The 71,878-nt window shown below is 37.2% G+C and overlaps 6 protein-coding genes across 7 annotated transcripts; 2 read left to right on the top strand and 4 right to left on the bottom strand.

The window, feature by feature from the left end:
• Positions 1-11,355: 11,355 nt before the first annotated feature.
• LOC113305047 (F-box/kelch-repeat protein At3g06240-like) lies at positions 11,356-11,925 on the bottom strand. The gene has a single exon (XM_026554159.1). It carries the CDS (start codon positions 11,923-11,925, stop codon positions 11,356-11,358), a length of 570 nt encoding a protein of 189 aa, XP_026409944.1.
• Positions 11,926-18,333: 6,408 nt separating this feature from the next.
• Positions 18,334-19,226, bottom strand: LOC113305046 (F-box/kelch-repeat protein At3g06240-like). Its single transcript, XM_026554158.1, has 3 exons — positions 19,191-19,226; positions 18,625-18,928; positions 18,334-18,527 (listed from the first exon to the last, which is right to left on the bottom strand). The coding sequence occupies exons 1-3, from the start codon at positions 19,224-19,226 to the stop codon at positions 18,334-18,336; spliced, it is 534 nt and encodes a 177-aa protein (XP_026409943.1).
• Positions 19,227-34,928: 15,702 nt separating this feature from the next.
• On the top strand, positions 34,929-38,517 carry LOC113304560 (uncharacterized membrane protein YjcL-like). Its single transcript, XM_026553701.1, has 6 exons — positions 34,929-35,345; positions 35,432-35,658; positions 36,322-36,432; positions 36,654-36,809; positions 37,189-37,430; positions 38,090-38,517. Exons 1-6 carry the CDS (start codon positions 35,014-35,016, stop codon positions 38,411-38,413), a joined length of 1,392 nt encoding a protein of 463 aa, XP_026409486.1. The 5' UTR covers positions 34,929-35,013; the 3' UTR covers positions 38,414-38,517.
• Positions 38,518-40,790: 2,273 nt separating this feature from the next.
• Positions 40,791-45,334, top strand: LOC113304314 (ferric reduction oxidase 2-like). The gene is made up of 8 exons (XM_026553394.1): positions 40,791-41,043; positions 41,147-41,249; positions 41,393-41,587; positions 41,689-41,923; positions 43,320-43,647; positions 43,724-43,967; positions 44,128-44,831; positions 44,983-45,334. Exons 1-8 carry the CDS (start codon positions 40,896-40,898, stop codon positions 45,120-45,122), a joined length of 2,097 nt encoding a protein of 698 aa, XP_026409179.1. The 5' UTR covers positions 40,791-40,895; the 3' UTR covers positions 45,123-45,334.
• Positions 45,335-46,118: 784 nt separating this feature from the next.
• LOC113304313 lies at positions 46,119-52,112 on the bottom strand. Of its 2 annotated transcripts, none has more exons than XM_026553392.1 (5): positions 51,747-52,112; positions 50,572-50,662; positions 50,089-50,436; positions 47,839-49,958; positions 46,119-47,737 (listed from the first exon to the last, which is right to left on the bottom strand). In XM_026553392.1, exons 2-5 carry the CDS (start codon positions 50,626-50,628, stop codon positions 46,318-46,320), a joined length of 3,945 nt encoding a protein of 1,314 aa, XP_026409177.1. In that variant the 5' UTR covers positions 50,629-50,662; positions 51,747-52,112; the 3' UTR covers positions 46,119-46,317. The 2 variants fall into 2 exon arrangements, with proteins under 2 accessions (XP_026409177.1, XP_026409178.1); XM_026553393.1 differs by lacking the exon at positions 51,747-52,112 and adding an exon at positions 50,756-51,715.
• Positions 52,113-53,162: 1,050 nt separating this feature from the next.
• On the bottom strand, positions 53,163-56,906 carry LOC113304312 (BTB/POZ domain-containing protein At1g63850-like). The gene is made up of 2 exons (XM_026553391.1): positions 55,707-56,906; positions 53,163-54,728 (listed from the first exon to the last, which is right to left on the bottom strand). The coding sequence occupies exons 1-2, from the start codon at positions 56,811-56,813 to the stop codon at positions 53,787-53,789; spliced, it is 2,049 nt and encodes a 682-aa protein (XP_026409176.1). The 5' UTR covers positions 56,814-56,906; the 3' UTR covers positions 53,163-53,786.
• Positions 56,907-71,878: the final 14,972 nt, after the last annotated feature.

The raw sequence follows: 71,878 nt of genomic DNA, 5'->3' as shown, positions 1-71,878 counted from the left end.
GCACGAAGACCAGCCAACAACTTGATGAAGCAAGCTCCAAAGCACCAGAGCCAAACCAAGACTGTAGAGTCGTCCTAGCGGCTAATGAAGACGCGACAAGGAGACGTAGTGTATCCGACCCGGATTATGACGATGGAGAGTCAGACGGTAATGAGCTGAAGAATTTAGAGCACCAACGCGCAATGGAGGAACTACGAGATGAGATGATGGCCGAGATCAGGCAATTAAAAAATAAACAAGGTGGGGGAAGGTTAGAAGAGGTCATGAGAGAAGATAACTCCACGCCCTTAACGCATCGCCTGGCCAACACCCCTATTCCACTGAAATGCCTTGTCCCGACGTTCGAATGGTATGATGGATCCAGCGACCCTGCTGCACATGTTCGGTACTACAACCGTGTCTTAGATAGATGGGGTCAGAACGACGCCGTACTCTGTTGATACTTCCCGTCAAGCCTGAAGGGATCGGCGTTATCATGGTTTGATAATCTGCCACCAAACTCCATCCACTCATACGACCAACTCGCAGAGAAATTCTTAAGAACATACATGTACAACAAGACTGTAAACACCGGGATGGATAAGCTCTTTACACTAGCAATTGTCTACAAGGAAACCACGAGGGAGTACACAAACAGATGGCATAAGATCTGCCAAGCCATAGGGAGCGTGGACCCAGTGGTAAGCATCAAGTGCTACAAATGGGGCTTAGACCGAATGAGTCCCCTATTTGTTCAAATTCACGGGAGCGTGCCCAAGACAGAAGGAGATCTCCGAATAATTATCGAAAAGCACGCTCGACTTGAAGAAATTCAACGGGAAAACCCTAGGGCATATCCGCAGAGGTCTCACCGCACCAATTCAGCGGAACAAACCAATGGGGCCAAAAGGGGTTGCTCAGATGAGAGACCTCACGAAGATAGGAAGGAACGAAGGGATGAACGAAGAACAGGCGACCGAAAATTCGAAGATCAAGTTTACACGAAACTCAACACTAGCTACGCTCGTATCCTACGAGAGATCAAAGGGAGGGAAAACTTAGAGTGGCCATGGTCTAAGGGAAAGCAGCCCCCGATATCCGAGAAGTCTAAAGATTACTGTGAGTATCACTGTTTCAACGGACACCAGACCGAAAAATGCAAGAACCTTAAAATAATGATCCAAAAATTAATTGATGCGGGAGAGCTCAAACATTACATACGAAAGGATGTTACCGAGGACAGATCCAAACGAACCAAACCAGTCCAACTTCCGGAAGAAAACCGAACAATCAACACCATCTCGTGTTCTGAAGCCACGGGACCCTCACTCAAAGCGCAGATTGGAAAAAGGTTACGGAAGCAATTCGAAGACCGCTGCGAGTTATATAAGGTCGATGGGATAGCGGTGGACGAACACGAAGAATGGATGAAATCTCCTATCATCTTCGATGCCGAGGATATCGAAGAAGATATGGAAGACCATAACGATCCCTTGGTCCTAACATTACCAGTAGCTGGATGTAACCTCAAAAAGATCCTCATAGACGGGGGAAGCTCTGTAAATGTCCTATTCTATGATGCATTCAAACGGATGAAGCTCCATGATGAACAGTTAATGACCTCTTATCACACCATCTACGGATTCAATGGAGCAGCCACGAAGCCCTTGGGAGACATCGTGTTACAGGTTAACGCAGGGCCCATGAAACTGGATACCCGATTCAGTGTGGTGGACACCCCTTCCCCCTACAACGCCATTATTGGACGAAAATGGGTACATAAGCTCAAAGGAGTTGCGGCAACATACCACCAATACCTCAGATTTCCAACACCTGAGGGAATAATGGAGATCAAGGGAGATCGAATCGCTACGCGAGAGTGCCAGGACACTCAGGATCATATCAACAATGACAAGAAGAGCAGCGAAAAATCCGAAGAGTAAGAAATCAAGAAACCGCGAAAGAGAAGGCCGTAGACCTGTTCCTTAAGGAAACTACAGGAAAAGGCTTGACGAAAGATGGTAATGTCCAAGGCTCGGAAACAAGTACCTCAACAACCAGCGAAGAACAGAAACACGCTAAATAGCAATTAAAGAGCGCCCCAGTCCTCGGAAACCCGAAGCCTGTGTTCACACCAGTAGAACCCGTAAAGGAAATCAACATAGGAACGGAAGAAGACCCGAAGATGATCAAAATTGGGACCATCATGGACGAAGGAAGAGAACATTCCTTAACCAAATTACTTAAGGAATATGCGGATGTGTTCGCCTGGAAGTTAGGAGATATGCCGGGGATTGACCCAAAAGTAATCCAACATGAACTACCGGGCACGCCCCCGTTCAGGCAGAAAATACGAAAAGTGGCTCCAGAATATCATGAGGCAGTAGAAACAGAACTTCGGAAGCTACTAGACGCAGGATTTATCAAGGAAGTCAAGTACCCTACCTGGATCTCCAACATGGTCATTGTTCCTAAGAAAAATGGAGGGGTTAGAATATGCATCGACTTTACTAATCTCAGCAAGGCATGTCCAAAGGACAGCTATCCCCTACCGAGCATAGACCAGCTGGTAGAAGCAGTAGAAGGATACGAAGAACTATCATTCATGGATGGACATTATGGTTACAACCAAGTAGCCCTGGCAAAAGAAGATCAGCCACACACAGCGTTCTATACCCCACATGGCCTTTAGTGCTATACCAGAATGCCTTTCGGACTTCGAAACGCAGGGGCAACATACCAAAGGATGGTCGATGCTATCTTCAAGCCATGGATTGGAGGAACCCTAGAAGTCTACGTGGACGACATGCTCGTCAAAAGCAAGCTGCGTAAAAATCACCACCAGGACCTGAGGAATATCTTCGAAGCAATGAGACAGCATCACATGAAAGTGAATCCGGAGAAATGTACTTTCGGTGTCACCTTGGGGAAATTCCTCGGGTATCTGGTGACGAAAAGGGGCATCGAGGTAGACCCAGCGAAGATTCAAGCCATAGTAGAGATGCCGTCCCCAAAGAGTCTAAAGGAAGTGCAGAAGCTCAATGGGTCTATAGCAGCGTTGGGCAGATTTATTGCACGGTCTTCGGACAAATGCAAACATTTCTTCAATATTCTTAAAAAAGGGAGCAGGTTCGAATGGACCGCCGAATGCGAGGAAGCATTCCAAAAAATCAAAGAACATCTAGCTTCAATCCCGATCCTGCAGAAGCCAGACCCTGATGAAGTTTTGGCACTGTACATAGCAGCAACGGAGGACGCAGTCAGCGCGGTATTAGTCAAAACCAATACAAAGGTAGAACAGCCTATCTATTACGTCAACAAGACACTCAATTCCGCGGAAAGAAATTATACTAAGATTGAACAACTCATCCTCGCACTGGTATGGGCTACCCAAAAACTGAGAACCTACTTCCTAACTCACCTCGTCAGGGTACCATGCAAAGCACCATTGGAAGCAGTCCTCAAAAGCACGGGAAAAGTGGGCCGAATAGCCAAATGGAACACCCATCTGGACCAATTCAACATCATTCATGAAATTCAACATTCTCAGAAGTCCCAAGTGCTGGCAGATTTCTTAGCAGACCTCCCCCTTGACAACGACGAAGAGATTAAGGGAATACCAGAAGCCGAGGAAGAAATCAAGGATCCAATGGATATCCTCGAACCTGCGAGTCATAGACAATGGGAAGTCTTTGTCGACGGATCTAAAAATAAGGAAGGAGCAGGAATAGGCATTGTCATTATCACCCCAACTGGAGAAAGGATTATACAGGAACTTAGATTGGAATTCAAAGAGCATACCAACAACATTGTTGAATACGAAGCTGTCGTACATGCCCTACGTATAATAATAGAGATGGGGGTAACCGATGTAAGGCTAACAAGTGATTCGCAGCTTGTCATACGGCAAATAGGGCTCGAGTATAATGTGTACGATGACACCCTTTCAGCTTACATGGCCTTGGTCCAAACATTGGCATCACAAATCCCGAACATTAAGTTCCGGCACTTATGCAGAAGGGACCTCAGGCACGCGGATGCCCTAGCATATATATCATCCATGCTGAGGGATAAAAATGCCGAAGGTATTAAAATAGCAAGGGTATACGAGCCTTCGATTGCATCTCAATTCTCCTTCGCTACCAATCAAGATGTGATGGAAGAAAATATCGAAGACCAGGTAGGAGAAGACATCCATAATGACTTTGATGAAGAGGACATCCTGTCAAGAGCAAATCAAGACGAAGACTTCAGCAACGAAGATGACTGGAGGGTGACAATACATGCCTTTCTCTAAAAAGGAAGCTTACCTGCGGATCAGAAACAAGCTAGGAAGATACTCTCCAAAGTGGGAAGATATGATCTTCGGGAGGGGGTCCTGTATAGGAAATCCTTCCTTGGACCATTACTACGCTGCTTGTCCCGGAAAGAGGGGCATCGAATTCTAAATGATATCCATTATGGTGACGCGGGGAATCATAGCGGCATGAGATCACTAGCTGACAAAGCAAAAACGCAAGGATATTACTGGCCGACAATGATACAAGATGCCGCGAGGATGTCCCGACGATGTGAAGAATGTCAGCGCTTCGCGAAAAAGATCCACGCGCCGGCAACAATGTTAAACTCCGTCGATAGCCCGTGGCCATTTGCAAAATGGGGCGTAGACATCGTCGGGCCTTTCATCGAAGGATCAGGGAAGAGACGATTTTTGATAGTAGCCACGGACTACTTCAGTAAATGGGTGGAGGCTAAGGCCTTGGCCAGGATCAGAGACGCGGATGTGTTCACTTTCATATTCCATAACATCATTTGCAGATTTGGTATACCTGCTGAAATTGTATCTGATAACGGCAAGCAATTACAGGGAAAAAATATAGACATGCTCTTCGACACTTTCAAAATAAGAAAGAACAAGTCCACCCCCATATACCCTCAAAGCAACGGACAAGCGGAGGCTACCAACAAGACCCTCGCCCTTATACTCAAAAAACAATTAGACGAGCATAAGGGAAGATGGTGCGAACAACTGCACAATGTCTTATGGGCATACAGGACAACACGAAGATCCGCCACCGGGGAATCCCCGTTTCTTCTAACTTATGGAGCTGAAGAAGTCATACCTACGGAAATCCTCATGCCAACCACGAAGACCGAAGCTTGGGAGAAAAACCTCACAACAGATATGATGTTAGAAAGGTTGGACGACTTGGAAGGAAGAAGGGAAGTAGCATTGCAAAAGATGGAAAATTATCAACGAAGACTAGCAAGGGAGTACAACAAAAAGGTAAAGCTACGGAATTTTGTAGAGGGACAGTATGTGTTGAGAACAATCCCACGGTATCAGCAAGAAAAGAAATGGGGAAAGTTAGCACCTACATGGGGAGGACCTTTTATGATCCACGACATTGCGGGTAACGGTTCCTACTACCTTCGTAATCTAAAAGGCGAGGTCCTCCGGCATCCTTGGAATGCTAAATGGCTCAAACCATACTTCACATAGAAGCAACGCAGATTTGGATCTGCTTGGAGTGTACCAGAAGAAGAAGGGAGCCTGACCGCTCCACATGTTTCTATCTCTGGAAGAGGAATTGCAGACCTCAACTTATCAATCAAACAAGCTTTCAAATTATCAAGTTAGTGGAATCTACCTACAATATTGGGGAAAGTAGTTAATCTACAATCTCTCAGGGCTCCCTCATCAGTGTCCATAAGTGTAGGACCAGGGGGAAGGCACCCAGCAGAAAGAGATACCCAACCAATCTTAAGGCAACGGGTCGACGGAATGGGTGTGTAAATATTTTAATCCCATATCCTAGAACGTTGCCCCGACCCCCACCGTCTGGGAATCCTCTGGCCCAGGATTCGCCAGCAGGGTGACAGGTCTCAAGACGATCACGAAGGTACCTTCCTTCAGTATCGCACTCAAAAACACTTAAAAACTTTTGTTTTGTTTTTCACAAATACTTAAAATAAAAACAAAACAACATTGCAGATATATCAAGAAGAGGATTCATTTCATAAAGGGTGATTACAAGAAGTGAAAGTCCAAAGTCAAGGATACACAATCAAAAAATATTCCTTTTACAGGATCATCAGCAAAAAATATCCTTGTTACATAATTACAAAAAGTATAATGATGTTGCGGACCCTACAGAATGTTGCGATCTCTACCTAGGTGGCGGCCCCATCGTCAGGATTATTCCGAAGACTTGATGGGACGCTCCCACCAGAAGAGGGGCCCGAGGAGCTGGGAAAGGCAGAAGGAACGGGACGACGAGGATAGTTCTTCACGAGACCATGTTCATTCCTTAGGCCAAGTTCTATCCTCTCCAGCATCTTGTTCGTCTCCTCAGCCAATTGACAACGAGCCTTGTGTTTAATAAATGTTGTACGCTGTTGGGCTTGGGATAATAACGAAGATAGCCGATTCACTTCTCTAGAAGCAGCACCAACGGCCTCCTCGCGGGTTGCTGCTAAATTCTTGAAGTGATTGGTCTGTTCTTCCTGCTGCGCTAAGGAAGATTGAGCCTTTTCAAGTTTTTCATTTGTGACGCGAAGGCATCCCTCGAGCTCTGAAAAAGACAACACCACGGAGTTAGCGTAGAAAAAAAACAAGGTCACACTCGATGAAATGGGATTATACCTTCGACACAAGCCGAAGCCTCTTCATACTCATTAACAACCGCATCTCGCGCTTCATCAAGATGATCATATTCCGCGTATAATTTCTTATAGTCTAGTTGAAGGTTGGTGAGAGTAAATTGACAGGCATCTAATTCTACCTGCTTCATCGAGTCCATATGACGAAGGTGGTCGACCTCTTTATTTATCTTTGAGACCCCTTTGCTGAGTCTGTACATGCACACTTCAAGATTCCTCTCAGACTCAGCATGACGAGCTACGTCGGCACAAGACGCGGAAAGAGCATTGCTGAGAGCGTAGACTTCAGCACGAGCATCATCTCGTTCTCTGGCAAGACAGAGCATATTATCCTGGACCCCTGAAAGAGGAATGGATCGAGCCATCTGTAATTCTTCTTCCAACAGCTGAATCCTAGATTCCAACAAGGAAGTACGCTCACGGGCTTCCCGCAGATTATCACGGGTCCACACCTGTGTGCCATTAAATAAAGCACGATCATGGTTGTACAGATTTTGCATGTCGACCATCTGAACATGCCGCGCGCGCCATACCTCAGCCCGAGCATCCCATTTCTTAGCTTCACTCTTAATTTTCTCAACCAAATCTCTAATACGAGATTTTTGCCGAGCTCTTTCGTTTCGAAGCCATATCAGCTCGGGGACGCCACCCACTGGAGATAGGGTGGGGAGACTCAGACAGAACAACTAAGAGATAAAATAATGACGACATACGGCGAGGGAAAAGAACCAAACCTGTGAAAGTGGAAACTTGGCTACGAGTTTTCTCTAACTCAGCGCGCACTGCAACAAGTTCTGAACGAAGATCAGCCTCTGCTTCACCCAGCTTTTCTCGCCCATCACCATAGTAGAAGACTTCTTCGGCCTAATCTTTTTCTTCTTCAACACCTGAAACCAACACCACAAAAAGAATTATTTTTCCCGACTGATGGAAGTTCTAAAAAAGAAGCGCAGCTAGAATCTGCGTACCTGAGCAGCTAAGATATTCTTCGGTGGGAGTATAGCACCGTAACCATCCTCCTCGTCTCCCTCTACGACGTCCACGGCATAAGGAAAATTCATGCCCGCAATGTTCAGACGCCAGGGGCAGAAATCTCCATAGTGAACAGGAGGAGATTCGCGCGGCTTACTATTCTCGGTAGGCCGCCAACCGCGGGGACCAGGAATCCAACCGTAAGCCCACGGACCAACTATCTCGATAACGGTGGCGTGCCACTCGTAGTCATGATCGCGCTTGATCCTCTCTCGCGCGGGGAAGAGTTTCCGACGACTGGACGCCTCCGTGCCAGGAACATACTTCAGCTTGGCATCGCTGACCTCATTTAACAGACGAATCTCGCCCCGAGGAGCAGGGAGATTCCGAAGGCTGACACTCCACGGCTTGCGATTCCTACTATTGACGTAATTACCGAAGGAGTTATTGAAATTCTCAGGAGTATACCATTCCTTCTCCATGGGATTGGGGACGTAACAAGTCATCGACGTTTCCCCCTTACTCCGCAGATAGCATTCCTTCAGGGCGCGGAGATAATTCCCCGATAGTTGGGATACGGAACGGCTGTGAGTATTGGTGGAAGAGCCCTCACGACTAGCGAGCACGTCGTAGTAGAAGGAATCACCTGATTTATACAACGGCAGCATGAGACCAGCTTCGAATGCCCCAACCGTCGTTAACAAATGAAATTCATCGAACTCATACTTGGAGATAAGCTCATACGTAATATCATCCTCAGGGGCATAGAAACGAACCCCGAAGGCTTGAAGCTCATGCTTTTCCTTGAATATTTCAAGATCGATATGCTTGAAGGTTACTTTTTTCCTGCTAACAGAGACACTGCGTATCAAGGGAGCAGCCTCATCCTCCTCGGCGGGGCCGGATGAACTAACAAACGCTTCCGAAGCTTTTCTCTTCACGGGGGGATTCTTTGAAGATTCAACCCTAGGAGCTACACCCTTCGTATTCTTCCCTTTAAAAGTTGGAGAAGACCGTAGATGATGCTCGGGCACTAACGAACGTAGAGGAGGAATGTCAAAAGCAACAGCGCGGGGCGGAGCCTGCGTACTCCTAGTATCATCACGAGGACGAGCCGCTGAGCGATCAAAGACTCTTCGAGAACCAGACGGAATTATCGGAGGAATCTCTTCCCTAGAGGACGAGGCTTTCGCTCCAGAAGAAACTCGACTCCGACGAACATCATCTTGAGACTCTCGACGCGGAGGAGATCTCGATAACCCAGAATCAGGAGTCTGATAAGTAGGCCGCGGACGGTCAGACATGGCTGCGAAAAGAATAAAATCAAGAACAAGATACACACAATCAAAAAACATTACCAAAGATCAAAAAACACATCCATAGCAATACAACCACGATAACGCAGCAACCCTAAAATTAGTATACATGCTCAAAATTTCACCCTCGAAGTAGTGGCTTCCTTAATTTAAGATGAAGAACAGGGGCAAACTAGTATGCAAGCATCAGAAGAAGTTCTTCATCACAAACAAGGAACAACAGTAGCAGAGAATTCACAAATCAACACAGCATAAAACGGTGGAAATAAAGAAAAGAAAAACTTACCGGCAAAAACAGCAGTAGAAGAAACAAACAGGAGAAGCGGGCGTGATTAATGCTAAGGTGGAGAGAATTTAAGATCACAGGTGCAATGAAGACTGACAGAGAATTTAAGATCACAGGTGCAATGAAGACTGACAGAGAATTTAAGGTCACAGGTCCAATGAAGACAGACAGAAAATTTAAAGGTTGAAAAAAGAATGAAAATTGAGAGAGTGTTTAGGAAGAATGAAATTAAATTTTCTTTCTATCCTTAAAATACCCGAAAGAAAGAGAAGGAAATTAAGGGAGGAATGGGAAACGTGCCCGTTACATAAGCAGTTAATGCACGAATAAAAGACGTGCCCAAGTATCTAGGAGAAGTTATTAGGAGTGAGAAGAATATGCGACGATAGTTTTTCTTCAAGGAACCCATTAGTCATTCAAGCCCGAAGAAAATGGGCAAATTGTGTACACATATATCTCACTATCAGACACGTGTATATAAAAAGGTACGTGGAAAGCATGCAGGCCAAAACATCAAAACATGATGCGTCACGAAACACCAAATAAACCCCGAGGAGTTACTTTATCTCATCCCCAAAAGAGAAGCTAAGATCAACGGTGGAGAGAAAGTTAGCTGACACGGACTGACAGGGGCAGAAGACACTTGTCTGACACGAGCAGACCCCTCAACTACCCACATTAAACACTCTGAGCAGTGTACGTGTCGACCAACCTGTGGAACGAGCGAGGATGCCTCTGCGGGATCAAGGGGAAAACGCAGACCTCCGCGTGATGGACGCAAGGACACAAGAAGATAAGGTTCCAACGGTCTTCAGAGATGGGTCCCACGTTCTAACCTTATAAATACCCAATCTCCACCAAGAGGAAGGGGGATCGGAAATATCAGGAAGGGAAGGAGAGAGAGAGAGATAAATAGTAAGGGTAAGTTAATCCCTTAGAGGAGAGAAACATGTAAACCCCAAAAGTCATTCAACTATTCGTGTAACCGTGAAGAACATAGTAAAACAACAAACCCCGTGGATGTAGGCCTTAGTGCTGAACCACGTAAACCTTGGTCTTATTTACATTACAGCACTTTACATTCATTTAGCTCCATGCATGTTTACTTATATGTTTTGTTTTCCTTAATACTTATATCCCATGCCCAAACGCCACGCATGGAGTTGTTGGATGAGGCCATGATAAACCCGAAGGTTTTGAGCCAATGAATCAACACCAGGGTACCATCATCATAATCTCTTTAGATGATAATGATTGATTGTGAGCGTTCGGACCCCCTCGTGGTTTGTGTGCTCACAATGTAAGTAATGTTTTCACTAGTAACCTTAAAAGGATGTCTAGGTATAAATAGTTATATTTAGAAACCAGAGAAAACCAAGTTTTGTAAACACACCTGCATATAAGTAATGATTTCACTGATAACTTTGAAAGGATGTCTTGGTTGAGATCTCCTGGAAGGCGTGAGAAAGACATTGCGTTTGATTCGTTTCTCTTATTTTCGGTAGTTTTTTGAGACGAAAAAACTAGAGTTTTGCTATTTTTAGCTCGGGAAAACTGGTATATACGTGGTATAAGGTTTGACTGACGTGCTAGTCACATCTAACTCGTAGCCTCCAACTGTTGCTAAGATTTGGTTTGGTATATTCCTTTAATGCCCATGTAGCCCCTCCAAGTTATAACCCCAAACCCATCCCTTTGACCAAGTCATGATACTTAACTACAACAGGCGATAAATAACATTGTTACAATCAGTTTTTATTTATTTTTATTTTAGATGGGAAATCCATTGTCAGAATCGGTATTCGGTACAATAATTTTACACTAACAACTCATTTTCATGGCTGACCAGCCAGAGAGGGAGACAGTATAAAAACAAAACATGGTCATCCAAAAAATGCTATCAAAAGTACACCATCGATACTAAAAGTACACCATCGATGCTAACAACTCATCCCTGCTTTCTCAGGGATTTTTAGATTGGGATATACCTAGCTAGGTCAGGGAAGGAGATATTGGAATTGGGTGTCATTGATATATCTGGTAAAAACCAGTTTATACTGTGGTAATGAATGGATGATGACCAGAATCAAAAAATCTCAGTCTCTCACGTTTTCTTCATAGGCTTGTTTTCCCCTCGTTTCAATTGATTCTTCCATGTGCTTCAATACCCGAATAAGTACTAGATTTAAGTGAGACTAAGCTCTCAAAATATTTCACCCCCGATGTAAACTCCACAGAATCGCAAACTTTCAGTTGCCTATCACTTCTATGTTTTTTGTCGTATATAACTAGATTGTCGTGGCCATTTAAGTATAAAATCTTTCCATTCTCTGAAGACCCCATGGCCCTGAGTGGATACTGCTCGACAAAACTCGTATCGATAGAGATCTTAGTCCAAGATTCTTGAACACCGTAATCCTGCATCACCCATGCAACACAACAAAAATAAGCCCATGGATCAAGAACAAGTAAGCAAAGGCACCCTTCTAACTCTCCCACAACCGGAGACAGACCCCAATAGTTACTCTCCAATGGTACTTTATTCGGTGGTTGCAATTCACTAAATATCTCACTGCTGATCTCGAAGGAGACCAGTGAGTTGTAATTGCCCGACCTTGTGCCTATCGAATGAAGAACATAATTAATAAGCACAACAGATTGTTCAGCATAAAACTCATAATGGATATTGGTTTGGATGTCTTTCCACATATTTGACCTTAATGTATAGACTTCGATTAAAGAACACAAAATTGGTTAAAAAGACCAAAATCAATAATTCCTGGGTGAAATGGACAGTTAGATTGTGATACTGTTTAAATGGACAAAAATGTAAAAATAGGCAGGATGTAACCAGTTTCATCGTGCCCATTTTCAAATATTTTTTCTTATTTTTAATTTACACAGGATGTATCCAGTTTCATCCTTGATATTTTTTAAATTTAAGCTAGGATAAATCCAATTTCATCCTTGCTATTTATTTTTTTTGGCCATTTCACCCAAACTATTTTTTACTCGTCCATTTGAACCGTGATTTAAAAATATTTGGATAAATGACCCATTTTCCGATTAAAAAAGTATGGTTTTCAACATTAGAGACCAGATTTACCAACTTGTAACAATCTGTCTTGTCGTCATAACCAAAACTGTATGTGCAACGATCCTTCTTCCCGTACACCCTTGGTGGTAATCTCTTGTATTCGTTAGTAGCAGGGTTCCAAATGTTGGAAAATTGGGCTAAAACAGAGGATGAAGAACAATACAAGAACAAAAGGAATGGTGTATCACTGGAGCTTCAAGGCCTTGCGATTCTTTTCAGCAATTATTTCGACCATTCCCAAATAATTGACGAGTACAACCGGTCTGCGAAATATTGCTTTCACGATACACTGAAGCCCTAACAACGTAATTGGATTTAAGAGTTGTACTTCTCTTGACCCAACCAAGAACACACAGTATTTAGATTCTGATGATGCTTAGAGAGAAAAGAAATCAGAGATTTTGATGTGTATTTTCCATTGTTCGAATGAAAACAAATCATCCAAGAACTCTTGCCTATTGGATATGCCTTTTCACCTCCAAAAGACACAAAAGGTGTCTATTTGGAATGGTTGTGTCTTTTATGAACCACCACACCTATTAGAGGTGTCTCTTCATCTCCAACTAACATCCATTGTGTTTATTTAACACATGAAGCTCCCCCGTCATAGCGGCAAACCAAAAACGAAAACCATTTTATTTTCTATGTTATTGAAAATATCCAACAATCTCCCCTTATTTTCAAAAACCAAAAAACAGAAAATAAAGTAAAATATTTACAAAACAGAGTGGCTGCATCACTCAAGTGACTGCCTACGTACCCGAGTGGGATCAAGCCAACGTAGTTCAAGCTCAATTGGGGAATAAACATCATCGTTGAAATCAATATATAAATGATAGGTATCTTTTGGCTTTGAACCTTCAATTAGTGTAAGAAATTCAAAGCCTTATCAGGGTTCAGTGGTGAAACCAGTCTTGGACCAAGTACCCCATGTGATAAAACCGGAATCTCCACACATTAATGACCCTGTGCTTATCCTGAATTCATGAGTCACTCAGAGAGCGGTCTTTTTCTCTTAGGAAACGGCCTGATTTCCATACTCATATAGGTAAGTCTCGAAGGTGTTTCTGCGAGACACCTTGTGATAAAAGTTAGACTTATTAAGGATTTTCATCCATCCTTTTTTCTTGCAGAATCACTGCACTAAACAGAAATGGGAAGTTTTTACTTAGTGCACCATAATCACATCCATAACTTGTTGGTACCACATTGAACCTTGTTTATCTTCAGTCTCATTTCTGTATACTTCATTGAAAACAATTTCTTTGTGAAACTCTTCATGATAAGTGTGACAAGTTTTTCTCCTTTTCATTGGTCAACTGCAATTACTCCTTTCTTGAGTATTTGACTTACCGTTCAATGTACAAGACTTGTATGTCTTGGCTTTTCATTATAAGTCTTTGTTAGAGACGTTATAGATCATAGCTTGATTCACAAATAATCAAGACTGTTTAAGATGGCTTCTTCCGAAAATGGGATCTCTACAAGTTAGGTTCTAAGCCATTCCTCCTCATTAATTGCATCTATTCATGTAATCAATTCTGAAAACATTATTAAAAATGCTCCTATTAGATTTAACACTTACGGTTAATTGACAAAAAAGTCATTAAGACTTGCATACACTAAAGGCATATAAAATTTGTAGGCAACTTGCTTGCTATTTCAACAAGCACATTATTACGATGAGTAACTCCTCTATTCATGCCTAATCCTCTACAAATTTATACCCAAAACGCATAGACAATGTCTATTTAACATTTTACATTATATAATGCAAATGTTCGTAATTTATGCATCGGTAATATCGTAACACCTCATCATTGGATATTTGGTCGGACGCTCAATCTTCCAATACGTTACATATTCACCGGTATTCCACTTTCCTTTCGATATCATTTAAGACATCCCATTTTCCAAATTTTGGAACCTATAATTCTTATCACAAGTTATGCTCATGTCATGCAATTGTTATCTCAACAATTATGACCATTTTTGTTATAAAAAATAACCCAGCAATTAGATAATTTTATATGACATTTTCACATAAATTCTCCACCATTTCACGACAATTCTGTATTCTCTCAGGACTATGATCTCAATCTGGTTCCCGAACTTTAACTGAGCAAAGATGGATGATGAGCAAGGTGATTTAACTGACCAAGGAGCTGCACATGCCCGGTCAATGATGGTAGATCTTAGCTGTTTTTTCTTGTCTAGCCAATTGGATTAGTCTTTAGACAACTGACATATCTTGAATATTGTGCATCATCTTACTCATGGTGAATCTTAATATTTCTCTTGTCACTCTTTTATATTACATTCTGTAATCACCGTGGCTCTTTTACGTCTCTGTTGAGCTTGTATCTCTGTGATCCTTACAAATTAGTACATTGCTTGTTTTATATAGCACCACCAGGGATGACAATTCAAGTGGAAGGTGGTTATGGCGAGCGTCTTCCACCCGCAGAAACCAGATTTAGTCATAGAGGTACATGCACTCCTTTTTTGTTTCCTGCTGTAATAATCTGTAGTTGTTCAGAGTCTTAATCTGCATGAATGATGCTCTGATTAAAGTTTCTCTGGTGAAAAAATCGTGTCGCAGGACTTTGTGGATGATTACGTTTCCCCTGATAACGACCACGATGATCAACTTGGGTACGAGGTGCAAGGAGAGGATCTTAAAGGGGGCCGCGAGACTGAAGAGGATATGGCAGCACAGCCTGATAATGAATCTTATGAAGGAGATGGTATTCTGCCTTTCCCTTCAAAAGCAACACCTTTTCTTTATTGTCCCCTGATCCTAAAAGGCATTACTCTGTCTATTCTCTTAGGGGTTTTTGCGCGCCCCACGAAGGAAGGTAATCATTGCTTTTAAAATTTTGACAAGGTTGTTATTATCTATTTTCTCTATTCATGTTAGAACTAGGAGAAGTTTCAAATGACCCTTTGAGGATGATGATCTAAGGGCTAAACTCTAGATAATGTCGCTAGGTGGCCAAGGGGGGCTGGTGCCTAGAAGGACTAGTCGAGGACTTGGTGGATATTAGTATATTACCGATATATGTATATGCAGTATTGTGCATGTGTATAGAGAGACAGAGGTGGTTTAAAATTATTTGGAAGAAATATAAACTCTTAACAATTAGAGAAGAGAAGGCAGCTGGTCTTCTTTCTCTTACTCTCTATGTTTTGCGTACTCGGCTTTTAGGCAAAGCCTAGTTGGGCAAGCCCTTTAGTTGTTAAGCGCCCAAAAGCCACCAGGGGACTAAGTAGAGCCTGTTCCTGCTCTTAGGTGGGGCCTTTGACTATCCATCATCTGTTTGATCCTATGTAGATAAACCTCAGATTTAATACTTTAAACTCTTGTTCTGTGTGTTTGCTTATAATTCTTTCTTTATCTTTAATTTTTTCTTGTCCCTCAAGGCTACTTGGTGCAAATGCCTACTGTACTTTTAATCAAAATGGAAGAATGTTATTTTGGAGTATGTATCATTTCGATCTTCAGATCCAATTGATTTTAGGTTACCTGGTGTTGATTTATTTTAATTAAATTAACTGTTCTCGCACATGGGAAAAGAACACGAGATCTAGTAGAGTCTTGTATAAACAAGATTTTGGTCGCTTAACCTATGTTTTCGTACATGATCAATTTGACACCATATATTTGTCAGACAATGAGAGTTATGTTATGTACTCTTGCCCTCATTTTTTAGATGGTACGCCTTGTTTACTGTTTGGATCTCCTCCAAATTATTGAAATATGCAGTTCTATGTGTATTCTTAAATATATCCACTATCTCCGGGAACTTAAGCACAAGAATGATGATAGCAGTATGAATCTCTTATTATGAGCTAGGTGCTACAAAGTCGAAGGAGTGTTCATCTTTTGTTTCAAAATTAAGGAAATTGTAATCATCATTTTATTAAGAAATGATTAGTTTGTATTTTTAATCTTTTTGTTCCTGTAAAGATTTTCTTTTTTTAAGAAATGGTGTAAATTGATCTATGTGATATGATAAAACTTAATTCAGTTTTTAATTTGGTTCATAATTTGTTTTAGTATCAATTTTAATTTTTATTTTAACTTTAATTTCAATTTGGGATTATCTAAATCGAAATCGGCCAGATACTTCCGGCACCAGAACAACAGATGTAACCGGCAAAAAGTTTGGTAGCTCAAAAATGTAAGCAACCAACTTCAGGTATTTCACTTGCTATATTATTATGGTTGGTCTATCTATGAAGCGATCGGCGTTTCACTTGCTCTATTATCGTTGTTTTATCTATGAAGTGATCATCGTTTCACTTGCTGTATTTTGGTTGGTCTAGCTTTAAAGCGATCACTATTTTGCTTGCTCTAGGAAGGTCGGTCTAGCCATGAAGCAATTAAGAAAAAAGACGCTACATGATAATTGCTTGATTACTAAAGCGATTGCCTAGCTGCTCTAGACTTGTTGAAATCCCACTTTTTGCAACTCCAGAGCGAGAGACAAATTAAATCGCTTTAAGGGATAGAGCGACTCAATATGGGCTTTTCCAACCAAAAATACCTGGTCGCTTAATCCAACTTTTCTTGTAGTGACTTTTATCGAATTCAGTAAATGAATCATGCTTTATATACTGGATTACCTTATTGTCAATTCCCGGTCTATAACCTATAAGCATGAGACCAGGGTTGTTCTTTTGAACAGTAAGATTAAGGTGAGATTTAACAAAACTATGGTTAGAAACAAGGGAAAACCAAGTTTTGCAGACACACTTACATGTAAGTAATGATTTCACTGGTAACCTTGAAAGTATGTCTGGGTAAAGATCTTGGGGAAGACTTCGCGATGACATAGCTTCATTTGCTCCTTACTTTTGTAGAATTTTTAGAGGAAAAGCTAGGGTTTTCTCAATATTAAGCTCAGAATATGTAAGGTATATATGTGACCGATGGATGAGTCATGACATGCCCAATCCGTGACATATTTCGGATGCTCATGAGTCATGGGCAGTATGAGTTGCTTTTGTTTTTTTCTTAGATGGTTTTTAGTTTGTGTTTTTGATCGGCATCATGGGTCTGGTTCACATTGTAATATCATTATGGTTCTATAACTGATTTTGTTCCTAAAAGTTGTAACTTAAGCTGAAGTATGTGCATGTTAAAACAACATGTTTATTAACGATTTATTTTCACTAAGTTGCAGTTGGGTTATGAATTGTGTTAATGTTTTTGGTTCCATGGGTTGCATCCACAATTATACTTTAGGAGTCTAGAGTGAGTGACTGATGGTCAGAAACACAGTTATCTTAAGCTTTGACTTGTTCTCAAATTTATATACCACTATATTTTGCTGAATCACTATTGTTTAGCGTGAGAGGGACGACTTTGTTGTAAATTTTAGGAAAAACTGAATACTGAAAGAACAAAAAATGACATTGCTTACTTTGCATATATTATAGCATAGATAGAATTATGAAGGCATGGCCTTGGAGATGCGGTAGCGCATGAGCTAGCTCTTACTTACATGTTTATATAGCAGGACAACCAAGGAGGCTGCAATCATATTTAAAAAAACTCATTAAAGAATCTAAGAACTAAAGATAATTGGATGATGACAAGGAAATATGTATAAGAACCATCAAGTTGAAAACTATCATGTTTTTTTCACATGTTTTTTCTTTTTCTCGTTTCTACTGATTCTTCCACATGTGCTTCTCTTCCCAAATAAGTCCCAGAGTTAAGTGAGATTAAGGTTTCAAAATACTTCACCCCTGATTTCAAGTCCACAGAACTACAAACATTCAGTTTTCTCGAACTTCCATCTTTTCTGTCATGTAAAACCAGATTACCTAGGTTACTCAGTAATAAAATCTTATCATTCTTTAAAGAGCCAATAACCATAAGCATCGTTGCAATATATGGATGTTCTCTGGTTGGTTTAGATTTTTTAATCGTAGTGATCTTAGTCCAAGATTCTTGAACTCCGTAATCTTGCATGACCCATACTTCCCGCGCAGGAGACTCAGCGTTCATCTCATGAGCAATTACAAAGGCATCCTTCTAACACTCCCAAAGCCGAAAAAAAGTAACGGTAATCTTCCGAACGCTCTTTTGGTAGCTGCAGTTCATTGAATTTCTTGCTGTTGATCTCGAAGGAGATTAGTAAGTTTGAGTCCTCATCGTCGTGCCTTGCAACTAACCAATGAAGAGCTCCATTAAAAAGCACCCCTGTACTGTGGTAAAACGAATAAGGGACGGCGGTTTCAATGCTTTTCCACGAATTTGAAGATAATGTATATACTTCGACTAAAGAACTATCGTATACAAAATTTTACCACCTTGTAATCATCTGTATTGCAATCATAACCAAAGCCGTATGTTCCCAAAGTCTCCTTCCAATAATAATTCATATCTGGTGTTTCGGGTAATATCTTGTATTCATTGGTAGCTGGGTTCCAAATATAAAGGAAACTGTAATTAATCAAGATACAAATCAAACCATTACAAGAACCCACCACTTCAACTCCAGAAGCTGATGACTTGAAAGGGTAATCCAATTCATTAATATCAGCACATTCAGTAACTTCCGATGATAAGGAATCATACTTTATATAGAGTAGATGATTACCCTGTTTTTAATATTCTTGTTGACACCTTTGAGCATGAGACTAGGGTTGTTCGTTTGGACAGTAACTTTAAGGTGCAGCTTAACAAAATTAGGGTTAGAGATAAGGGCATATCAATTCTTGCAAGCACACTGACATAAAAGTAATGATTTTACTGGTAACCTCGAAAGGATGTCCGGGTAGAGGTCTTCCGGAAAGCCTTGGGAGGAAATACTAAGGCTCTTTGTGTTGGGCTCAGAAAACTATAATGTGTATTTATACTAACGATATTTTTGGGGACCAGCCTTTTTTCGGGGGCCATTGTTTTATTCTGGGTAAGACGTTAGAAGTAAATCTAGGTCACCCCTTATTTAGATATTTATATTAATACCTAAATTATTCTTCTGATTAATTTTGGGTAATGATTAGTTAGTATAATGATTAAGTTAAAGATAATTAGTGAGATTAAATTAACAGGTAGGTTTTTTTTAAAAGAAGTAGAATTATTAAGAGAGTAAAATTAGAGAAGATGAAGAAGAAATGACATGAGTTATTTCTTAGATGGCGAATGTATTCTTCCACAAACTCAATCTCAAGATGAAAATGATGGATTTTACCGACCAAAACCGGAGGAAGAGTATTTGGGTACCCATGTATGCTTCAAACTTAGATAATGTTGGTTGAATTGGTCCAAATTTAAAAAAAAAAAAATTAAGTAAATTTCGGCTAGGTCAAGGCAGTTCGGTTACCATGTGTGAAGAACAGGTAACCGAACGCATCTGGAAATATAGTTCGGCTACTTTTTCCAAAGACGTGGATAGCCGAACTCGCTTTTCATGGAGGTTTTTTGTGGTTCGGTGACCAGAACTGTTACAAACTTTATTTATAGGATTTACAGAGTTATGTTCGGTTTGCCCGTAATGTTGCCGAACTTTAGGGTCTAAAGTTTCGGTTGGTTCGCAAAATTCAACTCAACCAAGTTCCCAGCCGAACTTCACGTAAAAATAAGATTATACCAAGTGTTAGAAGTTCGATTGGTTCGCAAACTTCAACCCAACCAAGTTCCCAGCCGAACTTCACGTACCAAAACAGTTTTTTTGTTGCGAACCAACCGAATTGCACATATATATGCATATATGCAATTAGGGAAGAGTTCGGTTACCAAAATCTAAAAAAAGAAATATGCGAACAACCCGAAGTCCATATGTATGCATTAATGGTAAAGTTCGGTTATAAGATTTTTTTTTTTTTGAAAAATGCAAAGCAACCGAACTCCACATATATCATCTGGAAGTAAAGTTCGGTTAAATCCAAACTCAACATAGTGGGAAAAACATCAAAGTTCGGTTACAAAGTTTCAACTTTTTTTTTGTATTAAAGGTAAAGTTCAGTTACAAAGAAGTCTTAGCACTTTTTTGGAACGAACCGAACTACCAGTTCGGTAATCTAATTTTAAATCCGGTGTAACGAAACTGTTCTTCATGTTCTTCCTTTCAGAAAGTTGGGTTACAAAACTTGGTTTTTTTCAAAATTTCTCCTAACCGAATAACACACTATATCTTCCATTTGAACCATATTTTGATGATTTCTAGATTTCCTAATGGGGGACCTTTTCCTGGGATTCTTGGGGTTTTCTTTCGAAGAACCATTCTTCGTCAACCACAAATCGACGATGATTTAAATTAAGCTCTCTCTCTCTCTCTATATATATATATATATATATAAAAATGAGGTGGTGGTGGTAGTCGGAGGTGGTAGGTGATGGTCGGTGGTGGTGGGCGGCGGTGGTGGGAGGAGGTGGTGGTTATATATATATATATAAATATGGTTATTAGGTTCTTTTAAATTAAATTAGGTTAAGAATAAATTAGTCATTTCAACGCTTTAGAACACTCCTTATAACTATAGGGAATGTGGCCTAATAAAACCATAGACCCCTCAAAAAAACCATGGTCCCTAAAAAGTCGTTCAACTTATACGAATACATATGACTGATGAAAAATCCTCAGTCACGTCCAACTTATTGCTAATTATATTGGTTAATTTGCATTCCGATTTACGAAATAAATAAATTTTTTATACAAGCTATTGCTCTCGCTCGTGCAAACGCTAGTGAAAAAAATAATTATTATCTTCTTCTTTTTTTGGTTTTTTTTAAATTATTTTTTTTCAAAATAAGTAAGAATAAATATTTTTTTATCTTTTTCTACTATTTTCTTTAAGAAAAAATAGTAAATATTTTTAAAATAAAAGGTTTTAATTTTTAAAGATATTTTTTTTACCTTTTTTTAAATTTAAAAATAACAAAAAAAAAGGAAAACCAAAATAGAAAAAAATAAATTAAATATATTTCTTTAAGAAAAATAAATAAATGACAAAATAAATAATGGATAAGTAAATTAATAAATTCATTGAGGGTAACTAAGTATTTTACCTATCCTTATATACCCCTTATCACGATACTCCAGTTAGGATAATCATCTTGTATACTATAAAATTTTCTTGTATGTCCTCAAACATGGTTCTTTAATTATGATTGATGGGTTAAAGTTAAACTCATTTTGATTCTTTTCCTTTTTGTACTACAATTTTATTCTACCTCTGTCCATGTATAGGGCCCACTAATCTTCTCCAAGTGACAGCTCTTCTAGAATGCTCAAGAAACTGGATCGTCTATCACTAAGGACCATTTGAATCACCTGAGCTAGTTCAATAAACCGGATATAAAATATTTCTGAAATAAAGGTATCATCCCATCAAATAGACTTACTGTTAAAAAATCTCAATTTCATGATTGGTTCATAGTTCGATATATGGGAAATCGACTCTTTTCACTCTAAAGGCATATGATATTTTATTCTCGATTTAGAACTTCTCTCAAACAAGAGAAAGAAACTTTAATTTATTCATAAATATTCACGATATGCTCCATATGGTAACTGGGTTCATTGATTATGGTCAACAAATAGTAAGAGCTGCAAGATATATTGATCAAAGTTTCATGGGAAACCGATAAGGGTTTAGCAATAGTCTAGCATAACAACGTAGAATTAAAACTACTTTCTGCACGCTTAAATGTTGGTCATTTTGAAACGATAACTAGCAGAGAAAAAAGAAAAATTACATGTGTCTATGATGCCATTAAGTTGATGATAAAATAGCCCAATAGTCAAATATTTCAGATTTACTAAACAAGTACTGAAATCATAGATTTTAATCAATGACTTGAACATCATGCCGGACCAGGGAGAAAAACAAGGTGGAAACAGTTCAAGCTCAAGCAGTCTAGCATTTTTACTCATGTTATTGATTTTCTGAGGCTTCAACATGCTGGATTGGGAGGATTTTCATCTACATAGTCAAACAATAGAAATCGAGAAGACAATATTTGTGAAAGGACTGATAGAGATCTAATACCTAACCGGTGGATTCAGTTACCCGGAAAGAAAGGTAAGTCATTTAACCAGAGTATGACCACATTATACTCCTCTCTTCTTTGACTCCAACCCAGAAACAAAAAGATTATAAAAACCTTTTAGATGCACTAAATATTGGTTATGTCACCAAACTATATATTAGGGGCATCCTATAAACTCCACTCTACAAAATCCTCTGCTAAAAACATTTCTTAAAACCTAAATTTATCTTTTTGGACTTTCTTATTGGAACTTAGATTTCTTTGGTAGTATTTAAAAGGCTAAATAACAAAGTAGAGAATATTCATAAATCCGAAAACTTCTTTGTTACATGCTTCTACTACAAACGGGAACAAAATAAATGCAATACATACTCATCGAGAACCATCAGGTGTTTGACTCTCAGATCGTGACCAAATAAACACCCTTCTTATCAAGCATTTCACCAAGATTGGTGCTTCTCAAATAAGTAACTAGTTTGTTGACTTGACGAAAATAGTAAAACCTTATATTTTAGATTGGGAAAACTCTTCCTTAATCCAAATTACATCTAAGGAAAAAATTTGGTATACTCTTTCTAACATGAACCCTTGGGGATCCCTTGTCCCGGATGATTTTCAACTAGGTTTTTTTAAAGCCAATCGGAAAACCATAGGACCAGACATAATAATTTCTATTCAAGAATTTTTTTAGAACGGGTATTGTGACTCAAAAGTTCAACCATTCATATATTACTCGTATACCAAAAATCACCACACCTCAAACTCCGAGGGATTTTAAACCCATTAGTATTAGAAATATCATCATTTATAAATTTATTTCTAAATCCTAGCCAACATATTAAACCCCATATTAAATAGGATCATATCCCTCAATCAATTTGTTTTTCTTTGCTTTTGCTGGTAAAGATAGTTTTGGTTGTTGTTCTTTTGTATTGCAGGGGAATAACAACTAACAAGAGGAAAATCTTATTCAACTGGTGCTTAATGTCAAATAGTTTTGGGGAGATTGGTTGTGGAAATCGAGGGAAGAATTATGCTTATAATCTTTCCCCATATGAAAACTAAGTTAATTATGATCTTAGTTTGTCATGTCAAAGAGAAAGGTACGATTTTTTTTGTTTGTTAAATGTTTTCATGTTAAGAAAAACTGATTTAATTGCATATACTTTGCTTTTAGTTAACAAAATACGGTGCAATTGTTATATTTCCATTATGTTGTATGGATTATTCTGTTTCAATTATTTACGGTTAAGAAAAAAATTGTCAATTCTGATTTTTGTTTTTATTAACGAAAAAGGGATCATTTATTTTAGCCTCTTTGATTCCTGATAAGTAAAACTGAGTTAGTTATGATCTTAGTTTAAACTTGTCGAATATTACGAATTCGATTATTTAAGTCTAGTTGATTCCTTAATGTGACAAACTAATTAACTAACCTAGTTTGTGACTTGTCTAAAAGAAGGTATAGTAGTTTTAAGAATAATTCGAATCTGATAAGAAAAGTTGAGTTAATTCTGATCTATTTTGATTATTATTTAATAAAGAGATTATACATACATAATCGGTTCGGTTTGTAGCTAAGTTATCTTAGTTGACTAATCGGACTAAGGAAAAATTGTTTCAGGAAATTGTTTCCTTGATGACACATTAAAAACAAGATTACTTAATTAGTTCTGACTTCAATATTCTACATCTAAAATGGTACGTGAAACCTTCGTGCTTAACTCTTATAGGTTATACAAGTTTGTATGGCACTACACCAAAACATCCTTTTTGTGACGTTTATATACGTTGCGCATAATTTTAAGTGTTGGAAAATCGACGTTGCGCATTGGTGCGCAACGCATGTTATCCGTTGCACAAATTAATTTGAGCAGCGCTTATAAACATTGCACACTTGTTGGTGCAACGGTTTATTTTTCTTATTTGTACAACGTATATCTTAATTTGTGCAACGATTATTACTAATAAACTAACACTTTTGTGGGTCCCATTTCGGTTTTTTCTGATTGGTTATTAGTTTGTTGCAGTTATGTCTGTTTCTCATTTCAGGGGATATGTGCAATGGATTCTTTTCCTACATTTATATTCGTTGCAAAATTATTTTCAGGTAAAAATAAAATTTACCACCGGTTGTAGTTCCGTCAGGTTTCTATACCTGAATATAAATTGACTCTGCACCTGCATGCATACACCATTGTAGATGAACTAGAAGACTCAATTTAGGATGGAACCTCAATATCATTAAAATCGATCAAGAACGATTATTGATCATCACAATCCATCAAGAATGATTCATGCATCAACAGACTATAGGATGTACCATAACCTATACAATATTAAACAACTTAAGAAAAATCTCAAATGTTATAAACGCAAGTTTCTGAATCTGAACTATGAAAACCCCAACCTTCTGTTGTTACATCCTCAGAAGTCTTTAGCATTCCAAACACTACCACAGGTGAAAAAAAGTAACTCAATCCTATAGAGTACATGCCTGAATTAGAATCCAGTTTCAACTCAAAAAAGCCACCACATATGTGAAGTATGTACATGGTCAATTTTTGGGAAAGAACAGGTGAAAGAAGTTGGTGTAGAATTTGCTATACATGTAGAGTCAATGTGATCGAATAAAATTCCCGGGTAGAATGTTATACTGCAAGAGCAAATTTTCACCTAAAACTGAGAAGGGAATCAACTTAGGTCTGCTTTATATGGCTAACGACAACGTTTACTATCGAACTGGTATTAAAAAGAGTTTCAACCCAAAGAAAATTACCTTTTTTCGTGTGATGATACGAAGAAGACACTTGAAATTTTCAGCAGTTCCAAGGTGACAAGTGTTCTTTACCTATAATCATTGGATTTGACTTAACATGATAATTAACATTTCAAGGAATAAAGAATAAAGAACGATTATTATTACTGGGTGTTCGACCGCTTCTCTAATGAACTTAATTGTACTGTCCAACATTACAGGGCCAGGATTTCATCAAAGACAAACCACACTTTTAAGGAAAAAAATAAAGACTACAACAGTAAGATGGTGGTAATGAGGATAGTCTTAGCACTTCTTTACAAAGAAACTAATGTAAGTGTCTAGAAAAAGAATCACCAGAAAATCAATATCAGTTCGAATGCGTGTGCAAAAACTTTCATTATACTCTTGAACTTGATAACCCTAAACCAGAAAATAACCATCTCAGGAAATATGAGTGAAAGAAAAAAAAAATACAAGACTAGAAAAGCGGACAGATTTTACATGAATAACATGAGTGCATCTCACATGCATAACTGCCTCAAAACCTTTAGGTCTAGTAACATTACACCTAAGATCACTATATAGCTTGGATGAATGAGAAACCGTTGAAAAAGGATGGTAGAATAAGTGATACTTTTTCTGGAACAGAACGAAAGCATCACTTTTCCCAAAACGGAGCGAAAGTATCACTTTTCCCTAAACGGAACGAAAGTATCACTTTTCCCGAAACGGGGGAAGGATCACTTTTCCTGAAACGGAATGTGAAAGTATTACTTTTTCTGAAACGGAAAATTAATCGATCCATAAACCAAAATATGGTTGCATGATGTGTTATGCATCCTTTCAGGTGGTTTGCATAATGAATATGCATTCAATTTTCGAGATTGTGCCTAAAATGAAAGCATCACTTTTCTTGAAACGAAGGGAGTACATCGTTTTAGTTGCAACGGAAAATTAATTGATGCATAAACAAAAATATGGCTGCATAAAGTATTATGTATCCTTTATGGTGGTTTGCATAATGAATATGCATTTAATTTTCTAAAATTGTGCCGAAAATGATAAATACCTCCGAATTTTTCGTAAAAACTCAAAATTTGATATTGTTGTTTGTACTCATTGCATAACTTTTTTTATTACCTTTCTAAGGAGATAAAATTTATAAAATTCCAAGGCACGGATTTTTAGATATGTTATATTAAAGTTTGCTTTTCAATTATACCCCTAAAAATAGGATACATAAGGAGTTATAGTAATTGGACTAAAAGGGAGGGATAATTGTGTCAAGTGAAAAAGACCAACCATGGACACCAAATCCAATCTTTTTGTGTCAATTGATGACTTAGGATTTACAAAAAAAGTGGCCATATAAAGGTCCTCCCTCGCTTCGCGCGGTCGGCCCAATAATTTTAAAGTATAAATTAAAACCAAAGGTAAAGGATGCGAACATATGGGACAAAGGTTCTCTCCCACGACATGAAAGCAGATCGTAGAAAACATATAAAATAAGAATACACAATTTAAATAATGGATTGGTCCAGATATCCCAAATCAAATTAATAAGAGATCTCAAACACACCTCTCTTTTGTATTTCCATTTTTTTAAATAATGTTGCAGAAATCAAAGAAAACAAACCTTAAATTCCAATTCAAGCCTATAAATCCCAGAAGTTTAATCACAAGCATACCAGTTATGTCGCCAAAAATATAATCACAAGTTTAAAAATCAATCCAACTGCTACCGAGAACTGTATTTGTCACAAACCCTAACTCTTTCAGATAAACAACTGATTTAAAAATAAACTTCAACTTCAACTAAATAGAATAAAACCCAATTCTTAAAAAGTACATATTACAAAATAAAGAACAACAAAATCAAAAACCCCTTACTCATTCACAGGGTTAGGTCAAAATAAAAAAAAAAAAAAAAAACTTCAAAATGTTTTGATAAAAATAAAATTAAGAAGCAGTAGCAGTAGTCGAACGATTATACCTGATGATAATCCACAAACTGCTGATGATAATCCTAAAACCAGGATTTAGTTTAGTGTGGATTTAAAATATCCTTTCGGTTTTCCCTTATATTTATTCATTTCTTTGTCATTTTTGTGACAAAAAGGGAAAAAATATATGGAACAAACAAATGATTTGTGATCACTAGGAAGGCATATATGCGCCTCAACGTTATATCTAACGAAATAGTAAAGCATAGACTAAGGAGGAGAAACATATCATCATGTTGTGTGGTATTTCATACTACAAAAGGGGAATAACAAAGATCTTCGCAATGAATATGTACCTAGATTTCCTTTAGGGGGAATAATCTTTTTTTTTATTCAAATGTCAACATGGGTATTTGTTTGAATTTATGCAGGATATTGTGTTGTTGAAACTTGGAATCAAGCGTATGAAGAAAGTTACTTTGTAATTCGTTTATCTCCATATGTATTAGAGTTTTGTCACTAAAATTGACAAAAGGGGAGATCCACCAAGCGTTGGTATGCCAAGTTTGGTTGTCATATTTTAGTATCAAAACTAAATCAGAGTCGTTTGATTGAATGTACTAGAGTCAACTTGGTTTAGGTTAGACTATAAAGTCTAGGAATATTGATACATACAAGTACTCCTTTGAAGACCTGATCGTGAAGACGTGTCGACTACAATGAAGACATCATCCTTCCACTTGAGGATAATGATACTGACTTGACTTGTTTCCATTATTATCTTTACTTTCAAGTCGTATAGGATTTAAAACATAACATGAGAAGTAATATTTAATATTCTACTATAGACTTGGTCATTTTATTATGATCAAAGTTTCAAGGAAGAATATTTGATTACAAAGTATAACGTTTATCTTTTGAACTTCGTAAATGCGACATAATCTATGTAACTTGTTACTTGATTATGTATCAGATATAGGTGCAATTTCATCCTAGAAACCAATGTTTGGTTATACATGTTTAAATAAAGTGCATATACGAAACTTTTTTCGTAATCGAAAAGAAATCAGTAGGCATATGCCATGAAAATACCGATAAAGAGTTTAGTGTATATGCCATGAAATTGAAGAAAGTAGCTTATGAAGGGGATGGTAAAGAAATAAATAGGCATATGCCATGAAATATTGGGGTAAGATTTATCAAATGTAGCAGAAAAACTAGCTTCTGAGTGTAAAAATCACCAACACCAAACTCTAGAGAGAAATGCATTTTGGACTGTATTTCTAGGAAGATCTATTGAATGACCAATTCGAACCTAGGTAAAAACTTTTGTAAAACCTATATTGACTTATGTTGAGAGTTATGGTAGAAACTAATATTTACCTAGTTTTGGATACGCAGTAGAACATATCTTATCTTATGTTGAGAGTCTTGGTAAAATCAATCCTTACCTATATTGGGATACATGGTATAACGGATCGTAAGTTGTGTAGGAGTTGGTAGAACCGATCCTTACTTATATTGAGAGTCATGTAGGGACGGAGTTGTTGGTGGAGTGGGTGGGTCCCTATTACCACCCAAATTTTCAAAAAAATATCTCGTTAGTAGTGTTTTGTCTTACATTTGGACCGTGAGATCGGAAAAAAAAAGTTCATTAGAAGAGAAAGAATTCCAAATATCCAATAGCTTTCGTCTTTAGGTTTATTTCTATCTTTGCTTTATTATACCGAGAACCGTAAAAAAAATAAAAAAAGTTATACTTACTCTACTCGGGATATGGAAGAGGTTATTGCCTATTGTTAGAGTATTTCTCGGTCGAACTCACAAGTGTTTTTACCTCAAGCTTGTTGTCAAATTTAGTTTTCAAAACTATATCTTGATTTCTAGTCTACGTACAATTAGTTAAGTCTCGGATTAGGATAGAAGTGTAGTTGAGAAATTGACATCACATAAGTCATCATTATGTTCTACCGTTTGATATGGAGCCTTAGTACATGTACTCAGTACACATACATACATATCTATAGTTCACCAGCGACTTAGAGGTACGCATACCCAATATTTATACCACAAAAAGTTTGTGAACTCGTGAACCTGTAATGGTACTCATACCTAGTATGCATACCAAAAAAGGACTGTTGGTTTTGAAAGCGGTGTGGTATCTACACTCGGTACGCAAACCTAAAAAGTTTTGTATGTTCTGAAACTTATATTTTTTCTTAAGGGTACATGTCCACGACAAATATAGTCACAAACAAGGTTGAAGTACACGTACTTACCCTGTCAAATATTTTCAGGTGCACATAAAATTATCTCTATGAGATAATTAGCATTTGGACAAATCTCTAAGAACACTATATAGACATGATTGATCACATTATACAAGGTTTATGAACAATGTCTTTGTACAAGGTTCGGTTAGGATTCATCCTAACCAGAGTGTATATCTTGATATTTCAATTACATTTCAAAGATTCATCTAATGGTGGATATTGTTTGCTTGGTTCCAAAGCTATCTTAGCTTAAACCTAAAGCAACCTATGCTTTGAAAGTCTATAAAAGGGGAACCTCAGGAAACTAAGATCTTTGAATACCGACATTACTTTTGTGTATCATAGTTGTAAACTGGAGTCATCATAATCCTAAAACCCTTATATGGTTTAGCGACTACAAAGATTTCATTGGGATTCGTGAAGCTGAGTCTAGTTATCATTTATCTTGATAGTTCGAGTATCCTAATCATGATTGATTGTTGAGCTTGCTCCATAAATCAAGATAGATATAAATCACAAAGTTCTTTTCGTACCAGACTTTGTTGATTCCACAAGTTTAATACTTGTGAGGCGAATAATAATCTAGGCTGCTCTTCGGGAAGCATAAGTTCGGATTTTGAGGTTATCTATACTTTGCCTATTGCTATCGATTTCTAGTGTCACCTTGATCTACGATCAAAAAGGTAATCACACATATAGGCTTATCTTTGAGAGGTAGATTGGTTTAAAATCTTCAATTGAGTTGAAGCAACTCTTAGGATGTAAAGGACGTCATCTAAGAGAATCAATTGTGCGGAGTCCTGCTGGGATTTAAGAGGCATAAGGAGCGTGACTGTAACTGAATTGATGTGAAGTTTTTCAACTATATTCCAGTCCAAAGTTAAATGGTAGCAGGCTAGTGTCTGTAGCATCTTAATACAGTTTGCTGTTCAATATTGATTAGGTACCGGGGTTTTTCTGCATATGCAATTTCCTCCTTAACAAAATTCCTGGTGTGTATTTCTTTTCCGCATTATATTGTTTATCTTTATAACTGAAATATCATAGGTTTTAAGTAATTAAATCAAAGTAGATACATCCATCCTTGTTTCTTGGATACGAATTGCTTGATACTTGGATATTGATATTTGGAATCGTCCAAGTACACTAACACGCAAATCAGGCTCACGGACTTGTCTTTGTAAACTTTCTTATGTAAAAGAAAAAGATATGATTGAGATTCATTAATTTGAACTCTCATGATTGTATTTAATTTTTTCTATAGAGGTTATCTAAGAAAAAGTTGGTGATGTATTTTGGTACCCTTTGCGTTTTCTACTACGTCATCATTATCTGTTGTAAATATGAATACAAGACAGTGTATATGCATACCAGTTTCACAAACTGGGAAAACTGTTATAGGTCCGTAGGCGTAGTACATGTACCCAGTACACGTTCCGGCATATCTATAGTTCTACATCCACTTAATGGTACGCCTAACCAGTATTCATATCATAAAAAGCCTTTGAACTCGTGAACCTAGAATAGTACGCATACTTAGTATGCATACTGAAAAACAACTATTGATTTTGAAACCGCTGTGGTATCCATAACCGGCACGCAAATCGAAAAATTTATGTATGTTCCGGAACTTATATTTATCTTAAGGGTACAAAAACTCGGTACATGTACCATGACAAATATAGTGACGAACAAGGTTGAAGTACACGTACTTACCTTGTCAAATAATTTTAAATGCACATAAAATTATTTCTATGAGATAATTAGCATTTGAATGAATATCTAAGAAAATTATATAGACGTGATTGATCAACCTATGGTTGTGATTCAAACTTAAAGTATTAAGTGTTTATGAAAATGATTTAGCTTATAATTCATCGTTTAGTTTCGGCTAACCGTTTATCAACAATGTCTTTGTACACGGTTCGGTTACGGTTTATCTTAAGCAGAGTGTATATATTTATATGTCAACCATATTCCAAAGATTCAAAGATATGCAATACATACAAAATCGATTTTCATAATTCCTGGAAATGCTTTGTCCAAATATTGACCGAAATTCCAATAGAAAAATCTAGAATCAGTAAATGCACATTACTAATTATTATTTTCTAAAGATATGTATTTGATTGCAGGAAATTAAATACCATATAAAAACCAAGAAACCTGTAATTAAAAATATTCTCAATTAATTTTGATCCTTATATTCTCCTTAGCTATCAAGGAATATCTTTGAAAAATTAATGATAAGAGTTACAACTCGTGTTCAAAGTATGACGACATCCTTACTTTGTAAGTCCTTTTTCATACCTACAATCTTGGGAACGATTTGCATTTGATTCCAAAGAACCATGTGATTGATTATCCTATCAAATCATCAAACATGGGTATCGCGGTTCTACCAAAACAAATTTCGGTTCTACCTCCATGTGAGTATTGTGCATAGTCACACTAGTTACCAGAACTCGGTTGACTAGGTACTTGTATCGGTTCCCCACACACTTATGGTAACTACCTGTAATTTGGTGCACATGTGCATAGGATCGGTTCCCCTCACTTCTAAGAACTTGTTGCAAATGTTCATAGGATCGATTCCCCTCACACTAATAACTTGTGGCACCTCTTACAAGGATCGATTCCCCTCTTGCAAATTTACCTGCACATCTTACTAGGATCGGTTCCCCTTTCACTAGATAAAAGTTGTTATTTACAAGGTATCGACCATACCATCTTGAGTGATTACTTAAGATCGGTTTTACCAATAACTTAAGTCAGGCATCCGTAAATAGTTTTACCAAGCACATAAACAAGTTTATGATAGGTTATACACATCATGCATATTGGTAGTTCAAAATAGATTTGCAATAAATAACAATACCAATAAGCCTAGTGATTTCCCTTTCGATCCACAAACGAGTTTGTGAACTTACTTCCTTTAAACAAATGTAAAAACATTGTTTCCTGGGATGAAATATTCACTCACACCCGTACATAATCACAATAGCATTTAAACGATTATGTCGATGTCTTATATACAAAGTTTAATGGTTAAGCAATAAGCCTCGTATTGTATTCCTTAATACTATGTCTATCTAGAGTTTCATACACAGCTTCGAAGTTTCGTTTTCAATATGCACGACTTGGAAGATGTGTTAGGGAATGAAACAGTTCAACTCAAATATTACTAACCTCAAGAGGAAGGATGATTGTTGTCGTTGTAGCTCCATACTTCTTCACCATCTTCAAGTCTTCATGTAATACCTATAAGTCTCAAATCCTAATACTTTCAAGCTAACCTATACGAAGTTGACTCTAGTATATAATCAAGAAACTCTTTGAATGAGTTTTGATTCAATAAAATATGACAACCAAACTTGACATACCAACGCTTGGTGGGTTCAACCGAGCAATGCTCTAACAACTCATACATATCTTTTAGGAAAGATTGATTAGAGTGGTTATCAAACAGATTCTTCCTTTGATGTTTGGAATACGATCCAAAGGATTTTCTATTCACATGCGTGACTCTAGAAGTCGAAGGCGCAAGGATAATAAAGAAACTAAGTAGATAAGGGTAGTCTACTTGATCCCAATTGTACGAAGTTGGTATTATATTTGGGATTAATCAAAACTGGACTATGTCCCGAGGTTTTTTTCGCATTTACGGTTTTCTCGTTAACAAAATCTTCTTGTGTCATTTACTTTATTTAAATATTATAATTGTTATTATAATTAAGTAAATTACACAAATACGTTAATCCTAGTCACTTCATATTGATCCTATAGAGTTTTGGCTTAACACATACCTATTATCAGGTGTACACTTTGTTTTCGTATCGTCTCGATTTAATATCCATAGACGTCCATACAAAGTTTGTACCGTAGTTGTTATATTGTCTCGACTTTTTCCATAGACGATCACACTTGGTATCAGACTTATAGGTTGATGTTTAAAAGATTGTGGTGTATTTGACTACCCTCGTCTTTTTAACCTAGTTTTATTATCCTTGATAGCCTTCTCTTTTGACATAAGTCTCACTCAACGAGATCAAAGTATTTACGGGATCTTTAGAACTGTTTTTACAACTAATGAAAACTTGTGATCATCCATTGCTAACAGACTCCGTTCTGTGTGTAATCGATCATAAGTGGATTCAATTTTGTGTTCTGCAGGTACAATAATAGGTGATTGAAGGTTTAAAGATAATAAAAGTTTTCTTATTGGTTTTCGTATCTCGTGGTTTGTGCATACATCTTGATCGAATGGGATCTGACTTAAATTTGATTTATCTTTGATAGATTTAATCATATAGTCGTTTAGATCGAGAACTATCATTTGGTCGTATTCTTCTGTATATGAATCTTATATATAGTTGTGAATCTAGATCTGATTTTCAAATTTGGATTGATCTTACCCGACAAAGGAGTTTACTAGTTTAAACGGAAAAGCCTTCATCAAAATTCAACGAATATTTTCATAAAAGATTATTAGAGTAGTTACTAAAAACTTTGTTCCTTTGTGTTTGAAAGACGAACAAAAAGAGTTGAGTACCTAAATCTTTACATCGGTAAAGCAACTCAAGATAGTGATTTATGTGTGTTGACCAGACGGTTGTAGGCGTAGGGATACTGAGGGAATTAAGTAACTAAAGGTATATTACCTGGTCTCAACTATACGAAGTTAGCTTTGTACTTTGTATAGCGACTTAATTGTAAGAGTATTCAAAACTGGTCTGGGTGGCGGGGTTTTTCAGTATTTGTAGTTTCCTCGTTACCAAAATCTTTTTGTGTGATTTACTTTTACTTTCCTCAATTGTAATTATCTTAAAATAAATACACTAGTACGTTATTCCTAATCACTTGATATTGATCTTATACTAAATCAATTTCGAACTGTAATTATTATCAAGTGAATACCTTGTTGTCGTATTGTCTCAACTTTATCCATAGACGATCACACTTGGTATCGAACTTATAGGTTTAAACGAAAACATTGTAGCGCTCATGAGTACCCTTGTCATTTCAAGTATAATGAATTTTAAAAAAAATTGAATTAGCGAAAAAACAGGATAAAATTGAGCTTTGACTCAGCGATTTGAAACAAAGATGAAACTCATTCCACAGAACAATACGGATACCAATACACGTCATTTTTGTAAACAAAAGCTTGAAGACATACTCAACAAATGCTACGACAACAACAAATATTTAGACAAATGCTATTGGAGATAAATCAGACTGTAAACACATCATGTAGAAACAAAAACAATAGCAACTGATGAAAAAAGTCTAAAAACATGCTAATGCAATAGACAGGAAAAAAAAATTAATCATAGAGAAACCAAAGAAAACAATGACGCAAGGATCAATCAGAACTTCAAAGAAAACAATGAACCAAATAAATAAAACATTCTTCGACAAGGATTCAATCCTCTCCTATTCTTCGATTCCCTCGCTCACCTCTAGACTCGGGCCTTCCCTCCTCCTTACGTGTCACGACTGTTCAAGTACCCACTCCACATGGCCTTTCCAGACTCGGCCTTATGAACTGCTGATCCAGTTACCAGTATAAAATACATCTGTGGGTCCCACAGCACAACACAGATATCTCCAACAGACGAATCTGATTCTCTCCTCATTTCTCCTGCTTCCTTCTAGTCAACCCAGACTAGAGGAGAACCCAAAAAAGAAAAAGATCACCAACAAACCAAAAAATGGCTTCAAAATTACTTTCATCATTCTACTCAATTCAATCTCAATCCCAGAATTCCACATTCACCACTAGATCTTCACCATCATCATCATTGGCGTACATCTCCCGCCATAAGAATCCAACCTGTTTCACAATCAATTCCCAACAAAAACACCCATCACTACCATATCTTCACACTCCTCTTCCCAATACAAAGAACCTTAATTTATCATCATCATCTCATAGATCTCTACAAACAAAAGCTCAATTGAATTTCAATGTCCCATTGATTTCACCACAAGATCAATGGGGGACTTGGACTGCACTCTTCGCCACTGGTGCTTTTGGTATCTGGTGACTTGAAAATCTCAATCTTTTTCTTTAATTTGATGAATTTTGGTAATTTGGTTTGGGGTTTGTGAAATTGGGTTTTTTTGTAGGTCAGAGAAGACGAATATTGGGAGCGCATTGAGTGGGGCATTAGTGAGTACATTGGTGGGACTTGCAGCAAGTAATTTGGGGATTATATCTTGTGAAGCACCAGCTTATAATGTTGTAATGAAGTTTTTGTTGCCATTGGCTGTTCCATTGCTGTTGTTTAGAGCCGATTTGCGCCGTGTTATTGAGTCTACTGGAACATTGCTATTGGCTTTCTTGGTTGGTTCAGGTATGTATGCATATTCATATGCTTACTAATTATTGCAATTGTGATATTTATTTCTGTTTTAGGGTTGCTAGTGGTTTGCTGTAGATGATTTCTTAGTTTTCTTTTGATATTCAACTCATGGGTTTGGTTCACAATTTCATTATGGTTTGTGAAACTCATTTTTGTTCCCAACTTTGTAAAATAAGCTGCAATGTGCACATTCATGAAGCATCAGGTCGATCCGTGGGTGCCACTTTCTTACACACCATGTTTATTGGGTTTTGAATTGTGTTAATGTTTTTGGTTTCAAGGGTACTTTAGGAGTCTAGAGTGAATGATTGATCTGAAGAAAACACAGTTTTCTTAAGCTTTAATTTTTCTCAAATTTGTACTAGTAAATTTAGCCGAACTATGCGGCAATCACTGTTGTGTAGGCCAAACATTGGTGACATAGAGAGGAGAGGCAACCATTCACTTAAAGAATCGCTCTTTGGTTTATCTCCCTACTGGGTGTGCACTTGATGTGTACAGAGTGTCTACATAACCCTCCTCTTCGTGAAAATTAGCAAAATGAAGTAGAGAAGAAGAAAGATTATGTGGTTATAATAAGATACTGTATACCCTTTCATGCATACAGGTTTATAACTTTTCATCATTTGTACTCATTTATCCTTTGAATGACAGTTGCTACAACAGTTGGTACTGTGGTGGCATATCTGATGGTACCTATGAAATCACTTGGTCAAGATAGTTGGAAGATTGCTGCTGCCCTCATGAGTAGGCATATTGGCGGAGGTAATTTCCTTCAGCACACTTTTCTATTGTAAATAAATGTACTCCAGCTTTGGCCTAATGTTGACAAAATATTGAAAGGCATTGTTATTCTTATCTTTGTTGAAATCGATTATCTTAATCTTGTTCCCCTCTGGTTACTTTTTGCAGTGTCAATAGTTTGTGCCGGTTTTTTTTTATTTTGTAAACTTATGCGACAACTTGCAATGCTAACTCTATTGCAGCGGTCAATTATGTTGCTGTTTCGGAGGCTCTTGGTGTCTCTCCGTCAGTTTTGGCTGCAGGGTTAGCCGCAGATAATGTTATATGTGCAATTTATTTCACAACACTTTTTGCATTGGCATCCAATATTCCTCGTGAGGCTCCTACATCAGCAAATGGTGTGTGTTTCCTTCTATTTGTGGTCTTTAAGAATTTAAATTCACTGATTATCATGCTGATGTAATTGCCAGTTTTTCTTATCTGTGTTCCTGGTGCATTTCATGAGAACTTTCTTGGTTTACCATCTGCTGCAGAGTACTGTTTAAACAATAACTCTAGGCATATTCTAGAAGTACTGTGAGTCTGTGACTCTGCTACTTTGTTTAACCACTTTCTTTTTGTTCCTAGTCATTTCTTAGATTCACATACTTCATCTTTTCTTTACTTAGTAAATTCACCTTATTCTGGTGATTTCCTTTTTCACTTTCATTTTTGTTTTAGATTAAAAACCTATAAAATCTTAGATTTGTCATATAATGATAACCTGAACTTTGGCAGATGATGTAACGGTTATGGGATCTGAGGCAGGAAACAAGTTACCCGTTCTCCAAACTGCTACTGCTATTTCTATATCCTTTGTTATCTGCACAGTTTCCACCTATATAATGAAAGCACTTAAAATCCAAGGATACAATCTTCCATGCATCACCGCAATTGTAGTAGTATTAGCAACTATATTTCCAACACAATTTGGTAACCTCGCACCTGCTGGTGAAGCTGTGGCTTTGATTCTGATGCAGGTATGTAATCATACAACCAACAGCTATTTCTGTAGTAAAGGTGTTTTCTGAGTTATCTGATCTGTTTGAAATTGAGATGGAAATAATCTATGTGATGTTTGTAGACCCACTTTGTAGTGTGGGTCTTGAAGGCCTTGCCACATTTTATTAAAGATTCAAACACTCAATTGCGCAGTCCTTCTGATTTTCTGGGTCGTCCAAGCACTCCATAATATGCTTTTTCTTTTATTTTTCTACTTACAAAGTGTGGTGTCTTATGTCTCAACACGTATAATGTTATCCCTATATAGCCAAACATATTTCGGCTTTGATGAAGTTCTTGATGAACTTGTGAATACTTTTCTTGTTTTTTGTTTTGATTTGATAGGTGTGCAAAGACTTGAAGAGTAACGATTTGATAGAATCGTGCCTCCACTCAAACCAAAATTTGTGGTTCTTGAGTGCTTTTGTACTAAACTATTGCTTTTCCAGAAAGCCTTTCTAAGTGATCCTGAACTTGATAAGTCATAAGGACCACATTCTACTGACCTGAAACAACCACCTCAAAAGCAAATTTTCTTCTTCTTTGCAACCCTTTGTTTCTTGCTAGAAATCGGATTCTTTTTGTCATATTGCTAATCATTATGTTGGACTTTTGATACATTCGTTTGGAATAACAGGTCTTCTTTGCTGTCGTGGGTGCAAATGGTAGCATCTGGAATGTCATTAACACTGCACCAAGCATCTTCATGTTTGCACTAGTGCAGATAACTGTTCATCTCGCCATAATTCTTGGAGTGGGAAAACTTCTAGGCTTAGAAAGAAAACTTCTGTTGTTGGCTTCAAATGCTAATGTGGGAGGACCTACTACTGCATGTGGAATGGCTACAGCTAAAGGATGGAGTTCTCTGATTGTCCCTTCAATTCTTGCAGGAATATTCGGAATTGCAATTGCAACTTTCCTTGGGATAGGATTTGGGGTTAAGGTTCTTAAATATATGTAATTAATTTTCAAATCTTGTAATTCATAATTGTAAAATCTCATGCCTTTTGTATTACAGACTCAGTTCAAGGCAACATAAGAAGAAAAGATTTCCTATGTCTTAAATTGATTGTTGAGGGAAGGAGAACCATGACTCACATGTTATTGGACTTTTTGGTCCTGGAGTGTGAGGACCCTTCACAGCACTACAGTAAATATCAATAAACCTCAATCAGTGGACCAGTTTATCACTAATGACAAGTTGTAGGATAACATGATATGCACTTTTAGTACAATGAACCCACTCACTCATGTAGAGAAAGTTGAAGCCTTGTGTTTATCACACTCCATAGTCCATATCATACAAGGTATGGGAGCAAGATTTTTTCTTAATAGGGTGATAAAGGCACTGCTCACACCTAACTTCCTGCTCATACCGACTCTTATGTTACGACTTTACCGATCTTTCGACCATGTCTAGTATAATGCTTTGCATACCCGAGACTTTACAAGAATGATAACCCTTGAATCTAGACTGTGAATGTGTCACTTACCAGTTTCGTGGATATTCAAGCTATAAGCCTTTAAAATATCTCTATGTCACCGTGCTATAACTAATCATGGTTTATTTAATTTATACAAAATTAATCAAATTTTATGCACTTTAAGAATTTTAATCTAATTCTCATTTGACTGGTCAAGTAACAATGACTAATGTCCTTAGACCGTGCGTTAAGAATTTTGGCCCTGTTTACGAGGAGACTGCACAGATCAGAGTATCAAAACATGCAGACGCCTAGCTGTAATAATGACACGATGAGGAGCAGATGTGGAAATATTAACACACGCCCGCAACCAGATGAAAACAAATTAGCACACGCCTCCTCATGCATATCTCCACATTAGCTGACAAAACACATTACGCCACCATATCAACCACACTTTGCAAGATATATTGGGATCAGAATAAGCAGGCGTCTTCACTATCCCCATGACACCATCACCAATTCTGCTTACGAGCCATCCAAATATGTCAACTCTAAAAATCCCACTTTTTAAAGATACTTTACAAGTTCAGTTAAAATTCCACTGAAGAATTCCCTCATGGGGATGGCACCGGCCAGTTACTGTCAAAAAATGAGAAACAACCAGAATAACTAGCAGTAGGTATGGACAGTACCATAGTAAATGATGATAAGAAAAATGATCCTTATCATTTAAAACAGAGTATCGAAAACTATTTCAGAAGATACAGTGGATAGTTATGTCTAACGTATATGGATAGAATATATTGAATGATTAAAGAAGATTAGTGTATCTTGCATGTCCAGGATCTTATATGGAATCTTTATTTTTTCCAGAATAAAGGGAGTAATGCACTTAGAATGAAACCCTATTCAGGATGGGATAACGCCGGCCAGAAGAATGAAAAATCGGGAGAAAGAAAACGTCATACATGCATCATCACTTTGGGTGCTTCTTAAAATAGAAAATTTTTGTTGCATGTATGCTTCTTGCTTTGAAAGGGAATTGAGTCGACATCCATCCATCATCATCCATAGTATCACATACATACATCATCATAAATACCCATTGACTTTATTTTTCAAGAATAAGAAAATGAGTGTGAAGTGGAAAATACACTGATTACTCTTCACATGCAATTTCACACGTAAGAATGAATTATTCAGGGTATGATTAAAATGAGTCGCAATTAAAGTAAGTAACAAAAACCCACATCATTTTCAATCCTTGTAATGGATGGCAGTCATTGAATATTACATATTTTAAGCATTGAGATTAAAGGGTTTTGTTTACCTTTGTTACTGATGAAGTCAAGAAATTCTCAGGCAGAATTACTTTTGCATTTTGTAATCAACGAAATACTAGGTTGATACGGGTGGACATGGATCATGCTCCTTGGGTATTGCATGTTTTGTTTCTGCTCATAAAATATCAATCAATAATGTCCGTTGTCCACATTCTAATGACTGACTGAAATGCAAGGCCGTTAGTCTTTGGTATCGTTTGCAGAAGTCCAATTTTGTGCACATTCTGTGATTCTGACATCCAACCAAATGTTCTTGGTTAATTTTCTGTAAATAGTTATCGACTGATTTCATTATTCTTCACTTTACAGTTGTATCGGAACTAAAATTGAAATGTCACATGAACACTCTTTAAACATTATGCACGAAGCGGGACTAGGTTTTTAGAACCGGCCCGTTATGGTAAAAAAGAAATGTGTGCCTGACTGTGACATCACTAAACGGGAAGGTGTAGGCATTACCTTCTAAGTGTGTATGCGTGTGGGTAAATAAAATTATTTTCATGTAATTTTATGGCTATAAATAAGGGGACCCCATAGAGATCAGACATTAAATTCTGTTTTGCCATAACATAAAAGTAACAGTTTCCGGAGTTGGTCAGAGAGATAACAAAAATCAACAACACTATCAAAGGTTAGTATAAACAACAAGAAGAAGAAGAAAGAAGGAGTAAAAATGGTGAAGTCAGAGATAAGAATGGTGTTGTTGTTAGTCTTCATGGGGATTATTATGATCTTTGTTATGATGCCTACCACTACTTTCAAAAAAGTTTGGTTTCCTAGTATTAAAGCCAAAACTCAATCTACATATTTTGGCTCAGCAGGTATATATTTATCTCTATGATCATAGATATATTCATGGGTTTTAATTTTTATGATTTTATGATAGTTTTTTGTGTTTGATTTTTGGGTTTTTGATGATTTTAGGAGCAAGACTTTTGATATACACATTCCCAATGTTATTCATAGCTGCATTAGGTTGTGTATATCTTCATTTAACAAAGAACAATGAAGATATTTACAAGAAAAGGTAGGAGAAGATTGATTATATTGCTAATATATATTGGATTCTTTTTTTTTTCCTATTATTAACAAGTTTTTTCATGAATTATGTTAATTTTCAATAACCTAATTTTGAATGTTTTTGTGGTTCTGGTTGTATATGAATGACAGTGATAAAGAAAATAATCGAATTTCGATATGGAAAACTCCGGTGCTTGTGAAAGGGCCATTAGGGATTGTAACAGGAACTGAATTAGCATTTTTCATAATGTTCATAGCTCTATTAGTCTGGTCATTTGCAAGTTACTTGGTCATGAGCTTCGAAACCATCAACAAAAAAACAGCAGCAAAACTTGGATTGACAGTGTAAGTATACAAATTTAGATTGTTTGAATATCCGATTTTTGATCTTTTTTCTTGGTATCAAGGGGTTTTTCTTCTTTTCTTTTCTTTTTTTCATTTTGTAGGTGGCAAGACAAACTAGAGAGTGCAGGTCTAAGGTTTGGCTTAGTAGGGAATATAGGTTTATCATTTTTGTTCTTTCCGGTGGCACGAGGCTCGTCTATGTTGGCATTGCTAGGATTAACATCAGAAGCAAGCATCAAGTATCATATTTGGCTTGGTCACATTGCCATGGTTCTCTTCACTGCTCATGGTCTTTGTTATGCTATCGTCTGGGGTAATACAGGACATCTTCATGCGGTAAATTTCTTTACATTTCCATCTCTATACACAAAAAAGAAAAAAATCCATTTTCACAACAAACCCCATTTTTTCAGAAATGATAAGAGTAGCTAAATAACAACATTTTGACAGCGATTTATTTCTGTAGATGCTCTAAAATTGAATGTCAATTTTTTTGATAAGTTCATAACCCATTTAACAAAACCTAACATAAATGCATACTAACCCTTTTTTGCCATATTTGGCTAAAAGGAAGAAAAAACAAATGATATAAATGTTTGTTTTACTAAACAAAACCTAGTTAGATGCAACTGTTTTGTTTTTCTTTTTGACTTTGAAATATTATTTTAGTGGTAGTTATGGTGGTGGGGTGAAGGGGGGAAATTTGATTTGGTGGTGCACAAATTGTTGGGATGATCATGGAAGTAGTAGTATGATCATTTCCACTTGTATGGTCCAAAGTTTATGACAAACTGTGGATGAATATTCTTTCCTTCATGTTTATTGATCATAATAGGGTTCCACATGAAGGGAATCTATGGTCAACTTCCCCACAAACTATAGATAAAATTGAAATGCGGATCAGAAGAAAAAAAATTATGTTCACATGGACCAAAAATTTGATTGTGCAGTTTTGATCTAACAATATTACAATCAACTATTAGTAAATTCTATACAATACAGAATGATAGGAAAAGTGGTCCTTTTAAAATCCGTGAGTCGTGGTTTTAAGTTGACTGTATCATCCGTGAAATTTCTAAATTTTTCTAGGTCATTTTTCTCTATAAAGGTGAGGTGTAGCCAAAAGAATAGTTAACCAAGTGATTCTATAAATTAGCTATTGGTGGTGGTCCATATACTAGTTTTGAGGATCTATTGTTAGCTTTGGTGAAATGAAGTTTTGTTGAGATGTCATCCCAACCACCAAATTTGGATTTGGAGTCAAATTTATGCCTTGGTGATATAGTTGATTAGTTTCTCTAAGCTCTGATGGTGAAAGCTGTTTTAGAGTTTTAGATTTGTGTCACACCTTGCTCAACCACTGAGCCTTGTCCTTGCCATGTACGTGTACATTATTCAACCCATGTTATCATCTAGTGTTTAAAGCAACATTTCTAAGCTGTCATTGCTTCATAATCATGTTCTTTTAGCATATTATGCTTCATTATTGAATTTGACTGATCGCCAATACATGCTTTCTGTGAGCATCTGAGGCGTCACCTCTGGTTTTGGAGATTTGCGTTTCGACCCCCACCAGCAGCACTTAGTAGTGTCCGTGCCTGTGTTGCGGGCAGTGGTCCAGTAAAACAATGACTGCATGAAATGTTTTCTTCAATTGTTATGCATCACTGCGATTTTCCATTCAAGAAATTCTTGTGAATTACACTAACAGCAAATTCTTGTGATTTTGCAGTTCATATCATGGCGCAAGGCAGATATTTCAGTGGTTGCTGGAGAGGTGGCATTGATCTGTGGATTAGCTATGTGGGTGACAGTCATTCCAAGAATAAGGCGCAACATGTTCGAAGTCTTTTTCTACACTCACCACCTGTACATTGGCTTTGTTGCTTTCTTTGTCTTCCATGTTGGATTCGCTTACACCTGCATCATGCTCCCAGGATTTTACCTCTTCATGGTAGATCGATACCTGCGATTTTTACAGTCCAGGCGCCAAATTCGTCTTCTTTCTTCAAGAGTTTTACCCTGTGATACTGTTGAACTTAACTTCTTAAAGGATCCAGGTAAGAATCACCAAATCCTAGTAGAAATGTGTGCCTTTAATGTTGCTGGAGATACTGAACTTTAATGTTGTTGCAGCATTGAGATATATTTCTACCAGTATCGTCTTTATAAATATCCCGAGCATCTCAAAGATCCAATGGCACCCTTTCACTATCACCTCAAACAGTAACTTAGAACCTGAGAAGCTCAGTCTAATGATTAAGAAGGAAGGCAGTTGGTCTCAAAAGCTTCACCAAATCCTGTCAACAGCATCTTCAGTGGATCATCTCGATGTCTGCATTGAAGGACCTTACGGACCAGCTTCAACCCATTTTATGAGGTCTGCGTCTAAACATAGAACAATAACATACTAAACCAGCATATTCTTTCGGGAACTGTTTAGAGACCCGACTTAACTCTTAAATTTTAATTTTCCCACTGGCGATTCAGAATCTGCTGAACAGCTTTTTAATGAATGTTGCTGATAAATTATGGTGCAGGCATGACACTCTTGTGATGGTATGTGGAGGAAGCGGGATTACGCCATTCATCTCTATCACTCGTGAAATCATCTTTCGCAGTACAACTTCCAACAGCAAAACTCCACGGATCCTCCTTGTTTGTGCTTTCAAACACACTACAGATTTAACCATGCTAGACCTCCTCCTTCCTATCTCTGGAACAACAGATATCTCTCGTGTTCAACTACAAATTGAGGCTTATGTTACAAGAGAGAAACAGCCTAATGTGGAAAACAAAAATCAAGTTAGGTCAATCTGGTTCAAACCCAATGCAACAGACATGCCCATAACTGCAACTTTAGGCCCCAACAGCTGGCTCTGGCTTGGAGCAATAATCTCATCGTCTTTCGTTATTTTTCTTATCCTCCTGGGTATTCTGACTCGTTTTTATATAAACCCGATCGACCATAACACCAATGACATATACCCTTGGGCTTATAAATCTCTTTTCTGCATGTTCTTCATTTGTGTCTCCATAGTAATCACATCTACTGCTGTAGTGCTCTGGAATAAAAACCAAAATGGGAAGGGATTGAAGCAGATTCAGAACACAGAAACAAATACGCCAATGAACTCGCCTGGTTCATTGTTCCACAATGGGGATACAGAATTAGAGAGTTTACCTAGTCAGTCCCTTGTTCAAGCAACCAACATACACTTTGGAGCAAGGCCAAATCTTAAGAGTACGTAACTTCCTTTTTCCTTCCTCGTTCACCTTGTAACTGCTATATACACCAAACCAACCTGGGATCTATGATGCCCAAAAATGCTGCAATATAATATAGATTACAATAACACACAATAGGGGCTAAAAATTGTTGTTTTTCATTGCAGAGATTCTATTCGACTGTGAAGGGTCAAGTGTTGGTGTTTTAGTCTGTGGACCAAAGAAGATGCGGCATGAGGTTGCCACCATATGCACAGCCGGTTTGGCAGATAATCTACATTTTGAGTCCATCAGCTTCAGTTGGTGATGTATTTATATATAAAGGAAAATAAAATAGAAACAAACAAGTGATTGCACCTGTATGTTTTGATATGTGGGACTATAGGTATGGTCCAAAAGAGGGCAGTAAAAATTTGGGGTTTAGGATAAAAGTGTGATGTGTGCTTCAGATGTGGATGGTGTAAATAAACTTGGGAGAGCAATCCTCCTTGATGGGATAAATAGTTTATGGCTTTCATATGATTTTTTCTGCTAAATGTTGATTAGGAAAAACAAATAATGAAACATTCAAACCCCTGCTATATCATATATACAGAACGTTTAGAGTCTGTTTAAAATTTTTGATCCTCAAGTAGAAAATCAAACAAAGAAAAAGGACGATCCTTGTTCAAACATGAATATTCAAGAACAGGATAAATTCTATACTTAAATGAATGAAAATAAGTAAGGATCAGCACATATTGCAGGTTACCTTATTAGTGTTAAGACAGCAGGCATAAGAAGACATCCAGGCCTTCCATTTGCAGGAAGTATTGACAGACTTTGGATTACACACAGAAACCATCACCGACTTGAACCTTTCACAAATCGCCGTCAAAGCAGATCTTCTTTGCACATGCACTCAGAAAAGTAAGTTAGACCTGCAAAGGCCACCAGACAAACAAACTTGCATCACCAGATAGGAAACGCCCTTGCGACACCAGTAACAATCAAGCTAGTTGCCTGGTTATAACTTCTTGAAATAACAAACAACAGAAAAAGTACTAACCATTAACTGAAGTACAGTTCCCAGTTTATCTTGCTCCAATAAATTTGCTAACACAAACAAAGTAAAGAACAGAAAGTATAGAAATGAAAAGAACAATTGCTCATATAGTTACGCCATCTTTACAAAGCTAAAACGGATTCTTCACTATTATTCCAAAAGAAGCTAGGCACACAATATTATTGCACTCTCAATGGCCTCAAATAACAAAGTAACAAGAAGAAAGTATAAATATCAGAAAACACCACTCCCAGGAGTAAATAAAGAATTTTGCAAAAGGAATATATTTATATTAGTGAACTTTCATAACCACTACTCAAAAAAGGAGAACTGCAGGCTTGAGATGTTGGACTGATAATAACAAAAAGGTTGATCATGTTCAACATCTCATTACCACACCTGCAAACCAAAACTATCCAATCGAGAGGAAAAAAAAAATCAAAAAAGTAAAGGTAAGTTAAGGTCTTCTTCTCTTAGGTGCTGTATCATCTTCACATTCTCTGACTCCAAATGATTTTGAATTTAAATCATACTTCCCATCGCGGCCATATCTTAAATGACCTTTATCATCTCTAACTCCACCACTAGGGGCTTCCTCTAATCTGTTATCAATAGCATGCACATAATCCTCCTTAATAGTCCCTCCTCTACTACTATGGAACTCTCCCGAAATATCCTTATTACGAGAACTTCGCACTGGTAAATCATCTTCTACGCCATACTGGAACCTCTTAATGGGTTCATCTGTATCATATCGTCTTGTTCGATGTACTATTCCATATCTACCACCATGTTTCCTTTTGTCATCATCACTCCCATCATACCTAGGCCTTCTACCAGTTCCCACCATTTCCTGAAACCTTCCAGGATGTATGGGCCTCTTATAATACTCATCTGCTCTGAATCTCTCTGACGAATCTGTTACATCAAACCTATGGTTCCTTCTGAAAACTCTTCGTGGTGAGCCCCTCCCTGAATCAGAAGATCGTTGCTTGTAACCGTGCTCCCTAACATGTGCCATGTCATCCCTCCTATCTTCAACCCACCTAGAAGTACGAGGTGGGGAACCACGTCTTCTAGAGATTGGAAGAAATTCCATCATATGATCCGGTCCAAAACCAGGCCGCCGGTGCGGTGATCTTATCCGGTCCATTCTGGTATATGATCTGATGTTAGGAGGTGACCTACTACATCTGCCCCTGGCAGAAGGCCATGCATTAGGAGAGCGAGTTCTAGATCTTGAGCGGGATCTCGTGCAAGGTTGAGACAGATGAGGAATACCCCTTCTTTGAATAGGAGAAATGCTTCGGCGGCGCATGGAAGAATCAATTCCCTCATCCGGAAGAATGTACCTCTCCCTGGGGCCTGTCTGAACAACTCGTGAACCATATCTAACAGTTCTGCTTCTTCCCAAACCGTTGCTTCTATCAGGGATAATTTCTCCAACTGGTTCGGGTCCCATATGAATACCAAAAGCGTCTCTGTCACTTGGAGATACTCTTCTAGTTATTGTTCGATGCCCAACCTGTAAAGAAGAATTCACCGGTTGTCTTTGCACTCTGCCACTTGGACTGGGTCCCACAGCACCTGGTTTAATAATTGTACCATCTGGTGCCACAATAAAACCATCGCTTTCAACCTTTGCAGCTGCAGCTGCAGCGGCATTTGTTGCCCCAGGATACACAAAATTAGCTGGGCCATAGTAACTGGGTGAATGATGGCGATTTTGAACCCAGCTTCCTCGTGAAGAATCGACCCAGGTATCAGCCCCTCGGCCTCTACCATGCAGCATATGCACAGAAGAACCACCTCTTACAGTAGATTTTGAAGAGCCATCCATACCAATTCTAGGATTTGAATCGTCAAAGTTGTTGGATCTGGAAACAAAACCATATTAAGAATGATGATTTCATATAATAAAATTAGAAAAACGAATGGTAAAACAAAAAGCACAAAAACTATACACCTAGAAATATACCTGTTAGTATATGCCCTATCCTTTCTAGGAAAGGTCTCACATGATGTTAGTCCTTCATTATAAATAGGAAGCTCCACACCCGGAGCAAATGCACCAACTACCCCAGTTATAGAATCTTTAGAACCCATACCATCCCCTTTCCTGTAACCAACTGCAGTACTTTGACAACTTTCTTGAAACTTTCCCCAAGAAGACAATCTTGAGCTTGCTACCAGGCTCCCACCCACACAAGAACCATTTTCTTGGATTCCCATATAAGAAGCAGTAGCATTGGATACTCCATCTACTTTAGCATCCATCTTAATCTTTTCAATGTCAACAGTCCTCCCATAGCCCCCCCTTGACTGTTGCTTCACAGCCCTGGTAGTTCTTTCACTACTAGATCCAGTCTCAGTAACGCTGCAATTCGAAAAACCTTCAATAGATGATTTGCAATTGGCATTCCCCTTGAATAGATCTCCATTAAAATCATTACCAACTTCTGCCTCTTCAGCAGCTTCAAAACCATACATTTCTCTGTTATATGACCCATAATCCACATGCTCAGCTACTTCTTCACCAGCATCTTCTTCCCAGTTATTTTCAGTGGACTCTCTCAATTCCCCATCCTCATACTGCGAATCATAGCCTGTCTGGTGCTCAACCTTTTTTTCAACCACGGGAACAAGATCCGCATTATCCTGAGAAACATCCGAACCGTAGTCACTATCCTCATAAGGATCTTCCAGAGCTAGCTTACCAGAACTGTTTTCAGGATGATCATAACTTCTGCATACCTCATCAGAGCTCAAACTTCCTATTGCAATTTGTGTCTCAACAACTTCAGGAGTATGAGTGGATTTTTCGGAGTCATCATCTCCACGAGCTGCAAAGTCTTCAGTACTTAAGTGCCCTCCATTATTAACACCTAGTTCACTTCCACATGCATCAGCAACATGTACACCTTCAGCAACAGAAGCATCTAAATTAGACGTATCTTCACAGTCGAGTGGTGTGTGTGTAACACCAGAAGCATCCGAGACACCTACGCCATCGATCAGAAGATCAGCTCGTAGTTCTTCATTATTTACATTATCTAAATTGCTGTTAATCTTGGGTGGATATCTTTCAACGAGCAAATCAGATTTTCTGTAAGCATTGTCAGCATTCAAAGAAGCTCCCTTAGAAATCATACTACCAGAGAGAGGCACATCACACGTCTGAGACTGAGGACTCTTAACAGAAACTTCTTCAACTACTGCATCAGCACCACAATCACCATGTCCTGTGTGGCCTTTTTCTTCGTCACAGACTAATTTTGATTCTTTCACCATGTCCTGTGTGGCATTATCAATCTCAGAAGAAAATTCCTTCCCTTGTAAGCTGGGACTTTGTTCTGCATCTTTGCAGACATCCAACCCACTGTCCCTGTTGGACTCAGGAAACCCAGGAACCATTCTTTTGGACTCGAGGCCATTAACATCTTTTGGTTCATCAACTGGATCCTCCCACACATCCATAACGACATTTAAGTCCCAATGTAACCTATCATCCCGAGAGGCAGATTCAAGCTTTCTCTCAGTCTCATCATCCTTACATTCAACAGTGGGGCACCTTGTATCCTTTCCACCCGCAACATCTTTGGTAACAGTTGTCAAATTTTTGGTGACTTCCTCGGGTGTATCACATAACATGGTAGTTTCTTCCATGGCTAGTGATGCATTTCGTGAATCATCCATGCCAGGTTGCTCAGCCGTGCGCCCTGATTCCGACTTTATCAAACCTTCAGACCTTCCCAACACAGATAACTTTCCAGGTGCTGAGCCTTCATCATTATCACTGGGACAAGATTCGATACTGTGAATACAAGCAGCAGCAGCCAGTATTGAAATGCCTGAAAAGTCTTCATGGATATCCTCTGAGATCTTTCCATTGGCACTTACCCCCTGGCCCAACTCATTAGCAACAGCATTGTCAATTGCCATGGCACGTCGACCTTTTAAAAAGCTGACCGAGTCATGTTGGTGTGGAGAAGGAACTCGAGGTGGAGGTGATGGTGACCGGAATAAAAATCTTCTTTTCTTTAAGGGTATATGCTCTATTTTGTTGCTGAAGTGTCTACCAAGAATAGTTACACCAAGCTGCCAAATACAAATTGAGAAGATAAAATGGAAAGTATATTAGATACCGGTGATTAAGACTTCATACTACCATGCATACAGAAAAGAATACACTATGAGCAGTCACAGAACAAGTAGCAGCAGTAATAACCTTTTCAGATTCGGAAACTGGCATATCCAATTGCCTCTTTGAATCTCCTTTGTCAATACCCTTGCCACTTCCTGGAACAAGTTTTGCACTTCCTTCCACACTTCTCAGAAATGGTTTTCTAGGTCGTCTAGCAGCACTCCTGCTACCTTTCGAAATTGTCTTCCAACTCAGGTCTGGATTGAAAACGGTAGTAAGCTCCAGACCACCAGAGCTCAACATACTTCCAGATAGAGATTTCTTCCCATCAACTGGCTTACCACCACAAGTCTTGCAGGATGCAACCGCTAATCGATTTCTACTTAATGCACGGCTAGAGGCCGACCCTCCTCTACAAGTACACGAACGAATCTGCATGGCAGCAAATAACTGATCCAATCAAATCAAGATTGATAAATCCGCTCAAGATATCCAACAAAGGCGATTAAGAATTAAAATTGATAATTCGATGTAACCAAAATTAGTAAAGAAACCCTTGAAACCAACCATTAAATCAAGACCCTCATTGTCTTCCCATATGCCAGATTTCTTCCTAACCACCATGCGAGAATGTAAATCAACTTGAGAAAGATATGACCTGTAAAAGATAGGAGGTATGCATCAGCCATCAGCATCAGAGATAAATAAACAACGTGATCAATCTATATATTAGATAGTTAGCAAACCCTACAGCGATTGCCAAAAATAGGACTCCACAGGTCAGTTGCCTTAAGGCAGATCATGTCAACCAACCATAAAGGTCTAAATACAAATCCCCCACGTAGTAGATAGATTCTAGGTAAAGTTGAAAACCAAATCAAGGCTTCTTCTAAGCCGACGAAAAACTTCAACAACTAGAGAATCACATATTTGAAGCTAGCCATCCAATTGCAGGGATCTAACACCAAAAAGTGAGCATAATCATGAAGACTAGTAACACAAGATAAGATTCAATTTGTGCCTTTCAAGGCGGCAATCATCAATAATAATCTAATTTAATGTAGTAATTCAGACAAATTGCACCTACTGGCTACTGCACAACTAAGGGCATCCATCTCCCTTGACCCCAAAATTTTCCCAATTCCATATCAGCCATGTATCCAATTCTTGTCTATCCAAAATTATCAGATCCCAATCGACCCCCAAAACAATTGTGTCTGATTTTGGGGAAGAGAGCGAGATCCATTAGCCCTACATTAATTTCTAGAAAACAATCATAGCATCACAGATCCTGCAACAAACCCTAATTTCTCTAAACAGAGTAGATATGACCACAACACCTCAACGATTTAATCACTTGAATAAGATGATGGGCAACAAACCCTAGTATCAAAAAACAAAACCCACAACGGTAATCGATTCAAAAACCAGTTCTGAACCAACCAATCAAAACCCCCAAATCTGTGTAGCTTCTTTTGAGCTAAACAAAAGCAACATTAATCCACTGCCCCCGTTTAACCATGAAGCTTCTTCAAATCAAACCCTAACACAGATCCAATCTGCCCCAATGGATCTTCATCCTGTTCATAGGAATGTCTGAGTCTTCAACCATAACCCTAATTCCACACATGTCCTATCTATAGGACTGTAAATCCCAGTCTCCCCCCACCCCCAATCATCAACACACATACAGAAAACATATCAGAAAAATCAAAAGCATCAGCTAGAAGGGTTTTCAATACCTTTCAATAAACAACACCAAATTCTGATCTTCGTCTTCTTAATTCAGATCTTCAAAAAAAAATCTTCAAAAATCACCAAAAATAAATAAACAAAATCCCTGTCTTCAAATCTTCAAAAGCTTCTTCTTCTTCTTCTTGTTTGGAGGTTCAATAATCATCGATCATTATATACACACAGACAGTGATGATGATAATGATTATCAAAACCCTTTTGTCTTGTATCCCTTCCCTTTTATCTCAGATTGTAATCTTCAACCACACATTGAAGAATCAAACGAACCCTAAAAAGAAAAGGAGGAGGATTATTCTGTGATTTTCTTCTGCCCAATCTTCTTCTATTTCTTTTTTATTTTTCTTCAAAGGAAATAAAAGAACCTCTATGTTGGGATATAAGATTGCTCCTTTACCACGTATTTATGCGTAATTTTATTCCATAAATATCCCCTTTATGTGACGTTAATACCCTTAGGTTAAATTTTATTCGGCTTCTGTAAAGTCAACACCGCTTATGATTGACTATTTGGACTCTTCACGTACCCCTGACCTATGACGCTGCACCGGAAATTGTACCTCCGACTCCAAAATGATCTGAGACGATGTTCGGGGCGCACGAGCATACGACAAACATCATGTTTTCTGTATGATTGAAAATTATTCTGAATTGTGAATGTCATTGAGTAATTTTTGTTTCTCAGGTCAAGTGTCACGGCTATGGTTTGTACCTTTGGCGAAATGTTGTGCGACTGATGGCAAATTTACACCGACGGATATGTTGGAGTTGGATACCTTGTCTGGCACTTGCAATAAAATAATTCCTTTGAAAGGAAATAAACTAGTAATGTATAGAAGGAATAAGTTGGGATCAAAGAAAAAGTAAGATTCGTGTGTTGCGTGGCTAAATAGGTGTACGTGGTGGTTGGTGGTGACGACCGGGTCTACTAACAGTTAAGGGCTTGAGTTACGGGCATAATCTCTTCGGAGCCTTCTAATTCCGAAACCAGTTCATGAGAATGGAAGCCGGAAGAGCGAATACTTTTTGGGATATATGAATGTGAAGCCTAAAGGGGCTAGGCATGGGGGGTTTTATCAGCGGGTGTGGCACAGGCATTAAAATTGCTTCCTCAATTCAATCCCAAGGGACCAAAATTTTCAATTTCAATTATAAAGCCTTGCAAGGAATGTCTGTGTATATCAAAAGTTGGTATTCTATCCTTTCTCCATTGATGAGAAGAAGAAAGACACAGAAGACGACAAGGAAGAAAGGAACTTATTCTTCTTTTCCATTTAATACCATTTCCACAGTATGGAAAGAGACTCCTCATTGGCCCATTCAATGTAAATCTTGTACATAAAAATCAATATGAAAAGAACTTTTTATAGAGCTTTTTCATACATTGCACACCAAGGATCAATACCTAGAAGAAAACTTTGGTTTTAAACACGATGGAAAGCAGTGATTCAGGGCATAAAGAGACTAATACTGTAAATATTGTGAATCTCTGTCAAAAAAGTAACTCAGAAAATATAGAACTCATAAGCATATGCAAAGCAGAGAAAAGCAAAGCAATACAAACCCGCAAATCCCCGGTCTATCTTCTTTAAGATGCACTGCCAAATTTGTATACCAATGAATGAACTGTTACAGCACAACCAACCAAATCAACAACAACATTTTGTCTCCGATTACCTGCTAGACATTCGGATACTCGGCTACACAATCTTTTGAATATCTGTTTCCAACCTCCTTGAAAGAAACCATTATTCTTGATACATCACAACAAACAACCCGTAACCAGGATTAGCTCGTATACCCCTCCACAAGTCATAATCTCTAATGTAACAATCCATGACCAAATCTGCTAACTGATTTTCCTTAACCCACACTCACAATAGCTGGTTTGGAGAGTCCAACTGACTGACTGAAAAAAGTTGATTCATCCTCTGAGTTGCATTCTTTTACCTGTGAGTTGTGGAAAGGAAGACGACTAAAACCATCGTCTAAAAATATGAAATGGGATTCAGATTGTTAAACTGCAAGCTTTACGGGTTCTCACACGCTGCAGCAGCAATTCTAAGTAGTCGAGGTCTTTCAGATTCACCATTTCTTCTCCAAAAAGCTCGTCTCCACCATACTTGAAATCCTCTCTGTATATTTGGGCAGTCTTCACCCGAGTTTAAGAATCTGTTGAACCATGCTAGTAAAATCTCTTGCTGCCAAGCTAATGGTAGAGTAAGAATAGTGTTACTAAGTCCATCTTCGATTAAGTGTCTATCTAAACCTTTCCATGCCCTTCTCATCCACCCAAAATCACTATAAAATGGATCCAACCACGTCCGCAGAAGCAAACATCTCACTTCTTTGGAACCCAATATCTGTCCTTTACCAATTCCAACAAATAAACGGGATGTGACTCGGCTCACTTCGTATCTATGAATTGCAGGAACTTTAGTATGTGCCTCTGCTAACTCAAATTGATTAGCCCATGTCTCCAAAAAATCCCCAGCAATTTGTCGATCAATCAAAATATCAAGAATCCAGTGCAAATTATCTGCTTGTCTTGAAATCTGGCTCACATCCTGTAAATCAGAAGTTGCTGCTCTAAGGAAATACACCCGTAGCAATTCCAAACATTCATCACAAGCAGAATACAAAGACTCCTTACTAAGATCATTCTGAGATGAATTTTCTCGCAGCAGTTTTGAAACTAACCCTTTCATCTCTCTCCTTGCTTTTTCATCTTTACCTTCAAGAACTACTTGTAAAAGCTTAAGAAGGACCTCTTCACTGTTGCTTACCTCCTCTGGACCTGCAACAACTTCTACAGACACCCTTTTTAGAACTTCCCCTGCTCCAGACCCCTCAAGACGGAGCTGTGACAATATAGAAGCAACTTTCACCTCCTCGTCTTCTGCCCATGGAACAGCCTCTAAGTACTCCAAACATGATAAAACCCCAGCATCAAACTCAATTGCTGCTGAAACCTAAACAACCCAGAAAAACAAAACCAACTAACATGAGTACATGTGATTTGATCAATTTATAAAACATATTTTTCAACTAAACTATAATGTATAACAAATTCCAGGCTTCAAATATAGTTCCAGCTGAGAATGAAACAACCCCATTACCTAGAAAACTTCATCAAAAATACTTGAATAAATCGTAAATAGAATCTCAATCTAGAAAGATGCGAAACGTAGCAATCAAGTGGTGGGGATAAATTGAATTTTGGAACAATGTTTATGTTGTTATGAAGTTAGAACTTAGAATAATGCATACATGAAAAATAAGGAGTTACGGAAGGCCAACTAACACTGATCTACGAATGTATAAATCAAGAGTATAGTTTCTCTGAATGTTCTCAAAAATACCACATTCAATACAATCTACAAATCCTAATGAAAAGTGTTATCCAAAGCCTACACGCTGAAACCATTGATAGTGCCAGTGTGATGTTGGACTGTTCCAATGATTTTAAGGTTTCAGAGGAGGTTTACTAGCATTCTTTACTATCAAGCCTTTAGACATTTCAATGACTACCCTCTCCTTCCACACTAAGATCTTCTTCTGCCTAGACCCCAATTAACAATCCAGATCTCACTAGAGTATCCATACTATTCAGTATTGCAGAATTTCAGTATGTTTTAGCATATACCCATGAATCAAAAACACCAGTACGAGCATTGTAAATAAAATTCAAATGAAATTACAGAAACAAAAACAGTAAATGCAAAACTATATACCACGAATCGAAAACATTAACATGAATATTTAAAGCAGTCTAAACTGTTATCAAGGCCTACATGCCGGCAAAAAATCAATATCTCCCATCCGATGTTGGACTATTCTAACATCCTGTTGAATGTTCAAGTATTTCAAAATATTTAACAAACACCCAACAATCAGAAACAGCATTATCAAGACAAAATCGTAATGTAAGTACAGACAGAAAGTATTACCTTCAAAATCCCAAGTACTTTAGAAACATCTTCTCTCATAAGCTTCTTCTTAAGATCTTTACTAGAATACATCAATCTCAAAGTCTCAATATAAACTTCAACATCATCACAATCAGAAATCTCAACAATATGAGGTAATGATCTTTGTTGTTTAGACCATTTATCAGACAATTTATCAGCAAAAAACCTACTGTTAGCAACAAGTATTTGTCTATGAACATTCATAGTAACACTTAATCCATCTTTAGAACTCAATGTTAATTTCACATCACTACCAATTAAATCATTAAATCGAATCCCACCATAAACACCACCATTCGAATCGTTATTCATCGAAGTAATCTCTTCCAGTCTCCTCTGCAACATAATCTGTCTATCCTGAATTGAAATCGAAGGTTTCCCATTAATCAATGGAACATTATTGTACTGAGGATGGTGATTATTCGGGTTCTGGTGCGGTTGAATATGGGTATTACTAGTAATATTTGGTCTTGGATGAATAATATCTTGTTCATTAGACATCATTTCGAATAACGTCGGACTTGATCTAGTTTTATCAGGTGGTGGTGAATTTGGGTTTAGTAAACCAGCATTTAAAGCTGAATTGAATTTACTATAACTTGATGGATAAGACACATACGGATTCCCTCCACCAACAACACCACCATTACCACCACCTCCGCCGCCGATTCCATTCACAACACCAACATAAGAAGGAGATGACACAGAACCAGAAGAAGAATCCATTAACGGTGAAACTCTTCCCGGAGATGAGAAATTAAGCTTAAATGTTGATTTACTCGGTGAAGAATTCCTCGGTTTCTGTGGTTTTTGATCTGTTTGAGTAGTAGTGGCTGTGAAATTTGATGATGGAGGTGAAGAGATTTTAGTAGGAGGAGGTTGTGGTTTTGAATTTGATGAGACGGAGCAACACCAAGAACTATCCGGCGATACAATAGTAGGTTGTTGGTGGTGGTGGAGGAGGAGGGGTAGATCTGTTGCGGTGGTGGTGGCCGAGGTTGTGATGGTGGTTTCACGGCGTTTTCGACGTTTAGGTTTAATTTGAGTTTGTGTTTTGAATTGCTCTGTTGTAGCTGCTGCTGCCATGGAGAGAAGAAAGGAGCTGTTGTATTGTCCTTTACTGATGAGAGAGAAAGTAAGTAAATAAAAGAGTGAGTTTTTTTTATGGAGAGAGAGTGATTCCGATAAAAATGGCGATGAACACGAGGGAAGAGAGATGTTGCTATATATCAACGGATACAGCAAAAGTTTGATGTGGGGTATGATGATGATCATGATGACGCTGTGGTGATGGTTGTTTGGATCTCGAGGAGGAGTATGTTAAGGGGTTTTTGGTTTCATGATGGGAGTTAGTGGAGGCTGGAAAGAGGACTAATCATTGAAGAGTGAATTAGGGATTTGGATTTGGCTAGTTGACATGTGTTTAGCTGCTGAGTGGTTAGTGAGAGGAAAATACTAGATTGTGAACATGGTACAATAATTCAGAGACCAATAGTGGAAATTGGTGTGAACGTGAAATGGACAAAGTGCCCATGATTTCCATAGACAAGTCTGAAATCCATCCCTTCAATTGGTTAAGGAGAAAAAGATTTCGAACCAGTTTCAATACCATATCCAAAAGTCAACCTCAGCAGTTAGAATCAAAAAAAATCTATGTCAATTTCCTTTTTGCTATGTAGAACTTATTCTAAAATTGTGTATTCAAAATAAGTTTCCATTATTATATTTTCAAAAATGGAAAGTAACTTGTTAACTAATATCCAAGCAGGCTATTAAATTTATTTTGTAGTTTGTCCAGAGGTTTTCTTCTATCCTTAAAGAACTTGGTATTCTTTCAAGTGTGAAAAATGGACCAATCACATGCAACTTTGATAGATAGTTGAAAACCATAAGGGTAAGTCATATGGTCTTCTAATCTAGTAGCTAGATTAGCAGTCCACATTAGCTAGGGCAACCTCATAAGTCTTATGGGACTGCTAATCTAGTAGCTAAATTCTGAATAGAACAGCGTCGAACACTGACCAGTTCAGCGCCCAGGTGAACGCTGCACAGAACAACGCTTTACTCAGTTAACTGAGTTGACAGCGCCGCATCATTCAGCGTCCAAAAAAATCGATATCTCCACAGAAGCTCGACCTTCTTCCCCATTTTCACTTCTCACTCATTGACCCCCCATTTCTCCCGAAAATGCATGTCCACAATCAAGAGTTCTAGAAAAAAATCAAATTCCTTATGTGGGTTTGTTCTACAAAGGATTTGTGATTGATTGAAGGTGGTTTGGTGCGATTCCATCCACGAAATCATTCGAGGTAAGAAATTTAAGTTTTAGGTTTAAAGTTCTATGATTTTTGATTTTTGGTGCGATTTCACTCAAATTGATGATTGATATTTCGTATTTAGATGATGTAGATGATATGTGTATGATTTAATTTGATCATTTATGATGAATTATTGTTTTTTGGGATTTAATTTGATTACTTGTGATGAACAAAAAATGAATAATTCGTATGATTAGTTTGTAGGTAAATTTACATGATAATTTGATTATTTGTATGATGAAAATGAATAATAATGAATTATTTTTGATTAGTTTGTATGATTATTTTTGATGAAAATTTGTATGAAATTTAGTTTGTATGATTGATTTTTTTTTCATATTTTTTATTGATTGTAGTATGAGTATGGATGAATTGCTAGATCGGTTGGATATAGTTTCGTCAAAGAATAGTGATAAACATGTACGTCAAGATGTTATGAAAGATCCTCGCAAACTAATCTTTAGAGGTACTTTCAAAGATGTTGAAGAGTATTACAAAATTGTAGTGAAAGATAATCCGGTAGCACAAAGATTTTGTGACAATTATGGCTTTTCTTCTGTTTTTGAGTTTGATTTCGGCAATGGGGATATAGGCTTAGTTGAAGCCATAGCTGAGAGATGGTGGTCAAAAACGAAGAGCTTTCATTTTCAAGAGTTTGAAATTGGCCTCCTTCCTTTAGATTGGTACATGTTAACGGCAATTCCCACTGGTGACCCTAGTAAACGACCAGTAGTTATGTCGTCGTGGGATAGTGATCTAACATATCCTGCTCCGGATTATTTATATTTTTTGGACATCAAAAATCATGGTGCATAGGACTCTAAGAAAAATTCCTTATCCTTAGCTACCTTGAAAGAGTAAATTGAAAGTAGAAAAGACCAGGATAATATTGGATGTGCAGAGACATTGACACAAGCATTCTTTATGTAGTGTTTTGGTCATTTTCGTCTAGTGCATTCTATTGGAAGAGAAGATAAACGTTGGGTTCTGTTATTGGATGACTTAGATAGAGTTGGGGAATATGATTGGGGTATAGCTACGTAAGGTAATACCTATAAATATCTCGACGATTGGTCAACCAAGGGTACGAATTTAGCTGGCATGGTTATGGTACTTGAGTATTGGTACTACTATTACTTACGCAACATGCAACCCTTTCTTTGTCAGACACCTGGAGGACATTATGATGTTTTCCCAAATATTTGTCTCTTCAAGAAGACTAGGATTATATCAAGGAAGAGAGGATATCAAGGAGGCCAAAATGATACTAGGAAATACTCAGTCACAAGCGTAAGAATACAGATTGACACTAGAACAAGTGCATCATGTATTTGGCAACCATGGGAAGATAGTGAGTTTTCTGTAGGAGAACAATATGAAAACGCACTACAGGCATCCAAAAGGAGAGTTCTGTTTTTTGACCTGGAAAAAAACACAAGAGTTAGTTGTTACTTGGAAGAGAGATTCCAAAGGCAGGTTGCAGGTGAGATTGTAGTCCCAGCAAATCCTCCAAATTTGGAATCAATTGATGACAGAGCGATTGTAGAGGTCATCAACTATGAAAAGGAGTTTAGACTTTGGAGACATGAAGCGGTTTTCCAAATTTGGAAGACTTATCAACCCGACTACAACCCAGTTGTGAATAATGATGATGGAGTTTGTACTTCCACTAAACCTACTCAAGACAATGAAGATGATACTTCCGCTCAAGTATCTATGGATGAAGATTTGGAGGATATGGCAGTGTTTGGTATCTCATCCTCTACTTGTAATTCTGAAACCTCAAACATATCTCGTATAAGACGTTTTTTCGAACAAACAGATGATGTTAGAAGTACACGAAGAGATAATGCAAAGAAAAGGGCTTGTGAGGATAAATCATCACAAAGAGCAGATTAAAAAATGGATAGGCATCGAACTTCTTGAAAAATCACAAGAACAAAGGGTTGCAAAGTATGAAACATAGGAAGAGTACCTCAAGAAGAACATGGAAAACTCTACAATCTTGGAAAAAACTCAACGAAGGGAAGCTGATTTGAAGATCCTACACCAAAACTTGGATGAATTAGAGGAATGGGAGAAACCCCTCTACAAACTATGGAAGAACAAGATTTTGGTCCGTAATGGATTACCATCAATCCCCTAAATTAAAGTGATATATTAGTAATAATTTAAGTTATTTAGAAGTTCATTTTTAATTAAGTTATTTAAAAGTATGATTTCAATTTCAATGTACTTTTTTTTTAAGTTATTTAAGTTAGTTTCTTCAAATAAAGTATTGTAACTTTGTTTTGCAATGTAATGAAAAATATTTTCCTTACTTTGGTAAATTTTTAAATTTTGGAACAAATTGTCGAACATTTCACAATTCAAAATTTGAAAACATAGTCCTTGGTGATGTAAAAAATAGGTATAGGAAAAAAAGGAACATTTAAAAATTCAGAATTTGAAAAAAATAGACGTTGTGGTGTAAAAGTAGTGTAGGAAAAAATAAAGGTCAAGCGTTGTATTGTGAAGCACTGTGGTGGAGCGCCGAATGGAACAGCGCCTATACTGGCGCTGAATAGTTCATCACAGATTATATGGAATATTCGTCTACCGCTGAACCATTCAGCGTAAAAGTCACTTTTTGAGCGCCGAACAATTCAGCGTTTGAATCTCGCTGCTAGTTGAACTGCGAGCACATGCTAGGAGAGAGAATTAGTGTTAACTTTTAGGCCACACTTTCTTTTGAATTGCAACACTTAACTGCTAATCTAGCAACTCAATCTAGCCCATAGGACTTAGCCTAAAACCACATTTTCAAGTGATCTCATGGGAAAGAAGATACAAATTTCTTTTATTGCTTGCAAAGAGACTTTTTTATGGATGAAGAATTTATTGTTGAAAATTTTTGTAGTCAGGTCGAAACCAATGCAGTTTCTATAAGGTGTTTGATCTTGAAAACTCCAGCTGGGAGAGAAATACCAGAGTTCTCAAGTGAATTGATAAGAATTTTTTGAGCTTCATCCGTGGGTGACGAAATAGTATCAAAATGAGAGGTTTTCAGCTATTAAAAATCAAAATGAAGGGTTTTCGGCTGTTAAAAATTTGATTATTTTGGTGTTAGGAAAGTTTTGTACTTGGATTATTGGTACCATCATTGAATGACTTATTATTATAGTATGTACATTGACACTCATCGGTATAATCAGTTTATTCTTATGAAAATGCTTTATATCCCGGATGAAAATCTCGAGATATCTACCGTGACTCAAAACCGCGAGACCCACCTCTACCGATTTATAATCCCAATGCTGAAAGTTTTTCCCTCGTTAGTCCAATCTCCTCACATGACTTTCCCTGGTTTTTTTTTTTTTTTTTTTGTCAATGTAGAATCATTCTTATTCTTATGCGATTTCTATGAGTGATTTTTGAGCTGGTATTGTGCTGGTTTAGTAGAGCTAATTTCTTATCGGAAAATGCTAACTTACTCACAGTTTCTCCCACATATTATCAAATAAGAGACATGGAACGCCCAAGCAATCGAACGCCCAAGCAATATTCAACCCCATATGTACAATTAATATGTTGGTGCAAAGGTCAAGAGTCAATAAAGGTCTTTGATCCACAAAGAACCCTCCATGGAAACCGAAGCTTTTTAAGCACTATTACTAAGAGAATCAATCTTTGTTAAAAAGAAGAAATCCATTAGTTTTGTTGTTGGTGATTCAATGAGGTGTAAATGTGCGAAACCCCTTTATGCTATAAATTCATTAGTCCTTACGGTACTGTAGAGGGATGTGAACGTAACGAAACAATAACATCATGGCTCATTTCTGAATTAAGTGGTCCTGATTTTAAATGATTTTGTCTGCCATTTTAATTAAGGTAATTATTATTAAGACCAATACGTGTTTCAGGCGCATCAAGATTGATACTCACTAATACACAATCAATTTTGGCCCTCTCATAACTTTTCTTAAGAATATACAGTTTAAAAAATTAATTTTGGAGCCAAAATAATTTATGTAAACAAAAGTAGTCGTATTATAGTGGTTGGCAGTGGGCTTTAATACAATATAGGTATCCGATGATAATCGTATTTATAGTGAAGGGAATTTTTAGGAATTATCAGAGTCATATGGTTTAGAATCCAATGGAAATGAATCCGAACCCGAAAAAAATAATAGTCATTAACACTGAATAGAAATGCTTTTATTTTTCGAGAATAATTTCAGAAATCAGAAACAAAAACAATTTGCTCCACAGAAAATTACCCATTGTTGCGTACGAAGAACATCAACAAATATTAGGAGTTCAGCAGAGAAAGTTAAAGTTACGTATTATCTTGATCACAAATCCAGAATCATTCTCATTTTACCAAATCGAAACATGGGATAACTTTAAAGTTTAAACCCCAAACAGGAAATTAGTACACTCGACACTCTTTTTATCTTGTCTTCCTCGACTTCCCACCACGTCCCAATTGCAGTACCTAGTGTGCCAAAGATCCCAATTATGTATCTTTGTCCGGAGTAGGTACGTATATCGCGGAATCACATAAAGTCCCATGATTTTTTCTCATTGTATGATGAGTACTTTGCTTTGTTTATTTCATTGTCTTTGTTTTTGGTGAGCAGTACTTGTTGATCCCAATTAGGATAAAACCTCCCCATCCTTTGATTTTCATATCATAGACTCACAACCTCCCTTTTCACGCCTCATTGATTTGGTTTGGCCACCAGAAATAGAAGTAATTTTTTTCAGAATCTAAAGGTGCAAATTTTCGCAACATTTTGGTTTCTAGAAATCATTATGAAATTTGGCTATATCTGATTAATTTTTGGCATTCTGGTTTAATTAAGCCGAGAAATTTCTTCTGAGTTGGCTTTTAAACATCCTCACATAGCAACATTACGTTCGTCGCTTCATCTTAGTCGAATCACAAAATTGATCAATTAACCCAATAATGACAATACCTTGGTGAAAAAGACATCTAGGTTTTGCTACTGTTTAAATGGATGAAAATGTAAACAATTTCATCATACCTATTTTTTCTTATTTTTAATTTACATCGCTCTTTTTTAAGTATAAAACAGGATGCATCCAATTTCATTCTTACTATTTTTTTGGTGTCTATTTCACGTCTATTAGAACCATGTTTTAGATTTTTTTGGACAAATGACCCATTTTCCGGAATCACATCATGTCACTTGAGTGACTGGATTAATGTGCTACGAGCTGTACTCGCTGCCCTTTCCCTTATGCATGTACTTGTAAACGCTCTTGCTCTGGACATCGGTATGATGGCAAGTTGTTGCGGGGTACTAGTACTCAAGTTGATAAATTTGGATACTTTCATGATCATACAAAATGATATCAGGAACATCATGAATCTTTGAAAACAAGTTAGAATAAATTACGAAATACCATCAAAAAGAAAACCATGTAACATTTGATCGGAATTTTAGTTTAGAAAATCTCATCATATACTATTAAATTGGACCCACAATGAAGAGATAGCTTGTAATTGAATCAAAATACATCACCTTTATGTACTTTTTGTATTGCTCTTGTTACAAGGCATTCTCGGTGGAGACGAAATTGTATAATTTTTTATACAGACAAGAAAGAAAATAAACGGCAGATCATCAGATGTTGAAATGTAATTTGAAACAGCAATGTTGGACATCCACTTCACGGGACCATGCCCTTAAATAGGTCCCTCCCGCCCAAATTCCAAACTTGCTTCATCAACATGCCTCAATGGACTCAACCACCATGTCTTATTACTCACATTCTATATCGACTAGTTCTTCATCCGTGCGATGCACGGGTATGTTTCTCGCTTATGAAATATAAGATCCATGTTAGGAGATTTCTTCTTTTAGGTCTTCCTTCAAGGTTATTGCAGATTTTGATATTGAAAGTAGAATGTATAGGCGGTAAAATGATATGTTTCCAAAGCCAAAACTCAAAATTCTTAAAAGGTTAACCAATTTTTCATAAAGACTTCATGCAAAACTGGAATTAGGGTAATACTAATACATGAAGCCAAGTAGGGAGGGCTTACGTCAACCGTGAGTGGAGGAACCAAAACACAAACCTTCGACAAATTTTGTTTTAATTCCCGTGGATGTATTATTAAGCTAATGCCGACATCACGTTGATTTGGTACAACTAAATTGGGTTAGGATATATGTATCTAAGCGCATAGGCCTATGGGGACAACAAAAACATATAAATACTGAATAAATTCAGCAGGTTTATTAAGCTTCCTATTAATAAACTTGCAAGGCCATGATGGAAATTTGCGAAATAAATGTATAATATCTGGAATAAGACTTTGGTTCTCCGATTTGACTCTATGAAGAGCTCCATTAGTTACTGCTGCTATATTCTGCACATCTAACTCAATGCAAGCTTGTTGTAAAGCTAGCCTCTCTGCCCAACCCATAGCCTGCAGCTAACCATCTACTTCGGCATGCTCCACATCTAAGTATCCATGCGCATAGATACATCATCTTGTTCAAACTCATCGTTCCATTCGTGTGATATCCTTTTTACATTGTAACTATAGTAAGAGGCGTATCATCTCTGTATCGGGTTATTTTTTGTTGGAGATGCTCAATGATAATTGCATTATATTTACATAGCCACAAATTAACACTACTTACATAGCCAAAAGTGACACAGGACCATTAATACAAATTGCATCGTGGTCCCCTCCAAAAGTACCCATTTATGGTACGAATATTCGAGCTTATTAAATTGGCTTGTGTTCTACTAAGTGAGTATTTGCCTGCGAATGTTTTAATAGGGTTCAACTCTACGGTAACATATAACCGATTAGGTTAAATAAAATCCACTTGGATGTAATGGGGAATTCTTTGTGCGCCTTTAATTTTTTTTGTCAGTTTAGTATGCTAATTTTCTAGCGTCACGTTCTTTTTGCCAAGATCATTAGTTCAGATGGAACTATTGGATGCCAAAATCATAGAACAAAACTTCATACCAGGTATTGTACGACATCCTCAAGGTGAGGTTGAATTGAGAATATTTGACAGGAATTGCTTGTTCATAACTTTACGTATCTTTTTTATACACTACATTCTTCCAAGGTATTATTGACTCTTCACATTTTTACAGCTTGGATAATTTTCCAAGAGACTGTTAGTTGGAATATTTAGTATACAGTGCCGGGTGAGTAAGCATTTTGTGTTCTTGAATCAGTATTTATAATTTTATGATCTTTCAGTTACCGTTCATTGAAATATTAATGTGAAAGTCATTTTGAAACACTAGACCAGGAGTCCAGTGAATATTGTTGTTAACCTGAAAATTCACACATCAAATTCGGTCGTTTTTGTCTCTCTTTGTGTTCTACTAAATTGGCTTGTGTTCTACTAAGTGAGTATTTGCCTGCGAATGTTTTAATAGGGTTCAACTCTACGGTAACATATAACCGATTAGGTTAAATAAAATCCACTTGGATGTAATGGGGAATTCTTTGTGCGCCTTTAATTTTTTTTTCAGTTTAATATGCTAATTTTCTAGCGTCACGTTCTTTTTGCCAAGATCATAAGTTCAGATGGAACTATTGGATGCCAAAATCATAGAACAAAACTTCGTACCAGGTATTGTACGACATCCTCAAGGTGAGGTTGAATTGAGAATATTTGACAGGAATTGCTTGTTCATAACTTTACATATCTTTTTTATACACTACATTCTTCCAAGGTATTATTGACTCTTCACATTTTTACAGCTTGGGTAATTTGCCAAGAGACTGTTAGTTGGAATATTTAGTATACAGTGCCGGGTGAGTAAGCATTTTGTGTTCTTGAATCAGTATTTATAATTTTATGATCTTTCAGTTACTGTTCATTGAAATATTAATGTGCAAATCATTTTGAAACACTAGACCAGGAGTCCAGTGAATATTGTTGTTAACCTGAAAATTCACACATCAAATTCGGTCGGTTTTGTCTCTCTTTGTGTTCTACTAAATTGGCTTGTGTTCTACTAAGTGAGTACTTGCCTGCGAATGTTTTAATAGGGTTCAACTATACGGTAACATATAACCGATTAGGTTAAATAAAATCCACTTGGATGTAATGGGGAATTATTTGTACGCCTTTAATTTTTTTTGTCAGTTTAATATGCTAATTTTCTAGCGTCAAGTTCTTTTTGCCAAGATCATAAGTTCAGATGGAACTATTGGATGCCAAAATCAGAGAACAAAACTTCGTACCAGGTATTGTACGACATCCTCAAGGTGAGGTTGAATTGAGAATGTTTGACAGGAATTGCTTGTTCATAACTTTACGTATCTTTTTTATACACTACATTCTTCCAAGGTATTATTGACTCTTCACATTTTTACAGCTTGGGTAATTTGCCAAGAGACTGTTAGTTGGAATATTTAGTATACAGTGCCGGGTGAGTAAGCATTTTGTGTTCTTGAATCAGTATTTATAATTTTATGATCTTTCAGTTACTGTTCATTGAAATATTAATGTGCAAATCATTTTGAAACACTAGACCAGGAGTCCAGTGAATATTGTTGTTAACCTGAAAATTCACACATCAAATTCGGTCGGTTTTGTCTCTCTTTGTGTTCTACTAAATTGGCTTGTGTTCTACTAAGTGAGTACTTGCCTGCGAATGTTTTAATAGGGTTCAACTATACGGTAACATATAACCGATTAGGTTAAATAAAATCCACTTGGATGTAATGGGGAATTATTTGTGCGCCTTTAATTTTTTTTGTCAGTTTAATATGCTAATTTTCTAGCGTCAAGTTCTTTTTGCCAAGATCATAAGTTCAGATGGAACTATTGGATGCCAAAATCAGAGAACAAAACTTCGTACCAGGTATTGTACGACATCCTCAAGGTGAGGTTGAATTGAGAATGTTTGACAGGAATTGCTTGTTTATAACTTTATGTATCTTTTTATACACTACATTCTTCCAAGGTATTATTGACTCTTCACATTTTTACAGCTTGGGTAATTTTCCAAGAGATTGTTATTTGGAATATTTAGTATACAGTGCCGGAGAGTAAGCATTTTGTGTTCTTGAATCAGTATTTATAATTTTATGATCTTTCAGTTATCGTTCATTGAAATATTAATGTGCAAGTCATTTTGAAACACTAGACCAGGAGTCCAGTGAATATTGCTTTTAACCTGAAAATTCACACATCAAATTCGGTCGTTTTTGTCTCTCTTTGTGTTCTACTAAATTGGCTTGTGTTCTACTAAGTGAGTACTTTCCTGCGAATGTTTTAATAGGGTTTAACTCTACGGTAACATATAACCGATTAGGTTAAATAAAATCCACTTGGATGTAATCGGCAATTCTTTGTGCGCCTTTAATTTTTTTTGTCAGTTTAATATGCTAATTCTCTAGCGTCAAGTTCTTTTTGCCAAGATCATAAGTTCAGATGGAACTATTGGATGCCAAAATCAGAGAACAAAACTTCGTACAAGGTATTGTACGACATCCTCAAGGTGAGGTTGAATTGAGAAGATTTGACAGGAATTGCTTGTTTATAACTTACGTATCTTTTTTATACACTACATTCTTCCAAGGTATTATTGACTCTTCACATTTTTACAGCTTGGGTAATTTTCCAAGAGACTATTAGTTGGAATATTTAGTATACAGTGCCGGGTGAGTAAGCATTTTGTGTTCTTGAATCAGTATTTATAATTTTATGATCTTTCAGTTACCGTTCATTGAAATATTAATGTGCAAGTCATTTTGAAACACTAGACCAGGAGTCCAGTGAATATTGCTGTTAACCTGAAAATTCACACATCAAATTCGGTCGGTTTTGTCTCTCTTTGTGTTCTACTAAATTGGATTGTGTTCTACTAAGTGAGTACTTGCCTGCGAATGTTTTAATAGAGTTTAACTCTACGGTAACATATAACCGATTAGGTTAAATAAAATCCACTTGGATGTAATCGGCAATTCTTTGTGCGCCTTTAATTTTTTTTGTCAGTTTAATATGCTAATTCTCTAGCGTCAAGTTCTTTTTGCCAAGATCATAAGTTCAGATGGAACTATTGGATGCCAAAATCAGAGAACAAAACTTCGTACCAGGTATTGTACGACATCCTCAAGGTGAGGTTGAATTGAGAAGATTTGACAGGAATTGCTTGTTTATAACTTTATGTATCTTTTTTATACACTACATTCTTCCAAGGTATTATTGACTCTTCACATTTTTACAGCTTGGGTAATTTGCCAAGAGATTGTTAGTTGGAATATTTAGTATACAGTGCCGGAGAGTAAGCATTTTGTGTTCTTGAATCAGTATTTATAATTTTATGATCTTTCAGTTACCGTTCATTGAAATATTAATGTGCAAGTCATTTTGAAACACTAGACCAGGAGTCCAGTGAATATTGTTTTTAACCTGAAAATTCACACATCAAATTCGGTCGGTTTTGTCTCTCTTTGTGTTCTACTAAATTTGCTTGTGTTCTACTAAGTGAGTACTTGCCTGCGAATGTTTTAATAGGGTTCAACTATACGGTAACATATAACCGATTAGGTTAAATAAAATCCACTTGGATGTAATCGGGAATTCTTTGTGCGCCTATAATTTTTTTTGTCAGTTTAATATGCTAATTTTCTAGCGTCAAGTTCTTTTTGCCAAGATCATAAGTTCAGATGGAACTATTGGATGCCAAAATCAGAGAACAAAACTTCGTACCAGGTATTGTACGACATCCTCAAGGTGAGGTTGAATTGAGAAGATTTTACAGGAATTGCTTGTTTATAACTTTATGTATCTTTTTTATACACTACATTCTTCCAAGGTATTATTGACTCTTCACATTTTTACACCTTGGGTAATTTGCCAAGAGACTGTTAGTTGGAATATTTAGTATACAGTGCCGGGTGAGTAAGCATTTTGTGTTCTTGAATCAGTATTTATAATTTTATGATCTATCAGTTACCGTTCATTGAAATATATGTGCAAATCATTTTGAAACACTAGACCAGGAGTCCAGTGAATATTGTTGTTAACCTGGAAATTCACACATCAAATTCGGTCGGTTTTGTCTCTCTTTGTGTTCTACTAAATTGGCTTGTGTTCTACTAAGTGAGTACTTGCCTGCGAATGTTTTAATAGGGTTCAACTCTATGGTAACATATAACCGATTAGGTTAAATAAAATCCACTTGGATGTAATGGGGAATTCTTTGTGCGCCTTTAATTTTTTTTTCAGTTTAATATGCTAATTTTCTAGCGTCAAGTTATTTTTGCCAAGATCATAAGTTCAGATGGAACTATTGGATGCCAAAATCAGAGAACAAAACTTCGTACCAGGTATTGTACGACATCCTCAAGGTGAGTTTGAATTGAGAATATTTGACAGGAATTGCTTGTTTACAACTTTACGTATCTTTTTTATACACTACATTCTTCCAAGGTATTATTGACTCTTCACATTTTTACAGCTTGGGTAATTTTCCAAGAGACTGTTAGTTGGAATATTTAGTATACAGTGCCGGGTGAGTAAGCATTTTGTGTTCTTGAATCAGTATTTATAATTTTATGATCTTTCAGTTACCGTTCATTGAAATATTAATGTGCAAATCATTTTGAAACACTAGACCAGGAGTCCAGTGAATATTGTTGTTAACCTGAAAATTCACACATCAAATTCGGTCGGTTTTGTCTCTCTTTGTGTTTTACTAAATTGGCTTGTGTTCTACTAAGTGAGTACTTTCCTGCGAATGTTTTAATAGGGTTTAACTCTACGGTAACATATAACCGATTAGGTTAAATAAAATCCACTTGGTTGTAATCGGCAATTCTTTGTGCGCCTTTAATTTTTTTTGTCAGTTTAGTATGCTAATTTTCTAGCGTCAAGTTATTTTTGCCAAGATCATAAGTTCAGATGGAACTATTGGATGCCAAAATCAGAGAACAAAACTTCGTACCAGGTATTGTACGACATCCTCAAGGTGAGGTTGAATTGAGAAGATTTGACAGGAATTGCTTGTTTATAACTTTATGTATCTTTTTTATACACTACATTCTTCCAAGGTATTATTGACTCTTCACATTTTTACAGCTTGGGTAATTTGCCAAGAGATTGTTAGTTGGAATATTTAGTATACAGTGCCAGAGAGTAAGCATTTTGTGTTCTTGAATCAGTATTTATAATTTTATGATCTTTCAGTTACCGTTCATTGAAATATTAATGTGCAAGTCATTTTGAAACACTAGACCAGGAGTCCAGTGAATATTGTTGTTAACCTGAAAAATTCACACATCAAATTCGGTCGGTTTTGTCTCTCTTTGTGTTCTACTAAATTGGCTTGTGTTCTACTAAGTGAGTACTTGCCTGCGAATGTTTTAATAGGGTTCAACTATACGGTAACATATAACCGATTAGGTTAAATAAAATCCACTTGGATGTAATCGGGAATTCTTTGTGCGCCTATAATTTTTTTTGTCAGTTTAATATGCTAATTTTCTAGTGTCAAGTTCTTTTTGCCAAGATCATAAGTTCAGATGGAACTATTGGATGCCAAAATCAGAGAACAAAACTTCGTACCAGGTATTGTACAACATCCTCAAGGTGAGGTTGAATTGAGAAGATTTTACAGGAATTGCTTGTTTATAACTTTATGTATCTTTTTTATACACTACATTCTTCCAAGGTATTATTGACTCTTCACATTTTTACAGCTTGGGTAATTTTCCAAGAGACTGTTAGTTGGAATATTTAGTATACAGTTCCGGGTGAGTAAGCATTTTGTGTTCTTGAGTCAGTATTTATAATTTTATGATCTTTCAGTTACCGTTCATTGAAATATTAATGTGCAAGTCATTTTGAAACACTAGACCAGGAGTCCAGTGAATACTGTTGTTAACCTGAAAATTCACACATCAAATTCGGTCGGTTTTGTCTCTCTTTGTGTTCTACTAAATTGGCTTGTGTTCTACTAAGTGTGTACTTGCCTGCGAATGTTTTAATAGGGTTCAACTCTACGATAACATATAACCGATTAGGTTAAATAAAATCCACTTGGATGTAATCGGGAATTCTTTGTGCGCCTATAATTTTTTTTGTCAGTCTAATATGCTAATTTTCTAGCGTCAAGTTCTTTTTGCCAAGATCATAAGTTCATATGGAACTATTGGATGCCAAAATCAGAGAACAAAACTTCGTACCAGGTATTTTACGACATCCTCAAGGTGAGGTTGAATTGAGAAGATTTGACAGGAATTGCTTGTTTATAACTTTACGTATCTTTTTTATACACTACATTCTTCCAAGGTATTATTGACTCTTCACATTTTTACAGCTTGGGTAATTTTCCAAGAGACTGTTAGTTGGAATATTTAGTATACAGTGCCGGGTGAGTAAGCATTTTGTGTTCTTGAATCAGTATTAATAATTTTATGATCTTTCAGTTACCGTTCATTGAAATATTAATGTGCAAGTCATTTTGAAACACTAGACCAGGAGTCCAGTGAATATTGTTGTTAACCTGAAAATTCACACATCAAATTCGGTCGGTTTTGTCTCTCTTTGTGTTCTACCAAATTGGCTTGTGTTCTACTAAGTGAGTACTTTCCTGCGAATGTTTTAATAGGGTTCAACTATACGGTAACATATAACCGATTAGGTTAAATAAAATCCACTTGGATGTAATCGGCAATTCTTTGTGCGCCTATAATTTTTTTTGTCAGTTTAATATGCTAATTTTCTAGCGTCAAGTTCTTTTTGCCAAGATCATAAGTTCAGATGGAACTATTGGATGCCAAAATCAGAGAACAAAACTTCGTACAAGGTATTGTACGACATCCTCAAG

This window comes from Papaver somniferum, chromosome 8 (assembly GCF_003573695.1).
Source record: "Papaver somniferum cultivar HN1 chromosome 8, ASM357369v1, whole genome shotgun sequence".
NCBI lineage: Eukaryota > Viridiplantae > Streptophyta > Magnoliopsida > Ranunculales > Papaveraceae > Papaver > Papaver somniferum.
The sequence above is the reverse complement of the archived record's forward strand: the minus strand, read 5'-3'. Positions and strand labels throughout refer to the sequence as shown.

Excerpts from the sequence above, each read along its gene's own strand:
- LOC113305046 (XM_026554158.1), bottom strand. The coding sequence starts at position 19,226 with ATGGCCCCCGAAAAAAGGCTGGTCCCCAAAAATATC. Across the intron at positions 18,929-19,190 it reads GGCTGGTCCCCAAAAATATC|GGTAATCATCTACTCTATAT; the intron begins GTTAGTATAAAT and ends TATTAAAAACAG. Across the intron at positions 18,528-18,624 it reads TTACAAGGTGGTAAAATTTT|GGGTGCTTTTTAATGGAGCT; the intron begins GTATACGATAGT and ends ACCACAGTACAG.
- LOC113304313 (XM_026553392.1), bottom strand. The coding sequence starts at position 50,628 with ATGGTGGTTAGGAAGAAATCTGGCATATGGGAAGACAATGAGGGTCTT. Across the intron at positions 49,959-50,088 it reads CAGTTTCCGAATCTGAAAAG|CTTGGTGTAACTATTCTTGG; the intron begins GTTATTACTGCT and ends TGTATTTGGCAG. Across the intron at positions 47,738-47,838 it reads GATAGGGCATATACTAACAG|ATCCAACAACTTTGACGATT; the intron begins GTATATTTCTAG and ends TTTTGTTTCCAG.
- LOC113305047 (XM_026554159.1), bottom strand. The coding sequence starts at position 11,925 with ATGTGGAAAGACATCCAAACCAATATCCATTATGAGTTTTATGCTGAA.
- LOC113304312 (XM_026553391.1), bottom strand. The coding sequence starts at position 56,813 with ATGGCAGCAGCAGCTACAACAGAGCAATTCAAAACACAAACTCAAATT. Across the intron at positions 54,729-55,706 it reads AAGTACTTGGGATTTTGAAG|GTTTCAGCAGCAATTGAGTT; the intron begins GTAATACTTTCT and ends TGGGTTGTTTAG.
- LOC113304560 (XM_026553701.1), top strand. The coding sequence starts at position 35,014 with ATGGCTTCAAAATTACTTTCATCATTCTACTCAATTCAATCTCAATCC. Across the intron at positions 35,346-35,431 it reads ACTGGTGCTTTTGGTATCTG|GTCAGAGAAGACGAATATTG; the intron begins GTGACTTGAAAA and ends GTTTTTTTGTAG. Across the intron at positions 36,810-37,188 it reads GGCTCCTACATCAGCAAATG|ATGATGTAACGGTTATGGGA; the intron begins GTGTGTGTTTCC and ends GAACTTTGGCAG.
- LOC113304314 (XM_026553394.1), top strand. The coding sequence starts at position 40,896 with ATGGTGAAGTCAGAGATAAGAATGGTGTTGTTGTTAGTCTTCATGGGG. Across the intron at positions 41,250-41,392 it reads GAAGATATTTACAAGAAAAG|TGATAAAGAAAATAATCGAA; the intron begins GTAGGAGAAGAT and ends TATGAATGACAG. Across the intron at positions 41,588-41,688 it reads GCAAAACTTGGATTGACAGT|GTGGCAAGACAAACTAGAGA; the intron begins GTAAGTATACAA and ends TTCATTTTGTAG.